Source organism: Mauremys mutica, chromosome 6 (assembly GCF_020497125.1).
Source record: "Mauremys mutica isolate MM-2020 ecotype Southern chromosome 6, ASM2049712v1, whole genome shotgun sequence".
NCBI lineage: Eukaryota > Metazoa > Chordata > Testudines > Geoemydidae > Mauremys > Mauremys mutica.
Window position 1 is genome coordinate 128,864,942 of NC_059077.1, and position 72,089 is coordinate 128,937,030.

General features: G+C 44.7%; 1 non-coding gene across 1 annotated transcript; it reads left to right on the forward strand.

Annotated features, from left to right (window-relative positions):
• Positions 1-21,361: 21,361 nt before the first annotated feature.
• LOC123373453 lies at positions 21,362-21,470 on the forward strand. Its single transcript, XR_006580735.1, has one exon. It is a non-coding gene; the product is annotated as a U6 spliceosomal RNA (small nuclear RNA).
• Positions 21,471-72,089: the final 50,619 nt, after the last annotated feature.

Consider the following 72,089-nt stretch of genomic DNA (forward strand, 5'->3'; position numbering starts at 1 on the left):
CTTTCAAACCTCCAGCTGATCACCCCAGGTCAGGATTTAAGTGCAGTCACAGAAAGGTGTGGGAGGAACCTCATATTGCAGGTGCCCAGGCATTACCAGTGCTGTGGATTAGAAGAGTACTTCCATGGACTCCTGGCTATGAATCCAGCACCTTTAATGAGCATTTAAAAATAATTACTCAGGGAGGTCCCTCCATTTATTCACCTGCAAACCCACTGGTAGCATTTTTCCCGCCTTCAATATTGTATTTACAGCTTCCTTGTGGCTTTTGCCCTTAAAGTCATTTTTCACTCCAGCAATTTTTCTTCTGTTCTGTTCCTCGGCTCCACAGGTCATTAACCTCAAGTGAGGAACTTTGTTGAATACTTTGAAAAACTAAGTCCACTGCTATTTCCCTGGTCTGTCCTGGTGGCAATGCAGTGCATGCAAAGAATTCCAGCAATTTTCTGAGGCATGACCTGCCTCTGCTGAAACCTTTGCAATTTTTCAGCTACCTGTGCTATATCTAATATCCCTCCATTTAATCTTCTGAAATATTTACTAAAATGCTTCTGTTTGTCTCGCATCAAGCTAGCTGGTCTCTAGTATCTTGGCAAACTCAGCCAGCTTGGTGGTTTTTTGATACTTGAAGCAAACAGGAAAATATTTTATTCTGGTAGCCCATAATGTAAAGACCACCTAAACATTTTTCAGCCTGAGAAAGGCAACGTTGACTTGTGTGATAGAACCAGGCCTGTTAACATTCTTCCTGGGATAGGAGAGTTCTAAAATAGTTGTTATCCGTATCTAATATTGTGTGCAACAAAAATACACTCTGCTAGCTGATATTTTCTCTGGAAGTATGGTGATCATTTTGGAATGACAGTGTTGCTGGTGAGCTGGGATTTCCTACTCTAAAATCCTTCCCAGAGTAGAAGTTTAGGGGAAAATGAACTTGGCTAGCCTAGTTTTAGCATACTAAAGGGGCCACTACTACTGCTTCCTTAAACCCAGGATTATGTATGCATTGATTTCCTGAGATTAGGCTAAAAAGTCAACTAACTTGCTTCAGAATCTTCAGCAGTGCCCAGGAACTATGCTAAAATTGAACAAGCAGGATGTTTTCATTTTATGGGCCAGATTCTCAGTTGGTGTAAGTGGCCACTGCTTCACTGACTTCAGTGGAGTTAAACCCATTTACACCACTTGAGTATCTGGCCCCTGTATTTCCAGCACAGAAGATCCAGGGGAGTCAAGGGCATGAACTAATTTAATTTTTAGAGCATGATTGATGGAAATGTTTCAGAAAGGTCTTTTCCTTCCAACTCTACCTTCTCTTCAGAGTTAACAGCCAAAAAGGATTCTTATTTAGCCTGAGTGGTAGGAACCTAAGCCGAGAGATCAGAAGGTCTGAGTTTGGTCTCCGCTATCACATTAAAGCTCCAAGTGGCTGCGTCATGCAGTAAAATGATAACCATGCAGTAAAATGGTAACCATGAAGTCTTAGGTGACCCATAGATTGGCTACATTATCAGTACCGTAGACTCCTCTTAATTGGGACAACCTAGTGACATGATGAAAAGAGGCCACTTCTAAATTTAAAAATAACTTAGAAAGAAACCACTACTGGTTTCAAGTTGTAGACTCAGCCTTTCCTTTCTTCAGAACTAAAAAGGTTAGGCCCATGTCTTCTGAGACCGTTCTGGGGGAAGCCCTCCCTTTCCTTTCCTACCCAAAGAGTGTAGAATTTCCCACCTTATACAACAGCTGGTAAAGCACCACTCAACCCATTGGCACTAGCTAAATATGTCTCCATGAAGCCAATGCTAATTCTCTTCTGATTAAGTTGCAGTCATTTCCATTTGTTATGCTAAATTGGTTCTTAGGGAGTTGTCTTAATAAAACAGATGTCCCAGTTAAGCACATAGCAATGAAGTGGAATATAGTCTGAGCTGATAAAAATTTTTTCCATACAAACATTTTTGACAGAAAATGACTTTTTCAATTAAATGAAATTTTTTCTGACATAATGTCCATTTTCATTCTGCTTTCCAGCAACTGAAAGGCAAAGAAAAGAAAAGTTTTTCAGTTGCTGAAAAATGAAAATTTGGGTTTTCCATCTTTGAATGAAAAATTTCAAAGAAAAATGTTCTCCTTCTTAGCATATGCACAACCTGCCTCAGCTGGCATGTGACCAAGATTCATCACCAAATTTGGTCTGCCAGTTGGATCATTGGCTTCCCTGTCCTGGGCTGGGCACTGATGAGGACTGCGACGTGAACTCTGATTCATGTCCCCCAGAAAAATGTTGATGTAATTGGAAAAAAACAATTAATTTTTGTTTAAATTATTTGCAGGAAAAATCATGCGCTGATCAGCTCCAGATATAATGTAGTTTCCAAATTGAATCTGGACTTTTATTTAGTCCATCCATTTGTGACAATATAGAAGCTTTTAATCTAAAAACAGCTCATGTTTAGGTTACCTGATTTTTTTAATCAAATTTCTGTTTGATAAAGGATATACTTATATAAGTTAACTTGAGATAATGTATTTACAGACAAGCTGGTATTGCTGGTAGATCTTCAGATGAAGGGTGTCTCTTGTTACTGCCCAACAGAAAATTCTCAAAGACAAATATTCTTCATGGGAGTGTGGGAGGTGACTGAAATTAATCTAATTTTTCATAGATTAAAAATATTCATTCTAGGTTTGCCACTGAGGGCCCTGTCATTTCAGTCTGGAAAGGAAAGCATTCCATTTTCCTGTCCTGTATTTCAGTCATGCTATAATCTATGGAATTTGTACAACTCTATACATTCAACAATTTAAAAAAAAATTCCTCCCAGAAACCACATATCTGAGACAGTGCTTCTGAAATTATAGGAAACTTATAAGAAATAGGATCCTTTGCTCCTCCAGTCACTGATCTGTCAGAGTTGAGACTTCAGAAAGGCATTTACTTCTGAGCTATGGCTCTTAGGTGAACTGCCACCACCATCTCTGTGCTTTTATGGTTTTGATCCCAGTAATTCATAGACTTTCAGACCAGAAAAGGCCATTACAATCATCCAGTTTCCCCTTCTACATAACAGGCTTTAACTTTCCCCATGAATTTCTGCATCAAACCCATAACTTCTGGGCTTTTAGAAAGATATCTAATGCGAGTTTGGCACCTAGGCACTTCTAAAAAACCTACTAGGTGCATATCTGCATTTTTAGGCACTTAAATAACTTTTAAAATCTGGCCCCCAGCCTTTAACTTAATGACTTCAAGTGATGGAGATTTCACCCCATCCCTTGGTCATATGTTCCACTGGTTAATTACTAGAGCAGGTCAAAGTTCAGAATATATGCTTTGCAGGAAACTTGGTTGTTTCAAAAAAAAATTCATTCCCATTTGGAACAAAAACAAATATTTTTGAATCGTCCTGAGAACTGGCTTTTCCAAAGAAGTGATGGGTTCAGAAAATGTTCGTTTTGGAATTTTGTATTGAATTTTATTTTTTGAAGCTTTTATCTTTATATTTATTATTAAGACATGTCAGTAGCAGTAGTGCATAGTAAAATAGTTGAAAACTTTTCATTAAAAAATAATAATTAATGACCAATGAATGATCACCACAACTGGCTCTGTGATGATATCTAGAGAACATGCCACAGCTTTGTCCTCTCTTCTTGATATTGTCAGGGTAGGCAGCATTATTTTAGCTCCATGGGTCCCATCCTTGGTGACTGATTAACTTTTTGTGGGCCCGGCACCAAACCTATTTATGGGCACCCCTGGGGAATGACGGGGCCAGGGGCAAGAGCACAGCGGGCAGGGTGGATTTGATTTAAATCATGATTTAAATCACTAGTCAGGAAGACTTAATACATATTCTTCACAACTCAGAGATAGATGTAGGTTTCATTTTTAGAAGGTACACACTATACATTTTTAAAGTAATTTATTTTGAAAACTTTCAGATGAGTTTTACAGCTATATCAGAAAATGAATGATTGTTTCATTTACCAAAGATAATTGAAGCAGATATTTATGAAGTCATTGCAAGGTGAACTATCTCAAATTCAACATTAATATTTGGAGGATTTTCTTGCCAGGCTGTATTAGGAGGAGAACATCACCAGACAGACAGACATTTAAATTGTTTTATTTAACTAAAACAACAACATTAAGTATTCTGGATTTTTTTTAACAGCAAACATAATATTTTAATAAAAAAGCATAAGTCCCTCGCTTCTCACATTTATCTCCAGACTTCTTCTCCTTGTCCAGATCTATTCCACCTTCAACAATTCATTTAACTTTTTGAAACTTTTCACTTTTAGAGAGAGGTAAGGGATCGGCTCTGTGTACACAAATTTGCAGAGGCACAATAGAGTTAAGGTCCGCTATTTCTCACCTCTGTATATTATTTAATTATTTTAAAACATTTTTGCTGTTAACAAGCATGTTACATCTGGAGACACAAATCCACAGTTTAAGAACTGCAAAACTAAACATCTCTGATGGTATCTTCTAGACTGAGCACTGAGTCCCATTGGGTAGATAGAAAGATTAACCTAAATAATCTATACAGAAGCCCCTGGAACCCCATAAGACTGGGTCCCTAATCCATGAACTATTGGAACTCACTAACAAAACAGTTCTTAAACATTACATGAATATATTGTCTCATACTATAGAATTAGAATTTATAATCCTTATTCCTTATAATCCTTATTCCATGATGAGATATAATGTATCTTAATTAAAACTATCTTTTTTTCCTCAAAAATCATATTTAAATTAAAAAAATCCAATTTTTTGATTAAAAAAAAAAGTAATTGATTTTTATCAACCCTGAGAGAGGGGTATGGGGGGTGGGGAAGGCTTGGTCCTCAGCTGGAGCAAGGCAGAGGCCAGGGGCAAGATGAGCACAGTGGGGCATGAGGGGAGGATTAGTCCCTGCTGACTGGAGCAGAGCAGGGGCTGGGGTCAAAAGCACAGCGGGGCAGGAGCTAGGGTTGGTCCCTGGAGCAACGGAGGGGCTGGAGGTAAACTGCAAGTGCAGCAGAGCTGGGGAGGGGGGAAACAGGATCCCCTGCCCACATAGAGTGAGTACCTACCTTCTTCCTGGCTCTAGCCCATTCTCTTCATCTCTCTCTGCACCGAGCTAAGCGTGGGGGTGCACTGAGCACAGGGCTGGGGTGCACGGTCTGGGAGGGAGTTAGGATACAGGAGCAGGCTGGGGGTTGGGGTGCAGGGTATGGCCAGGAGCTAGGGTAAGGGAGGGGACTCAGGGTTGGGGCAGGAGGTTGGGGTGTGGAGCGCTTACCTGGGGCAGCTCCTCTTTGGTATGAGGGGTGAATGTGGTTGTGGTGGTGCAGGAGCTCCTGTTTGGTACTCAGGGTGGGGGGTGATGTGTGTGGGGGGGTGCAGGAATCAGGGCATGGAGTGTGGGGGACTGAGTATGTGGGGGGGGTGCAGGAGTCAGGACTGGGGGCTGGGTGTGTGTGAGAGGGATGCAGGAGTCAGGGAATGGCGGGGGCTGGGTATGTGTGGGGGTGCAGGAGTCAGGACTGTGGGTGTGTGAGGGGGTGCAGGAGTCAGGGCATGGGGTGTGGGTGGGCTGGGTATGTGTGGGAGGTGCAGGAGTCAGGACTGGGGGCTGGAGGTGTGGGCTGGGGTCATGGGGGTGCTCCCAGCCCCCTGCCCTGAGCGGCTCATGGCAGGGGGCTGGAGGAGGTATGCCCCGATTCCACCCCCTTCCCCAAGGCCCCGCCCCCGTCTCTTCTCCGCCTCCTCCCCCCGTGGCAAGCATGCTGCGGCTCCGCTCCTCCCCCTCCCTTGTGCAGGCGAACAGCTGTTTGGTGGCGGGAGAAGCACAGGGAGGGGCAGGGGCAGGAACGTGGCACACTCGGGGGAAGAGGCGGGGGAGGAGGGAACTTGGCTGCCCATGGAGCCTGCCCTGCTGCAGCAGGAGCCAGCAGGACCAAGCTTCTACCCGCTGCCCCAGCAGGAAAGAGCAGTGGGCGGGGGGGGCGAAGAGCGGGTCAGGCTGGGGCCCCTTTGGAGCCTGGGCCCGGCGCCATAGCACCAGTGGTACTGCTGACAATCCAGGCCTCATTAAATCTCCCATAAGGCTCCTCCCTGTTAGTGCCATTTAACAGCATGTTTCTTTAAAAATCCTCTTCTTTCTTTCTTGGGAACCTGAGCCTCAATTGCTCTAAGCATCCACATTCTCTGTCTGTAATGTTGTGGTTATAATTCCTATAACGCCATAGCTCTGAATAGTGCTTCACAACAGGTAAAGAAAGGAACCAGAGAGAGATTTGCTGCCCTGTAATCTTACAGTCAAATGATATGGTTGTGTACATTGTAGTGAAAACAGAGTGGCATGAGAGTGATTAATTTTGGATGCAAAACAGCGCTTTAATATTAGCTGACTCCTTCTCTCCCAGTCTCCTGTACTACTTCTTAAGGAGTCTTATTTCTTAATTTCACTTTTTCTACACACAGATGTTGAGATGCTTCATGCTCATTTAGACTCATTTTCATTTCTGATCTTAATATTTTTATTTCCTGCCTTCGTACTGTTCACCAGATCCTTTGTTCTTTACAATGCCTTCTATTTGTCCCTGACTGTCTTGCCTCTCCTTAAACACACTGGTATCTCGTAGGTATTTTCTGGCTCCTGACACTTAACATTTCTTAAACTGCAGGTAGGAAATAGTTTAGAAAGGATGCAATGTAAATTGCATGATTCAATTCGCTAGCACTCTTCCGGTACAGTATGTGCACAGCTCTCACGCTCTGTTCTCCATAGTATATTAGGGTGTTCATTACTGGCAGCAGAAGCTTGTTAACAAGGTAACACAGAGACCGGTCCATTATCCTCTTTGCGCCTTCTGCAAGAGACCATTAAAAATGTAGGAAAAGGAGTTTTACTGTAACTTAAAATTTGAACAAATTTTATTTCTATTTATTAGTGAAACTTGTGCTGCTGAAGAAAAGCCAGATTGACAGTCACGGAGTATGAAGTCCTTTATTCATCCACAAAGCAGGTAGCAGAAGTGGCAGTTTCTTCTGCCCTGCCAGTTTTGGCTTATCCCTGACCTTGTGATATTACTTCCAGTGGGAGCATTCTCCTCTATGTCCTTCTAATCATTGCATTCTCTTTGCCCAGGCAGCTGGCAATTAGTGCTGGATATTTTGTGATGTGGATGTCTGTCCTCTGAGAAGAGGATGGAGACTACAGAACTCACCACCGAAAGGCAACAGTTTTACCATCACATGCCAACAGCTTTCTTTCACTATCAATTTTGGCTAGATTCAAACTGGGAGCCTAGTGGTGCCTGGCTCTGTCTGTATTGCATTGTATTGCCCTGTTCTGAAGCAGAGCGGACAGGGGGCTGCAGACAGGGGAGCTTGAGAGGGGGTTTGACAGAGGGAGGCTTACGATGGTTAGGAAGACCCGCAACACCGGTGCCAGCACTGCTTCTGTCTCCTCCACCTGCACCTGTAGCCAGAAAGAGCACCTGAGCATGGATGCTTCTACCCAGATCCTGGTGTGGTTTTGCAGGGATTGTAACTTCCAATTTCCACTTACTGATATCCAGGCTGGGGGGGGGCATCCAATGTGAAAGGTGCCTGCTGGTGGAATCTCTCAGGCAGCAGGTGGCAGAGCTACAGGAGGAGGGGGCTAGGTTGAGGAGCATCTGAATCCACGAGCAATTCCTGGGCAGTGTCCATGTGGAGACAGCTGAGGTAGCTGTCCCAGTACAAAGGACTGCTGACACACCACTGGTGGAGGAGGAGATGGCTCAGGGTGGACACTGGCAGCTGGTTACTTCTGGCAGCAGGCAGTGCTCCACCTCTGCTCCAAACCCAGTTACCTATTACTCGGCCGTGGTAATAGGTAACCGTTATGCTCTTCTTGATATAGGAGAGAAGGAATCACCCCCTACAGTAAAGGAGGAGAAGCCTTGTACCCCTAAGGCTGGGAGGTCTGCTGCCACCACTGCGAATAGGAAACGTAGGGTAGTGGTGGTCGGAGACTCTCTGCTGAGGGGGACGGAGGCGCCCATCTGTCGCTCTGACATTTCCTCTCGGGAGGTATGCTGCCTGCCGGGAGCCCGTATCCGAGATGTTACAGAGGCATTATCGAGGATTATCCAGCCCTCTCACTACTACTCCATGCTACTCATCCATGTGGGCACAAATGATACTGCGAGGTGTGACACTGAGCGGATCAAGAGTGACTACAGGGCTCTGGGAGTACGGGTGAAGGAGTTTGGAGCGCAGGTGGTATTCTCTTCGATTCTTCCTGTCGAAGGTAGGGGCCCGGGCAGAGACAGATGCATCATGGAAGTGAATGCCTGGCTGCAAAGATGGTGTTGCCAGGAGGGCTTTGGCTTCCTCGACCACGGGATGCTATTCGAGGAAGGACTGCTAGGCAGAGATGGCGTTCACCTTTCGAGGAGGGGAAAGACCCTATTTGGACACAGACTGGCTAACCTAGTGAGGAGGGCTTTAAACTAGGTTTGAGGGGGACAGGTGAGCAAAGCCCACAGGTAAGTGGAGAACATGGAGACCTGGGAGATGGGTCGGAAACAAGAGGGAGCGTGGGCTATAATGGCAGAGAGAAAGGAGGGTCAGGGCAAAACTGGGAGGCAAGATCAAACCAGTATCTTAGATGCCTATATACAAATGCGAGAAGTATGGGTAATAAGCAGGAAGAACTGGAAGTGCTAATAAATAAATACAACTATGACATTGCTGGCATCACTGAAACTTGGTGGGATAATACACATGATTGGAATGTTGGTGTGGATGGGTACAGCTTGCTCAGGAAGGACAGACAGGGGAAAGGGGGGAGGAGGTGTTGCCTTATATATTAAAAATGTACACACTTGGACTGAGGTGGAGATGGACATAGGAGACGGAAGTGTTGAGAGTCTCTGGGTTAGGCTAAAAGGGGTAAAAAACAAGGATGATGTCATGCTAGGCATCTACTACAGGCCACCTAACCAGGTGGAAGAGGTGGATGAGGCTTTTTTTAAACAACTATCAAAATCATACAAAGCCCAAGATTTGGTGGTGATGGGCGACTTCAACTATCCAGATATATGTTGGGAAAATAACACAGCGGGACACAGACCATCCAATAAGATCTTGGACTGCATTGCAGACAACTTTTTATTTCAGAAGGTTGAAAAAGCTACTGGGGGGAAGCTGTTCTAGACTTGATTTTAACAAATAGGGAGGAACTCGTTGAGAATTTGAAAGTGGAAGGTAGCTTGGGTGAAAGTGATCATGAAATCATAGAGTTCACAATTCTAAGGAAGGGTAGAAGGGAGTACAGCAAAATAGAGACAATGGATTTCAGGAAGGCGGATTTTGGTAAGCTCAGAGAGCTGATAGGTAAGGTCCCATGGGAATCAAGACTGAGGGGAAAAACAACTGAGGAGAGTTGGCAGTTTTTCAAAGGGACACTATTAAGGGCCCAAAAGCAAGCTATTCCACTGGGTAGGAAAGAAAGAAAATGTGGCAAAAGACCAGCTTGACTTAACCACGAGATCTTGCATGATCTAAAAAATAAAAAGGAGTCATATAAAAAATGGAAACTAGGACAGATTACAAAAGATGAATATAGGCAAACAACACAGGAATGCAGGGGCAAGATTAGAAAGGCAAAGGCACAAAATGAGCTCAAACTAGCTACGGGAATAAAGGGAAACAAGAAGACTTTTTATCAATACATTAGAAGCAAGAGGAAGACCAAGGACACGGTAGGCCCACTGCTCAGTGAGGAGGGAGAAACAGTAACAGGAAACTTGGAAATGGCAGAGATGCTTAATGACTTCTTTGTTTCGGTCTTCACTGAGAAGTCTGAAGGAATGCCTAACAGAGTGAATGCTAATGGGAAGGGGGTAGGTTTAGAAGAGAAAATAAAAAAAGAACAAGTTAAAAATCATTTAGAAAAGTTAGATGCCTGCAAGTCACCAGGGCCTGATGAAATGCATCCTAGAATACTCAAGGAGCTAACAGAGGAGGTATCTGAGCCTCTAGCTATTATATTTGGAAAATCATGGGAGACGGGAGAGATTCCAGAAGACTGGAAAAGGGCAAACATAGTGCCCATCTATAAAAAGGGAAATAAAAACAACCCAGGAAACTACAGACCAGTTAGTTTAACTTCCGTGCCATGGAAGATAATGGAGCAAGTAATTAAGGAAATCATCTGCAAACACTTGGAAGGTGGTAAGGTGATAGGGAATAGCCAGCATGGATTTGTAAAGAACAAATCATGTCAAACCAATCTGATAGCTTTCTTTGATAGGATAACGAGTCTTGTGGATAAGTGAGAAGCGGTGGATGTGGTATACCTAGACTTTAGTAAGGCATTTGATACGGTCTCGCATGATATTCTTATTGATAAACTAGGCAAATACAAGTTAGATGGGGCTACTATAAGGTGGGTGCATAACTGGCTGGATAACCGTACTCAGAGAGTAGTTATTAATGGTTCCCAAGCGTGCTGGAAAGGTATAACAAGTGGGGTTCCGCAGGGGTCTGTTTTGGGACCGGCTCTGTTCAATATCTTCATCAACGACTTAGACGTTGGCATTCAAAGTACGCTTATTAAGTTTGCAGTTGAAACCAAACTGGGAGGGATAGCAACTGCTTTGGAGGACAGGGTCATAATTCAAAATGATCTGGACAAATTGGAGAAATGGTCTGAGGTAAACAGGATGAAGTTTAATAAAGACAAATGCAAAGTGCTCCACTTAGGAAGGAACAATCAGTTTCACACATACAGAATGGGAGGAGACTGTCTAGGAAGGAGTATGGCAGAAAGGGATTTAGGGGTTATAGTGGACCACAGGCTAAATATGAGTCAACAGTGTGATGCTGTTGCAAAAAAAGCAAAACTGATTCTGGGATGCATTAACAGGTGTGTTGTGAGCAAGACACAAGAAGTCATTCTTCCGCTCTACTCGGCGCTGGTTAGGCCTCAACTGGAGTATTGTGTCCAGTTCTGGGCGCCGCATTTCAAGAAAGATGTGGAGAAATTGGAGAGGGTCCAGAGAAGAGCAACAAGAATGATTAAAGGTCTTGAGAACATGACCTATGAAGGAAGGCTGAAAGAATTGGATTTGTTTAGTTTGGAAAAGAGAAGACTCAGAGGGGACATGATAGCAGTTTTCAGGTATCTAAAAGGGTGTCATCAGGAGGAGGGAGAAAACTTGTTCACCTTAGCCTCTAAGGATAGAACAAGAAGCAATGGGCTTAAACTGCAGCAAGGGAGGTTTAGGTTGGACATTAGGAAAAAGTTCCTAACTGTCAGGGTGGTTAAACACTGGAATAAACTGCCTAGGGAGGTTGTGGAATCTCCATCTCTGGAGATATTTAAGAGTAGGTTAGATAAATGTCTACCAGGGATGGTCTAGACAGTATTTGGTCCTGCCATGAGGGCAGGGGACTGGACTCGATGACCTCTCGAGGTCCCTTCCAGTCCTAGAATCTATGAATCTATGAATCAGACACTGGCCACTGTCAGAACACAGGCTGCTGGGCTGCGTGGGCCATAGATCTGACCCTGTATAGCCATTCTTATAGTCTTATTACCAATCACTTCAGCTATCTAACTGGTGCTTGTGTGAGTTCCCAGACGCTCTGTATGAAGTGGGCTCTGCAAAGGCTAGCTGCCAGATCTGGCAGAGAACCAACCCAGACATGTTTGGAGCTTTAGGTTCTACACAGGTACCTTCACCTGGCTCTTAGATGCCACTGTTTGTCTGACCTGCCTCTGCAGAGTTGTCAAGGGGGGCTGCACAGTACTGGCTACTTGCCTTCCCGGTCCTTAGGCTATTCTGGGAGGGAAGTCAAGGCAAAACCCCAACACACTGAGAGGTGCAGTGGAGGCAGAGACACGCCCCATTCCCTCTGTAGCCACCTCACTGAGAGACACTCCATCATCCCTAGTGCAGTCACTCTGGATTCCATGTGTACCCCAGTGATCGATGGAGCTTGTCATTCCTATCCTCAGGTGGTCAGGTAGTCCCAAGCGGTCCCTGGTATATTATGATGAGGATTGTGTTTCTACACCTGGAGTCAGCCTGAGCTGCTGGTGCAGGGGAAGCAGTCACTGTCTCCATCAAAAACCCTGGGGAGAGCTATGAGGGGGGCACTCACCCTCAATACACCCAGCAGGAAAGAGAGCAAGTCACTAGCACCACAGAAAACAAACAAGTTAAGGTGAACAGTTGTGGGCACGTTAGGATAGGGAAGTCAGACGAGCAGATGCAAACATCACCCTGGAGTTGCAGGCTGTTTGTAAACCTGGGTCCATGTTAGCAAATGCAGGAGAATTTTGAACCTGCTCTGATACTGGATGGGTCCTTACATGAAGTGTTCACGTATATCTCCATGTGGTTGCGATGCTAGAAGGGTTTGAAATGCAGTATTAACTGAGCAAGAGGGAATATCATCTCTGCAAAGTGCAGGGAGGCTGCTGCTCGTAGGGAGCATTATTGATACACAGTCACTCAGCCAAAGGAGTTGCAACCAAAGGCTCCTCATTCAGTGCAGCAAAGCAATGGGAGCCTCACCTTGTTTGAAAATCTGAAAACATGCCAAGCTATAAATCTCATTTGTTTGCATTTCTTTTCAGTGGATGAGGTGGAGCATGGAAGGTGGCAGTATTGATGAGGATTAAATTAGCAAAGCAGGAGGAGTTCATGAAACATCTAGAGCTGTGCCAATGTAGCCTGCTTCTAATACATGTATCATCAAAAATAAGTGGCTGCTAGGCAATCTGCATATAGCACGGGTGAATTCATACTGGGCGATTTAATGACCTACAAAAAAGATTGTCAACAGGGTCATCTCTTAAAGTCATTTCAAAGGGTCAGTTACTTAGTTGTTGGAAACGATAGCTGTGCCAATTATGTTTTGTCTGGTTTTGTTATTGAACATTTGGAAATCTCCCAACTTCCCATCCACTCCTATCAGTCACATCCCGTTTCATGTCAATGGTGACATAAAGTGAAGTGATGGTACTGGGTGGGACATGTCACAACTCAGAGCATGATGCGTCAATCCGATGAGTGTAAAATACATTGTTTTCTGTAACAGGAACTTTAAAAAAAAACAAACCCAAACCTGCTTTTTCTGAAAAACAAAACTGTCAGACCACCTCTGCACTAGAGGGGGAACATGGAGCCAGGTGTTTGCCTGTATGGAAATAAGTAGTAGATAGCACATAATAAAAAGTCCGTGAAAACTAGATACGGCACACTCCTGCCTTATGAAGGCAAGAAAGATGTACTTAAGTCATTGGAGAGAGTAACAAATGTGGCAAAGGCAAAGTTAACCCTGGCAATACTATATATCTAAATGAAAATATCTCTCTTCAGCAGATAACAAATTATTCCATCAAGGCTGAGAGGTATCCTGTCTGGCTATTTTATGTAGCAACACTCCCTTTTGCAACATGAAACACATGTTAACCAGGGGTGTAGAGAACAATTTGAAACTGATATACTTAGCAGTAGAGCGGTTTCTCCCCATACCTATAGTTCCCCAAGGTAGATATGCCATTACATACACTACGATCTTTAACACAGCCAGTGCTGTTAGCTAGGTATCAAATAAGTTAGCAGAAACCCCAGCCCTGTAAATCTGAATGCCATAAACAGTGATCTGTTTTTGGAAATGTAAAAATCCCTACAACATGGCATGCATTATTGATGCCGGCTTGTGTTCCTGGTGTTAAGAGTTAGGGCAGAGATTCCCATGGGAGCTTCCAACACTCAGTGCCTCAACACTTCTAATGATGCTCCAAAGCATGGCTAGAGCTAGTATGGAAACCTGGTGGCTCTCCAAGGTATATGCTAATATAGTAGGCAGGAGTGAGGATATGGAAGAGTTAGCAATGGTCGGCTGAAAGCATTCCTGAAAAGTCCAGTCTCAGGAATGATCTACCTTTCTCTCTTGTGTGACAGGTAGCTTCCTTCTAATTGCAGCTCTTAGATAATAGCGTTAATTTCAAGAGGTCGTGTAGAGTTCATCCAAGGCCAGGTAATTTTACGGTGTTTGTTTTCAAGTTTTATTCATGTTTTCCAATTTAAGTTCTGGTTTTTTGCTGAAAAATCCTGCCACAAGAAGATATTTTTGGCAGACAATGGAATCGTTTCGTTATGAACTACCTGGCTTTCGGCAGACTGTTAGATTAGCTGGTGTGTGGTAATTTATGCTTCTTGTGTGTGGCTGGCTGGCTGGGATATCTTACTAGCCACACTCCTCCATTGCTGATGAAAAGCTTCTCCAGTTCAGTATTCCATCTGAAGCTGGCTTTGCTGACACACCTGGTTTTGGCTTTATGTTGTGATGCAAAAAAAGTCTCTTTGTGCTTAGCAGAAGGACAGTGTTTTTGTGGTGGTGGTTTCTCTCTCATCCAAAGGCATATTTAAAAAAAACCCTCTTTTTGCTGAGTTTGTGATCGTGAAAGTTTCCAGAATGCCAACAGTGGAAAGACTGAAGTCCTTTTTCTGGCCACAGAAGAGGCACAAATCTCTGCCAAGTCTTCAAACCACAGTGCCAATGGTGGCGATGTGATATGGACACACAGAATGCGGTTTTGAAAAATGCTTAAGGGTACTGGGTGCTAAACTCTTTTTGCAGTCTTGAAAAATCTCACCCTCAGTCTACTGGAAGCTTGACTAACACCAACAAACGTATGTCACATAGACCAGCAGTTCTCAAACTGGTTTGTGACCCCATGTCACCAGGGCTGGCTTAGACTTGCTGGAGCACAGGGCCGAAGCCCAAGCCCAAGCCCCCACCACCCGAGGATGAAGCCTGAGGGTTTCAGCCCTGAGTGTTGAGACTCAGGTTACAAGCCCCCTACCTGGGGCTGAAGCCCTCGGGCTTCAGCTTTGCTGCTGCCCCTCCCCCACGCCCAGTGCAGTGGGGCTCAGGTGTGCTCAGGCTTTGGTCCCTCCTCCTGGGGTCATGTAGTAATTCCATTGTCAGAAGGAGGACACGGGGAAGTTTGAGAACCCCTGATATAGACCTTTTAGCAGCCACCAGTTGGTGTTAATTTTGTTATCAACCTGCACTGCATTTATAGAAAAGAACCCAATGCTGGTCTGGTGAGGAAGTGTGAACTGGTATACACACCAATATCTGTAGATACCAGCATATCTTTAAAATGTTTTCCCTTTTTATATTAAACAAGAGGCCATGTGTCAAATACACCATTCAAAATTGGATCTGTGTTTTTAAAAAAATGTATTGTAGCAAAATAGCTTCTTAACCTGCCTTGATAAAGAACAAGACATGGATACAGAATCCCTGCAAAGAGGTCCATTATGAGATTTCTTTCTGAACAGTTCAGACTTATTAATATGTTCAGCATGAGATTCAGTATTTTAATAACCAGCCTGGAATATGCCTGCTCTCTAATGTCTTATTTTTAAGCACTACTTGCATTGTGTTTGTGTTGACTTAGTTGGGGAAAACGGGTTCTGAGCTTAGCCTCCGTTGCCTTTCCTAATCACAGTTACAGGGCAAAACATCCTAAGCATCTGATAAGAGAAATAGTGTTACCGTATGTTGATTTACAGCAACATCAAGAACTACAGAAGGAATAAACCTGACTCCATACACACAAGGTAACGCATGCCAGAGAACGATGCAGCGATATGCAATAGCTACCATATTGTTAATCATCTAATCTCCCCCAATGCAATGGAACAATACCTCAAACACACGATTTTGATATTAAGCTCCTCACTGAGTTGTGAATATTCCAATGTATATGGACAGACACTTTGGTCTGTGTTTGAGCGTCCTTCTGAAAGAGTTTGGAGAAGCAAGGGGTGATGACCAGTGGTTGCCTCCCTTTGCTCAACAGCGACCTCTGTGGCTAATTTAAGGAATAGCAGTGACAGACTCCAAAGGGTCTCCCTGTTCTATTGTCTTTATCTGGAAAGATGATGTCTGTGCTACAGATTTCTGAGGGTGAAAGAACCAGAAAGTGGAGAAAAGAGGGGATGTGTGACATTCTTCATTAAATAACACATGGATGGAACAACTTGAGGACAACGCAAATCGGGGAGGGGCTAAGAGCTGAGTGATACTATACGTTCCGGCTTTGGGAGCACTCACGTACAAAGACCTTGATGTTTTTGAGCATTGCCAAAACTGGTCATGGATTAACTGTTGCTACTGCTGTGTGCAAAAACAGTGTTTAATGGGGAAAAATTATGATTCCACACCTAGGACAACATCCTGAATTTGTCCCTAGTGTATACTCGCCATTATTATGGCAAAATGCCTGGAAACTGCCTTTCATTTCCACAAAAATGTCTTAAGAAGAGCACATCAAAAGTTTGTGTTTTAGGCACATCCTCAGCAACAAGGGGATCCTCACCTAGTGTAAACCAGTGTTGCTGCAATATAACTGATTTAAATCAGATGAGTATCTGGCTCATCATACCTGGCCACTGTTGAGAATATTTTTGCACAGCTCTGATGGAAATTTTTAGGGAGTATCTTGCACTACACTGTGTGTATTTTGGTGCCTTTTTTTTCTCCCTTACTAGCTGTTCTCTAAATTTAAAAAATAATAGAATAAGGATGATTTTCACTTGTATTGATAGTTCAGACTTCTTTGTAGATCGACTTGTTTTATCTATTAGGTCAGCACCAGTGGTGTTTGACCCTATGCATTATTTTTCTTAGTTGAATAGCTGAATGACATATCGGCTATTAAAATATATAGAAATCAGGATGTAAATTTTCACACCTAAAAGGCAAAGTTCTCCATTGTGATATAAAATTGGATATGTATAATCTGTGTGTGCATATCATCACAATCTAGGTCAGAGGTGGGCAAACTATGGCCTGTCAGGTCCCTGAGCTTGCCCCCCCAGCCCCTCCCCCGCAGCCTCAGCTCACTGTGCCGCGGGCGCAATGCTCTAGGTGGCGGGGCTGCGAGCTCCTGGGGCAGCCTGACCTGGTGCTCTGTGCTGCATTGTGTGTGGCTGGCTCCAGCCAAGTGGCATAGTTGTAGCGCCGTCAGCCACCGGTGCTCCAAGCAGCGTGGTAAGGGGACAGGGAGCGGGGAGCGGAGTGGGGGGGGTGGATAGAGGGCAAGGGAGTTTGGGGGGGTGGTCAGGGGGACGGGGTGTAGATAGGGTCAGGGCGGTCAGAGGGCAGGCAACAGGGGTTGAATGGGGGCAGGGGTCCTAGAAGAGGCAGTCAGGAAGGAGGGGGGGTTGGATGGGGCGGTGGGGAGGAGTCAGGGGCCGGGGTTCTGGGGGCAGTCAGGGAGAAGGGTGGTTGGATGGAGCAGAGATCCCAGGGGGGTGGTCAGGAATGAGAGGAGGGGTTGGATGGGGCAGCGGGGGGGCAGTCAGGGACAGGGGGTCTGGGGACAGTCAGGGGACAGGGAGAAGGGGTGGTTGGAGGGGGCAGGGGTCCTGGGGGAGCAGTCAGGAAGGAGAGGCGGGGTTGGATGGGGCAGCACAGGGCAGTCAGGGGTGGTGGTTCTGGGGTGGGGGGTCAGAGAGCAGGGGGGCAGGGATCCCAGGGGGCTGTCAGGGAACAGGGGGGTTTGGATGGGCCAAAAGTCCAGGGGGGGCCATCAGGGGGCCAGAAGCAGGGGGCAAAGATAGGGGGTGGGGGCCGGGCCATGCCCCTGCTCCCGTAACCAGCCCTCCATACAATTTCTAAAACCTGATGCAACCCTCACGCCAAAAAGTTTGCCCACCCCTGGTCTAGGTAGTAAAAATAATCATTTTGATTTCTTAGCTAGAGAATCTCATTGAGTCCAGATACTTATGTAGTCAATAATAATCTTCATATAATGAAAAGAATTCATGTTAAAAGTGGGAGACATATTTTTTGTAACCAATGGGTAGTAGATTTCCTCTGCCTAACCCTGAGCACATCTAAAGACCAGATGATAATTTAAATGAGCAAGCATGCAAATCCAGAGAGCCACAACATTACAGCTGCGGGGAGCTCTGAGCCCTTTAAATCTCAGCCGCGGCGGGGATTGAAAGGGCTCTGGGCTGCCCGCAGCCCTTTCAATCCCCGCCGTGGAAGCCGGTGCGGTCCAGCACGGTGTACTGGCTCTTGCCAGTACGCCAGACCGGACCGGCTTACTTTCACCTCTGATCTTAAACATCTTTTGCATATTCACACATGATGAGCTCAGGTGCAGTGCATCTGGCCATGCCTGTCAGTGAGATGTGTTTTACACAGAGAAATGGTCTGGGGAAATTAAACACATATGAGACGTATATCAGAGATTCTATGTACTTACAACACAGCATAGATAAATCTAGCAAATTTCAGTATCTATAGATGTTTTATTATTTAATCATAAATATTGTGTTTATCCTACTATTAAGGTTTAAGCATATATCCATAGAAGCAAGGAGATGCAGATATGTACCTCTGCTCCTAGGCACCTTTGTGAAATCATTTATACTTGTTCAAAGCAGGTATGAAAGGCTATCAAACCAATGGCAGTTATTCACACATAATTGATATGTGTAAATGACTACAAAGACTGCAAGGCAAAAGAGTGTCAGGCCCAAGGCTTCTGTATCCCACTGGATTCAGCCAAATTGTGCCTAGCCATTAGCATGCACATGAGCTTCAACCAGGGGACTCTGCAGCACAGGACAATGCCACACCACATACACTCCATCCACATGTTCAATCCATATCCGTGGAATTATGTTATTTCAGTAACACTTAATGCCATTTATTGGCTGAGCTCTGCAGTTGAAGAATAAAGCTTTCCAAACACAAAGGTTTACTGTAACTTGCATTTCTTCACACATACACAGAGGGCTTGGCTACACTGGAAAGTTGCAGCGCTGGTGGTGGGTTTACAGCGCTGCAACTTACTCACCGTCCACACTTGCAAGGCACATACAGCGCTGCATCTCCCTGGCTGCAGCGCTGGCTGTACTCCTGCTCTGCCTCGGGTATAACTATTGCAGCGCTGGTGATGCAGCGCTGCTCCACCAGTGTGGCCACCAAAAGCGCTGTAACTGGCCTCCAGAATTTTCCCATAATGCTTTTAACTAAAGAACTCTCTTTGTTTTGTTATAATGCCTCTCTTTGTTTTGTTGTGAACTTGGGGCTCCCGGAGCTGCTTATCTAAAAAACAAACACAGCTCCTGTTTGCTGTGAATGAGGCAGGCAGGGGGATGAATGTCTACAGCTAGTGTTTGCTTGAGGACAGAAACAGCACGGCGGGCGGGGGGTGGAAGGGAGTCTGTTGGAGCAGCTGCTTATCTGGTCTGCAGGCTATTTGCATTTAAGAGTGAATGAGGGGTCGGGGAAATGGTCAGAATTTGCAAGCCAGGGAGCTGACACGGTGGGAGCATGAACGAGGAGGTGAGAGGAGCCGAGGGTTGCACTGATATCGCCTTGGGCAAACTTAAAAGAAAGGAAGGGATCGGAACTTGCAAGGCAGGGAGCTGACACACAGTGTCAGCTCCAAAAATCCACTCTCTCTCTCCCCCACGCTCCCTGTGACACTCCACCCCACCCCCCCTTTTGAAAAGCACGTTGCAGCCACTTGAACGCTGGGATAGCTGCCCATAATGCACCACTCCCAACAGCGCTGCAAATGCTGCAAATGTGGCCACACTGCAGTGCTGGTAGCTGTCAGTGTGGCCACACTCCAGCGCTTTCCCTACACAGCTGTACGAAGACAGCTGTAACTCCCAGCGCTGCACACCTGCAAGTGTAGCCAAGTCCTAAGAATACCTGTTACACATGTAATAGGTGCAAGAGAAATAATGGAGATGAGTCAGCTCCAGCTTGTGTTAACTGCTGCAGACAGTGAGTATAATAGTAGGTTACGGTTTCCATCATTAGATCTAGAAAAGTTAACAGAACAGCTGATGTTTCAAGAAGACAGACAAAAATTTGGTTCATGTGCTCCCTGTCCTTACAGTCATTTGCTCAGCTTGCCATTGCCTATGCACTGGAGCTATGTGACATGTACAGCATGTAAGAAAAGTAGGGCTTGTTATCCTAGTTTGTAGGTTTGGGGGAGGAAAGGTGATCTTGTGGTTAAGGCACTGAGCTGGAACTCAAGAGATATAGGTTCAATTCCAGCTCTGCCATAGCTTTAAAATTTGACCTTGAGGGAATCTCTTAATGTGTCCGTGCCTTGGTCTCCACCTGCAAAATGGGGATATTTCCTTTTTCCACACCCTCTGTCAGTCATGTCTATTCAGATTATAGATTCCTTAGGCTAGGGACTGCCTCTTACTACGTGGGTTTCCCCCCGACAATGTCTAGCAAAATGGAATCCCAATCTCAGTTGGTGCCTCTGAACACTACTGTAACACAAATACGTAATAGATTGCGTATCCTATGCCCAAAATGTATTGCATGAATGATGGGACATGAACAATCAACACCAGTTATTGCAGCTAATAGTTGGAAAGCTTATTTTGAGGAGAAATTGTCAGTGGTCTACAGCCAATAGAAGATGATTCCCCAAGAGACACTTTCAACTTTTAAAATGAGTAGCTTTCCAAGAAGACTGCTTGAAAATAACTAGTAAATAACTAGGTTCCCTGCTAGGTGTGTGCCAGGACCTAACTTCATGTGCAGCAAGGCCTTGATCCTACAACATTAAAGTCAATGATGATCAAGCCTCCAGAGAGTACTGTTACAGACGAGCTCTCTCAGTGCTTCATTAATGAACTGATCAGAGTAGCCAGAGTGTGCCTCTCCCTAAAGGGAACTGCAAAACAAGGATTGCGGATATGCCTTCCTTGCAACCTTGACCTAATGTAGGTTTGCCCTGGGAGAAGTCTAAAGTGTATGAATCGTTCTCCTGTTTTAACATCATATGAATGAGCCCAAGACAGTGAGAAATGTGGCTATCAGCCTATGCAGCCACACTCTCTTAGTATTGCCCCATAAAACTCACCATCAGAAGGAATGAACATTTGTCAGTTCCTTGCCTGCACAGTGTTTTTGCAAAGTCTAATTAGTCAGATAGGTATGCCATGAAGGTCCCTAAAGATAAACTTACTTGGGTAGTTGATATTTCCTTCCAGTCTTGCCGCAAACGTGATTGGTTACTCCTAAAAAGGACAAGTGTGTTTATCTTACCCAATTCCCGTAAGAAATACAGATAATAAGCTACTAGGTCTTGAGTGTGAAGCTGGAGAAACTGCTGCTTTTGTTAGTGGGGAAGGGAAGACCAAAATGGATTCCTTTTCAGTTGATGTGTTTGCAATGTTAGGAAGGTCATCCAGTATCCCATGTGGCTCTCCCCTCTGAGTATTGACCTCGCCTTTTGACTTTTGAGATCTGATAGGATCACAACACTATACCACTGTGCTCACTTCAGCAGCACGTGTACTGAAATTGGAACTATACAGAGAAGATTAATGTGGCCCCTGCGCAAGGATGACGCAGCATCAGGCTGTAGGAGAAATGCTGGATTCGACATTGTCCATAAATACGATACCTTATTCTGTGGTAGCTGATACAAGTGCCATTGAGAGAGCACTGTACTACCTTAGTGGTGCAGTCTGTTGAAGTGATTAATCCATGATGTGGGCATAGACTAGAATTAAAAGGAAAACATATTGTTTGTGAGGTTAACTGTGTTTGTTATTATTGGAAAGAGCCCCAGGAAACTGAGTGTCCTGTTTATCCCCAGAACAGGTGCAGCTGCGTTAGAAACAGTATAAGCTTCCTCAAAATGCCCCACCAAACTGTTTGAGCCATGACCTTGAGGAGACCATGGTGAAGGGGTAGTCCAGCTTCCATTGCCTGTTAAGACTGCCAACAGTGCTGTCAGCTGTGATCGTTTTCTAGTAACCTACTTTTGGGAACTGGACTCAGGACAACCAACTCATTGCACCCAGGCTGCCAAACAGCCATCAGATGGGTAATGGCTTTCACCAGTTATTGACCTGGAATGGATTTGAATCAGTGACCTAGAGGTAAAAGGCTTTATATTACATTATCAGTCCCTTGGGTTGACTAATGCACCTGAAATAGATTTTAGTATTTATAGCAGAGTATTTCATTGAAGTAAGTTGCTAATCCTAAACCGGCAGCCCTAACACTTCATTAGTAAAGCATCAGGAGCTCACCAAAAGGAGACGGAAACAAATAAGAAACATGAGAGCCCAGAATGTGGGTGAACCTGAATAGTTATTGTATTAGCCAGAGAACAGCAGCAATTCTTTGGAAATGAAACCACATCTCACTTGACTATTTGACTACCTTGTCCTAGAGGCCCTGGTTGAAGTTCTGACATCATTGTCAGCACTTTCCTTATTTCAGGCTCAGTGAGTTTCCTGCTGTGGAAAAAAAACTGTCTAAAAAAAGAAACTGCTAGAGCTTAAAAGCACTCTGTTAGCAAAATCCAGCCGTGGAGGCCTCAGCTGATGAGTCATTTCACACAAATAAGTGCCACGCTAATCAATGAGAAATAGGATAAGGGGCATTTGCAGACAGGAAAAGCGCACACAAAACTATTGTGAAGAGAAGAGGGTGGGGAGCTGGTGTGCGGGGGCAGTAGTTGTTCATTGTTACATGTTCTTTTGAGGACAAAGAACAGAGCTGTAACGACTCAGAGGCCTGCAGCCTTGTTTGTGGTAACACCTTATTTAACGAGGAGGCAGAGCATCACATTCTATCACATACTGACAACATACTGTACAGATTGTTTTATTGACATCAGCAAAATCCAGTCACAAGCCAAATTGGCTTTGTTCTTCGTGATATGAATCCTGCCATTAAGCATTTATTGGCAATTTATTGATATTCTATTCAAATTAAATTCTCGGTTAATTAGTCACCAGTGGATTTGCTTTCCCAAGTTGCAGCAATATGTCTCAGAAGCTTTTCAAGCTTCTTCCATTGGCATTCATCCAAGATGTTTCCTAAGAACGAGCACTGAAGCTGGTATTTAGAGCATATGGTGGTGATGTGTTTGTATGTTCATTAAATCAAGAAACCAATGAAAGAAAAAGTGTAAGGGCTTTCTATCCTTTTAAATGAAATTGTCAACCTAGATATCTATTGCCTTTTCTGAGATCCAGCCTGAAATGACTTGTAAGCAGTGCTCTGTTATGATGACAAATTAATTCACATCAGACTTTGATCACTGCTTGAAAAGTTTTCAGACATCAATTTCCAGCAGTTGCATTTAGAAATGAGAAGTCAGTTTGCAGTCTTAGTTTCAAAACAACAAAAGCAGAAGTGTCTCCATGTAACTGGTATGCAAACCTCTTAAAAATGCAAGGAATTTAGTGGAAGCTTTTCATATGTAAGATAAAGAATTTTCGGCAGGGCTGTCTGTCCTACATCTGACTCAGTGTACACAAAGCCCTTCCTGTGGCCATTGCTTGTGTGTATCAATGTGAGCACACAGAGTACAGCTGTCTGTCTGTCTGTCTTTTTTTGTCTGTCTTGCTTCCATGTAACACGTCAAAAGCAATTGAAAGGATTCTGCTTAAAATAGAATGGAATTATATTAGTGAGCCTAATAGTGAAGGTGTTTTTGGAAATATAGTTCACTATATCTAATGTTTACCACTTGACTACTCATGCCTCAGGCTCAAAATGCATAATAATGTATATTAAAACACAGCAAATGGAAGAGCTGGAATCTCAGATATAACCATACCTAATGCAGGGTATGACAGAACATCTGCTCTTTAATTAATCTTACGTAAAGACCGAAGCGCTGCATTAAGATGCAGAGTGTTTGACAATTGTTTTTTGTAGTTAACATGCTCCTGGCCTCCCTCATGTAATTGTTTCTGCTTTGTAACTCTCATAAAGCTCTGATAAACAACAACAACCATCCAGAAATAAAAAATATGGGGAAGGAAGAGAATATTATGGCTGAAGAATGCAAACCCAAAATGTTTCCAAGGTAGCACTGATATAGTGTTTAATTATGAGGTTGTGGATAGGAAGGATGAGAAGAATCAAAGCATCTGGTTTTGTGAATAAGTCCCAGAGGCAGCTGAAATTCATTACCAAGATTTTCAAAAGGGCTTGGGATTTTGGGACCCCCAATTTTTGGGTGCCCAGTTTGAGTCTTCATTAGGGGCCCTGATTTTCAGAAAGTGCTGAGACTCACATCCCCTTCTGAAAATCAGAGCCCTTTATGGTGGCTCAAGTTGGTCACCCAAAATCACCACTCATTTCTGAAAGTCTTGGCCATTTACTTTTCTCCTGGTAGAGTGTTGGGTGGATACAAATGCCCCAGGGGACAAACATGCCTGGAACTTGTACATTTATTTTGATGGAATAATTTAGCTATAAAAATATATTCCAAATATGATCTACTTTAGGTTAACAGGAAAATAACTTCTCTACTATCACAGTTTGTTTATACACTCTGTGTGTGTGTGTGTGTGACAATTCTGGGCCTGGGTCTAGGGGCGGGCTTGAGTTAGTGGCATTCAGGAAGTGAGCACAGCTAGATACGTGTGGAGGAATGGCTGAAGCCATCACCCTATACTTTCCTGCTCAGTCTGAGGCAGCACCAGCCTCGTTTACGAGGAAGCAAGCTGTGCCTGGCCTTTGTGTAGAAATGTGGAAGGGGCCTAGGCACAATGGAAGAAGAGGGGAATTCTGATTAGGTTCTTTGGCTCTACTGCGGAAAGGAAGCCCGCTCATCAGGGGCCTGTTCCTAAGTTCATTGCAATCAACAGGCAGACTCCCATTGGTTTCAATGAGATTTTATTCCGACTTCAGAAGAAGAGGAGGTTCTTTGCATTTGCTGTCATGACCACCCCAACTTTGAGCATGTTGGTAGGCCTGACCACAATTTTGCTCTGAACTCCCAGCTACTCCTGTAGAGTTGTGGTAGCTTATTAATGAGCAAGATTAATAGTTTCTGTTCTGAACAAAGGGTTTATGTACAAAAACAAGGTAACAAAACTTCCTATAACTCTAACTGTAGCCTGCAACTATCCCCTGTCCTGTGTTCCCTTTGTCTTTTTTTTCTTACCGAGCATGCTGTGCCTCACAAGAGAACAAAAAGACTGCTTAAAGAGTGTACAGGAAATATGGCATCTCTGCACTTCCTGGAGGACTTTCTTAATAGCACAGAGATGGTCCCATTCAGAACTCTGGACCTCAACACTCAGACATTCTGGGTTAAGAACAGTTTCAGTCCATTTCTAGTGGTACCACCTGTGTGAATTCTATAATCTAGAAGAAAATGGAGGAAAAAAAGTGAAAGAATGGAAGAAAAAAGTCAGGAGACAGAGAAGGATGTTAAATGGCATTTTATATTTGAAACTTTTTTTATTTTTTGTTTTACTACTTTTTTAAAAAAACAGGAAGTGTACAGAATCATGTGTGCAGGCACTCTAGAAACAAAGTAGGTAATGTAAGGCATTCTGAAAACTTGTTCATTTCAGGCTGGAGTGTGCTTTAAGCTGAATAAAAATAAGTTATCTGCAGAAAATGTGGAGCTGGCCTGTGTGCTGTATCTGTAAAGAATCATTTTTATCTGTCTATCTGGAAGGAAGATAGATAAATTGAAAGAAAAATGCCATCTCTGTAATGATAACACCGGCAAAAGGTTTGCAAACAATATAAAAATAGCTGCTTTTCTGAAATGATGGCTTAACTTAAAGTATGTTTTTTTAAAAAGCCAACCTTACCACTATGGGAATTATCAGGAATTACTTTTCCTGTGTACACTTTATAATTAGCTATTTCTGTTCCATCACAACATTACATAAAGCCAATGCCTATTTTCCCCTGAATAGCTTTATTCTCAAAGTTGAGCATGTGCAGTAGATGTCACAGTGTTTGCCTTAAGCAGGGCCAGGAGAAGAACCTAGGGTTTACCAGCATATGAATTATTTTGGACTGTTTTTCACTCCTTTAATTTATATCCTTGGAGAGATGTACAGGATGTATGTTGCCTGTTGAAGTAATTTGAAAGGTTGCCAGAAAAGGGCTTTAGTCCCTCCCCTCTTATCGTCCTGGCACATAGAACCACTGAAGAAAACGAAAGACATTTGTGAGGAGCCATCCGGGAGATAAACTAATGATGTCAACCCCCAAAAAAGAGAGAGAATCCCTCCCAAGCATCCTCATTTAAAATGGGTTTGTGCTTATTTAAATAGAATTTGCCCAGACTCAGAATGTCCGGCTTTCTCTTTCTGCTAGGAACAAACATAGTTGTCCTCAAGGTCATGGAGTGTGGCTGCTCCACAAAACAAAGAGGAAAATACTGGTATTCAGGGCCTTGTTTGTCAGCCTTCTTCTTGAGTCACCCTGGACCTCTAATGAAAATCGAAGGAGGAGTTTTAAACTTTCTCTGATCCTGAAATATGTCAAGGAACATGAATAGCTGAGGGATACACTCCTTTTGCTTCCTGCCTTTCTCTCTTTTTTTTTTCTTTTTTCTTTTGTTCAGAAAATTGTGTAGCTTTAACCTTGATTGCCTAATAATGTGTGACCTTGACTTTGTGTGGGTTGGAAGGATTTCAGACTTGGTTTTATCAGGATTAGCTTTTCATCTGCACAGAAGTACCCAAGCAAGTAACTCATCACATCTCCTTTCACCTTAGATACCCAGCTTTCTCCTTTAATTTATAAAACAACAAGGAGAAAATAAACTACATGAATGTGGTAGATACAGCAATATGACTTTCACCATAGAGCAGGAGTGAGGAAGCCATAATCCAGTGCTGGGCTCAGGATCAATGCCTTCAGGTTACATGCAACAGCATTATTAAAGAATTCAGAGCTCTCCATTTCCAAAACCATGCAATTCTTTTCATATGCTTTCCATACAAGCATCACTACGTCCCATGCATGGAGAACAACAGAGGAAGAGGAGGGTCATGGAAACCCACATGCATGGGATTTGTACCTTTTCATGTCTTCCCTGCTTCTTGCAACACAAATTGACTTTGCAAGATTGGTTCAGAAAATGAATACCCAGGACATTGCACTGTGTTGTTTTGCTGTGAAATTACTTTTCTGGATGAAAATATTGAATTCCTTTGAAGGCGAATAGTATAATATCTCTGGAAATGAAAATCCTGTGGAAATCACAAAGGAAAGAAGACTGAAGGATATGAAAGCTTTATATCTCTAAATGTTAGTCAGGCTCAGCCGCCTCTGCGTTCCTTTTTTGCGTGACAACAAATCATAACTTTTCTTTCTGATGTTGATACAGAAAATGCAGGAATCTCCTAGATGCTTATATTACAGATTTATGTTTTTATCTACAATGAACAGCCAATATCATTATCTTAATTTTCTGCAGGGTTTGCATGCGCTCTGAGATAATGTAGTTCAGTTGTTTACCAAGTCTCATCTGCTTTGAATGTCCCTTGTCTTATGGTGAAATTATTGACTTTCATAGAGGTCCCTGTCCTATCTAAGAGTGGTGGATTTGCAGGATACTCTCAAATGAGTCAAGTCTTGAAGCCCATACTCAGTATTTCCTCATTCTTTACACACGTTGAGTAATACCTAACTCCCACTCCCTAACTCCTCTATTTGATTTCAGTGAGACTGCATGAGGAAGAAGATGCTACTCAATGTGAGCAAGGGTGGCAGAATTTCTGAACCTCAGTTAAGACTGAGGAAAAATAATGGGACAGATTTCTGCATACTCTTACTCTCACTGAGGAGCATCTTACTCCACAAGTAACCCCATTATTGTCACTGGACTACTCAAGGAGTAACATCCAATTCAATGTAAAAATATACTATGTGGCCCTATGATTTAAACCTATGAAACTCTTGGGGCGGAGCAGGGGAACAGATTCTCTTCCTGCTTATGAAGCAGATTCCTTTGTTCAGCTTTAATAGCCCTATACTGAATCTAATAATCATGATCAAGACTTCAGTTTGAGTGACATATGCTGTAGATCTCATACTGTTAGTACTAAAACATCCCTGGAATTTCCAAACATAATAGATGATAATTTCTTAACTCAAGAAGTGTTGCAACCAACATGAGGGAATTCTATATCAGAGCTCGACTTGACAGATAAAGGTGAACTGATCACAGGAGCTTATGTACAAGGGATCATGACTTGATCACATTTATAGTGTGCAGACTGAATAAACTCCAAACCAGTATTATATATGTGACATTCCCCAGGGTACAATTTGGACTGTTGAGCAGCTGTGTCCTCTCAATTCTTCAACCTGGGGTGCCTTTTACGCTGCTTTCCTGTGAAAGCAACCACTCCTGCTTTTCCCACACACAACCTCCAGCATGTAAGTCACATCCAGCTACAATGTCTGAGTGCTCCAGCCAGCCACTCCTGAATTATATTACAGAGCAACACCAGCAAATGTCAAGTTCCCAGAAATGTGCATCTTGTACTGCTCAGTACCCTCCTGCACAAGACAAGCTCATAGAAAGTCCATCATAGAAAGAACCAGACTGCTGGCACTAAACATTAAAAAGGTTGTAGAGCAGTTTTTAAACTAGGAGATGGGGGAAAGCCGACTGCTGCAGAGGAGCATGTGGATCGGACACAGACTTTTCTTAGGGGAGAGTCTGATGATAGAGAATCTCCAGGTTATAGTCAGGAGCAGAGGACTGAAGAGTATAATGTAAGGGCCGGATCAGATGATAAACAGTCACATAAAAAAGAATCTGGCACATCAGAAAAAGGCAGGCTAATAAACAGGGACAAGTTTTTAAAGTGCTTGTACACAAATGCCAGAAGTCTAAATAATAAGATGGGTGAACTAGAGTGCCTTGTGATAAAGGAGGATATTGATATACTAGGCATCACAGAAACCTGGTGGACTGAGAGCAATCAATGGGACACAATTATTCCGGGGTACAAAATATATCGGAAGGACAGAACAGGTCGTGCAGGGGGAGGAGTGGCACTATATGTGAAAGAAAGTGTAGATTCAAATGAAGTAAAAATCTTAAGCGAATCCACATGTTCCATAGAATCTCTATGGATAGAAATTTCATGCTCTAGTAAAAATATAACATTAGGGATCTATTATCGACCACCTGACCAGGACAGTAATAGTGATGATGAAATGCTAAGGGAAATTAGAGAGGCTATTAAAATTAAGAATCCAATAATAGTGGGGGATTTCAATTATCCCCATATTGACTGGGAACATTTCACTTCAGGACGAAATGCAGAGATAAAATTTCTCGATACTTTAAATGACTGCTTCATGGAGCAGCTGGTACGGGAACCCACAAGGGGAGAGGCAACTCTAGATTTAATCCTGAGTGGAGCGCAGGAGCTGGTCCAAGAGGTAACTATAGCAGGACCGCTTGGAAATAGTGACCATAATACAATAGCATTCAACATCCCTGTGGTGGGAAGAACACCTCAACTGCTCAACACTGTGGCATTTAATTTCAAAAGGGGGAACTATACAAAAATGAGGGGGTTAGTTAGACAAAAGTTAAAAGGTACAGTGACTAAACTGAAATCCCTGCAAGTTGCATGGGCCCTTTTTAAAGACACCATAATAGAGGCCCAACTTCAATGTATACCCCAAATTAAGAAAAACAGTAAAAGAACTAAAAAAGAGCCACTGTGGCTTACCAACCATGTAAAAGAAGCAGTGAGAGATAAAAAGACTTCCTTTAAAAAGTGGAAGTCAAATCCTAGTGAGGCAAATAGAAGGAGCACAAACACTGCCAACTTAAGTGCAAGAGTGTAATAAGAAAAGCCAAAGAGGAGTTTGAAGAACGGCTAGCCAAAAACTCTAAAGGTAATAACAAAATGTTTTTTAAGTACATCAGAAGCAGGAAGCCTGCTAAACAACCAGTGGGGCCCCTTGACGATCAAAATACAAAAGGAGCGCTTAAAGACGATAAAGTCATTGCGGAGAAACTAAATGGATTCTTTGCTTCAGTCTTCACGGCTGAGGATGTTAGGGAGATTCCCAAACCTGAACTGGCTTTTGTAGGTGACAAATCTGAGGAACTGTCACAGATTGAAGTGTCACTAGAGGAGGTTTTGGAATTAATTGATAAACTCAACATTAACAAGTCACCGGGACCAGATGGCATTCACCCAAGAGTTCTGAAAGAACTCAAATGTGAAGTTGCGGAACTATTAACTAAGGTTTGTAACCTGTCCTTTAAATCGGCTTCGGTACCCATTGACTGGAAGTTAGCTAATGTAACGCCAATATTTAAAAAGGGCTCTAGAGGTGATCCCGGCAATTACAGACCGGTAAGTCTAACGTCGGTACCGGGCAAATTAGTCGAAACAATAGTTAAGAATAAAATTGTCAGACACATAGAAAAACATAAACTGTTGAGCAATAGTCAACATGGTTTCTGTAAAGGGAAATCGTGTCTTACTAATCTATTAGAGTTCTTTGAAGGGGTCAACAAACATGTGGACAAGGGGGATCCGGTGGACATATTGTACTTAGATTTCCAGAAAGCCTTTGACAAGGTCCCTCACCAAAGGCTCTTACGTAAATTAAGCTGTCATGGGATAAAAGGGAAGGTCCTTTCATGGATTGAGAACTGGTTAAAGGACAGGGAACAAAGGGTAGGAATTAATGGTAAATTCTCAGAGTGGAGAGAGGTAACTAGTGGTGTTCCCCAAGGGTCAGTCCTAGGACCAATCCTATTCAATTTATTCATAAATGATCTGGAGAAAGGGGTAAACAGTGAGATGGCAAAGTTTGCAGATGATACTAAACTACTCAAAATAGTTAAAACCAAAGCAGATTGTGAAGAACTTCAAAAAGATCTCAAAAAACTAAGTGATTGGGCAACAAAGTGGCAAATGAAATTTAATGTGGATAAATGTAAAGTAATGCACATTGGAAAAAATAACCCCAACTATACATACAACATGATGGGGGCTAATTTAGCTACAACGAGTCAGGAAAAAGATCTTGGTGTCATTGTGGATAGTTCTCTGAAGATGTCCACGCAGTGTGCAGAGGCGGTCAAAAAAGCAAACAGGATGTTAGGAATCATTAAAAAGGGGATAGAGAATAAGACTGAGAATATATTATTGCCCTTATATAAATCCATGGTACGCCCACATCTTGAATACTGTGTACAGATGTGGTCTCCTCACCTCAAAAAAGATATTCTAGCACTAGAAAAGGTTCAGAAAAGGGCAACTAAAATGATTAGGGGGTTAGAGAGGGTCCCATACGAGGAAAGATTAAAGAGGCTAGGACTCTTCAGCTTGGAAAAGAGAAGACTAAGGGGGGATATGATAGAGGTATATAAAATCATGAGTGATGTTGAGAAAGTGGATAAGGAAAAGTTATTTACTTATTCCCATAATACGAGAACTAGGGGTCACCAAATGAAATTAATAGGCAGCAGGTTTAAAACAAATAAAAGGAAGTTCTTCTTCATGCAGCGCACAGTCAACTTGTGGAACTCCTTACCTGAGGAGGTTGTGAAGGCTAGGACTATAACAATGTTTAAAAGGGGACTGGCTAAATTCATGGTGGCTAAGTCCATAAATGGCTATTAGTCAGGATGGGTAAGAATGGTGTCCCTAGCCTCTGTTCGTCAGAGGATGGAGATGGATGGCAGGAGAGAGATCACTTGATCTTTGCCTTTTAGGTTCACTCCCTCTGGGGCACCTGGCATTGGCCACTGTCGGTAGACAGATACTGGGCTAGATGGACCCTTGGTCTGACCCGGTATGGCCGTTCTTATGTTCTTATCATTTTATTAATAGAAAATGATATGCACAAACTCTGTTATCTCAAATGGAAGTTCTCAAACACTTCAGTCCAAACACACTGATGTAGATAAAACAATAAAACAAGTTTATTAACTACAGAAACATAGATTTCAAGTGATTACAAGTAATGAGGAATAAAAGTCAGAATTGGTTACAAAGAAATAAAAGGTAAAATGCAAACTAATACTTAACAAGCTAAGTGAATTTAAAGTAAAAAGATTTCTCTCACCACATGCTTATAGCAATCTGTCTGGATTTCTTTTAGCTAGGACCCCTCCCCCAATTCACTTATGCTTCCTTTGTCTTTCAAGTGTTGTTGATGCCGTGAGTAGAGATGAGGGGAGCAAGGTGATTTTGGGCTTCTGTTGCTCATATTTATAGCTCTTCCTCGTCTTTGAAAATCATGTTTGGCTGAGGTTCAGGAGACAGAAAGTCTGTTTGCTGAGATGTAAATTTCTTGCTCATACCTTCTTTCTGCCAAAGAATGGCCATTTAATCAGGTGATAGTCCATTTGATTATGTTGATACCTGGCTGAGATGTTGGCTAGTCTTTTGTCTCCGCAGAACTGGTTTGAAGCTATTTCCATAGACTTGGAACATGTCTTATACAATAGAATTTTATAACTTTACATACAACATTGAAACACATATTTTACCAGGACAATAATGTTCGACAGATTGAGTTTTCAAGTGATACCTCACAAGGCATACTTTGTATAAACTTATCATAGTCTTGTAAGTAGGGTGAACATAAGGGTACAGACTGTCACAATATATACATGGTGCTTATATACAATGCCAGGTACACAAAGCTGAAAATAATTGAGCCAAATCAGATGGGAGGAAGAATTTGTAATCAGAAAAATGTGAATGATAATTGGGAATTGTTTAAGAAGAACACTGTACTAGATGCTCAAAAGGCCACAGTTGAGGAAGAAGGCCATATTGGTTTTAAACAAATGACCTGATTAAGTAGCTATAAAAAATAAAATTAAAAAAGTAACAAATGGAAGAAAGGAAAAGCTGGGGGCAATGAATATAAATCAGAAGCTAGGAATTATAGAAAATTGATAAGAGAAGCAAAGGGACCCATGATGAAATCTATGGCATTGTGAGGTATCATTATTCTTAAAGACAATAAGAACAAGTATTAAATCTATTAGGAACAAAAAGTATCCCTACTATAGTTCTGGTCCATTACTAGATGGAAAAGGTAGAATTATCAGTAATAATGTAAAAAAGGCAGACGTGTTCAGTAAATAGTCTGTATTTGGGAAAAAACAGATGTTTCACCATATAATGATGATAACATTCTTTCCATTCAACTAGGATCTCAGGAGGATGTAAAAGAGCAGCTACTAAAGTTAGATATTTTAAAATCAGCAGGTTTGGGTAACTTGCATCCAGAGTTTTAAAAAAGAGCTTGCTGGATTGTTAATGTTGATTTTCAGTAAGTCTTGGAACAGAGGGGAAGTTCCAGAAGGCTGGAAGAAAAGCTGATGTTGTGTCAATATTTAAAAAGGGTAAACAGGATAACCTGGGTAATTATAGGCCTGTAAGCCTGACTTCAATCCCGGGCATAATAATGGAGCACCTTATATGGGGCTGGATTAATAAAAACTAAGAGAGTAAGATACTTAATACTAATCAACATGGGTTTATGGAAAATTGATCCTGTCAGACTAACTTGATGAAATTACAAGTTTGGTTGACAAAGGTAATACTACTGATGTAATTTATTTAGACTTCTGTAAGGTGTCTGACTTGGTATCATATGAGATTTTGATTAAAAACTGATAGGTCTCAAAATGTAAATAGGGAATCATCACTGAGCAGGTATGTTTCTAGTAGGGTTCCACAGGGGTCTGTTCTTGGCTCTATGCTATTTAACATTTTTATCAGTGACCAGGAAGAAAACATAATACCATGACTGATAAAGTTTCCAGATGACATAAGAATTAGGGCAGTGGTAAATAATGAAGAGGACAGGTCGCTGATTCAGAGCAATCTGGATTGCTTGGTAAACTGGACACAAACAAACAATATGCATACATCTAGGAACAAAGAATGTAGGCCATACAGGGTGGGAGACTTGATCCTGAGAAGCAGTGACTCTCTGAAAAAGATTTGTGGGTCATAGTGGGTGATCAGCTGAACTTAAACTCCCAGTGTGACGCTGTGGCCAAAAGAGCTAATGTGATCCTTGGATGATATATAAACATGGGAATCTCAAGTAGGAACAGAGATTATTTTGCCTCTGTATTTAGCCCTGATGGGACCGCTGCTGAAATAGTGTGTCCAGTTCTGGTGTCCGCAATTCAGGAAGGATGTTGATAAATGGGAGAGGGTTCAGAGAAGAGCCATGAGATGTAAGATGTTTGGACTGAAATTTTCCATGCTGGTGTCTGTCTCATATTGATTTTTTGGGAGTTTGTTGGTTTACAAATTTTAAATGTCTCAATTTCTGAGAATGAGGTATGAGAAATAGCCCAAGTTTTAAAAAGTTGTACAATCATTTTGTTGAAAACTTCAAGTGCAGGGGTCCCCAAACTGTGGGGTGCCCCCCTAGGGAGTGTGTGGAGGAACGTCCGGGGGGTCCAGTGGGGCCTGGGCCAGCCCGCACAGGGGTGGGGAAGGAGTACCATACAGCTCCTCTCTGCCCCCAGCTCTGCTCCTGGTCCTGCCCCCAGCTGCGTCCCCTGCTCCTGGCCCCATTCCCAGGCTTGGTGCGGCTTCATTCCCGGCCCAGGGCCGAGGCTGAGGGCAAGGCCGGGAGCAGAGATGAACCTGGCCACAGGCCTGGCTGCTGGCTCCCACCTCAGCCAGGCTGCTGCTCCGATCCCACCCCCAGCTTCAGTCCCCTTACCCTTGTCTGCATCTTCCCTCCACCAATCTGCAGTCCTGCTCCTGGTCCCAGGGAGGTGCAGACAGGCGTAAGGGGGGGCGTAACCCTCAAAAGTTTGGGGACCACTGCTCTAGTGATTCCATGCGGTGGAGCAGGAACTTGACATTTGTCAGGGAGGTCTCACTGGTGTGAGGGGTGTGCTTTTTTCCATCCCTGTGAAAATTCACTCAAATTGGGCCAAATTACAAGGCTCCAAAAAACAAACAAACTCCATTTACACATGCTTGTTAAAGACTTGTTGTTTTGGTAGCTAAATTCTCAGATGGTTCTGTCTGCACCGAGCATGCTCCAGCCCCTCACAGCCACCTTGTGTGACTGAACTGTGTGTGTGCCATGCTCCACAGAGCAACTGAGCATGTTCCATCCCACGGCTGCAGGGGCTGAGCAGGACTTTCCTGGCAACTGCGGCTCCTGGCAGTCAGGGGACATTCTCTTAAGCTCTGTGCCCCCATGCTGGGCCCAGCCTGCATGGAGGAGAAGGTGGAGGCAATTTAACTACCATGCAGAAGGGTGAGGAACAGGGTGTAGTAAGAAGAGAAGGATCCTGTGGAAAAAATATATGGTCAAGTAATTAAAGAGTATATCATAAAGTATACGCAGAAGGGCCTGAACTCAGGTTGCCCAGGCAACTTTAGTTCTGGCATTTCCTAAGTTTTGAGAGCTTGGCTTTGCACCCCTAAACTGTTAATTTAGTTTTTTTATGAAATTAGAAATAAACTGTGCAGCACTCAACCTTAAATTTAGCTTAATTTTTCCTCCATGTAATTTCTATTAAGTCTGACTATACCAAGCAAAACCAGGGGCCATGTGGTCGAGTCTGTGACACCCTGTAGACAAATGGAAAGCGTCAGAATACTGTAGGCAGGAGGAGATATTAATTCTTTATTGAGGAGTACCTTGGAAAAATCTTTCTACTAGTATTTTTCTCACCAGCTATACTCGAGGCCAAATTGTATCTCGTCATAGTTGAAATTGCAATGAATGAGCCTTTAGACGCAATCACATACTCCATTAGGTTTGAGGTATTTCCTGGACATCATGAATACTGCAGTACGTTTTGCTCAAACATTTGCTTGAATTTCTAAATCAATTACTTGGCAAAGCTGTTACTATTAATATATTTGTATTAGAGTACTGCCTGGAGGCCCTAAAATGCTATGAACTGTCCAGAGCTTATATGCTAAATAGACAAGATAAAAGTTAAGAGAAAGGACACATTATCCCCAGTTTACAGATGGAAAACTGAGCCTTGGAGATTAAGTGACTTGTCTATGGAAGAGCTACAAATTGAACCCAGATCTCCTGAGTCCCAGTCTGGTGCCATAACTGTATGACCAGCATCCTTTTCTGCCTTCTACCTCTTTAGTGTTGATTTCCAGTTAATGTTCGTCAGAGTTTTATTGCCATGAATGTTCACAGAAAGTGAAATTTCAGATAAACTGCTTTTGCAGTATGACCACAAGGTTGAGTTCAGGCTACTGCGAAACAAGCTGGGGAGCGAGAGGTGGTCTGTCAAGCAGGTCCCAGGCCATTCATAACCAACATCTTACAAGCTACCCAAAGACCAATACGTCATTTATTCCCAGCAAGGTGACCTGCTCAATGAGCAAGCTGCTGAATATTTAACCCAAGATCCCAAATTCATACTTGGACTGAAAATATGGTCCAAGATTTAAAATAAATAAATAAATAAATAAAACATAACTTTCCCCTTCTTTGTAAAGCCCAATTTGTTACAACTCTGTTTCCCCAAGATCCTGATGAACCCTATTAGAAATATTGGATTAAGCTGGCCTTGACAGATTAGGGCAATACCTAATGGACCCATTTACATACTACAACAGATAATCCAATGCTGTCATCAAATCAACATTAGTTCAGTAATTTAGATATAGAGATAAAAATACACTTAGCATATAGTGCAGGGGTAGGCAACCTATGGCACGCGTGCCGAAGGCGGCACACAAGCTGATTTTCAATGGCACTAACAGTGCCCGGGTCCTGGCCACCAGTCCAGGGGGCTCTGCATTTTAATTTAATTTTAAATGAAGTTTCTTAAACATTTTAAAAACCTTATTTACTTTACATGCAACAATAGTTTAGTTCTGTATTATAGACTTATAGAAAGAGACCTTCTAAAAACGTTAAAATGTATTACTGGCATGCAAAACCTTAAATTAGAGTGAATAAATGAAGACTTGGCACACCACTTCTGAGAGGTTGCCAACCCCTGATATAGTGTATTTGACACAACACAACTTTTTCCTCTTCTAAAGTTGAGAGAAATATCAAGGTATCAGATATAAAATTAAACTTGTTGTATTGAACCATGCTTTTTATTCAAATGCAAAGTTTTTTAATAGCCAGGCAAAATGCAGATTTGGAAACTCCAGCTACTTAACACTTCAAAAAGAAAGTCTGCTTAAAATACATAGAGTACTATTGCATTAAACAGTTATTTAGAATATTCCACCATCTGACAGCTGATCATTTCTTCATTGCTGGAAATAGGTGAAATCTAGGGGTGCCCCCTCTCTGGGATATTGGGTCAGTAAAATAAGGGAAATTCTTGCTCTGTGGATAATCTTATGAACCTGAAATACAACAATACTATTCAATATTTTGCTATTTGGTCACCATTTATAATTTTTTTCTGAAACTAAGAAGAATGCTACTAAGCCTGTCTTTTTAAGTGTCCTTCTGAGATGTTTCTTAAGATAGTACCTGGTGTCATGCAAATCTTGGTCAAGATTTCAAATCTGGGTGCCTAAAGTTAGGATCCTATATATGGGTTTAGGAACCTAAATTAGTTTGGCCTGATTCTCAAAAGCTCTTCAACTCTTAAAAATTATTTAAAGACCCTAACTTTAAGTGCCCAGGTTTGAAATTCTCAACCTTTAATTGTGGTGACTGTCTTGGAACCAATATTAGATAACATGTTGATATGCTGGAGGGTAGGGATAGGATACAGAGGGACCTAGACAAATTAGAGGATTGGGCCAAAAGAAATATGTTGAGGTTCAACAAGGACAAGTGCAGAGTCCTGCACTTAGGACGGAAGAATCCCATGCACTGCTACAGACTAGGGACCGAATGGCTGGGCAGCAGTTCTGCAGAAAAGGACCTAGGGGTTACGGTGGATGAAAAGCTGAATATGAGTCAACAGTGTGCCCTCGTTGCCAAGAAGGCTAATGGCATTTTGGGTTGTATAAGTAGGGGCATTTCCAGCAGATCGAGGGATGTGATCATTCCCCTCTATTCAGCACTGGTGAGGCCTCATTTGGAGTACTGTGTCCAGTTTTGGGCCCCACACTACAAGAAGGATGTGGATAAATTGGAGAGAGTCCAGCGGAGGGCAACAAAAATGATTAGGGGGCTGGAGCACATGACTTATGAGGAGAGGCTGAGGGAACTGGGATTGTTTAGTCTGCAGAAGAGAAGAATGAGGGGGGATTTGATAGCTGCTTTCAACTACCTGAAAGGGGATTCCAAAGAGGATGGATCTAGACTGTTCTCAGTGGTAGAAGATGACAGAACAAGGAGTAATGGTCTCAAGTTGCAGAGGGGGAGGTTTAGGTTGGACATTAGGAAAAACTTTTTCACTAGTAGGGTGGTGAAGAACTGGAATGGGTTACCTAGGGAGGTGGTGGAATCTCCTTCTTTAGAGGTTTTAAGGTCAGGCTTAACAAAGCCCTGGCTGGGATGATTTAGTTGGGTTTGGTCCTGCTTTGAGCAGGGGGTTGGACTAGATGACCTCCTGAGGTCCCTTCCAACCCTGAGATTCTATGATTCTATGATTCTATACTCTTGTAATACTCGCAGTTAAACTGGACCTGTGCCTATTGTTTCTGCCTGAATGTCCAACACTGATTGTTGTCTGTTTATGATTGCCAAGGACTGGTTTTTACAATGTAAATTAGTTGGTGTAGTGCATCTTGAAATCTTATTTGAAGATTCAAGTGTGTTTTGGCCTTGAGCATTGTCACAGGGACTTAAAACGAATGGAAGAACTGTAAATAAGGAGTTATGAGAAAAGGCAATATATTGAACTAGAATTGTATTGAACTAGAATTGTCCAATATGCTGCTGGGTTCACACAATTTCTCACTTGTCTTTAATATCTTTTATCAGTGCTCTGGCAGAAGGGGTAACTTGCACATTAATTATGGGTCAGATTGTAATACCCTTCTCTACAGCCTTACTCCATAAGTAGCATCATTGACTTCAATGAATAGTTTCTTACTCCATGTGATGTCCCATTTAAATCCACGAAACCACTCCCTGGATAAGGTGCTACTAAATATGAGTCAGAGGATAAGAACCTTGACCTTATGTGGCAATATCTTTGAGGCTATTGCTGAACCAAATGCCTAGGGAGGAACTGGAGGCAGACGCAAGGGCACCACGAGGCTGCAACATGCGCCTATTGAAATGTCAAGAAAGAGCAAATTTACGACTCGAAAAATAAAACAGGGAACAAAATTGCTGTAATCAAAACCAGCATGGAAAAACTCCCTACAAAACTTAATAAAAAAACAAGATAATAAATAAATAAATTAAATAACAAAAACAAGCACTTGTCAAACAACAATTAATTACAGCATAATGGTGCAAAAGTCATTGGTCCCAATAAAAAAAATCACTATATAAACAGGGGGCCTTGCCATGAAACTTTGGGTTTGTCTTGCCAAGACTTCCCTGGAGCATCGTGTCGTGATCAACAAAACCCGGCTCCTCCCTGGCCACTAGATTGAGCCTAACTCTAAACTAATAGTTATAATATCGACTGGTGGGACAGTGTGTGTGTGTGCATGTGGTGTAATTAAATGCATATGCTAATTGTTGTATCTTCAATAAACGCGGTGTATTGCCTTTTTCCCTAAAAAACATCCTGTGTGCTTCTTATAAGCATAACAGATGAACTTCAACAATAGTGACTGCTGCTGATTAGCTTCAAAGTCATGGCTGATTGCTTTATGTCTCTGAGTAGCACCTCTATGTGATAAGAATAAATGTGATAGTGTTACATGGTATTCAGAGAATTAGTATTCGTTTGAAATGGGCTTGTCCCTGAACGCTGGGTCTGGATTGAGAGCAGAGATCATACCACAACCGTGCAGCATGCCTATATCAGGTTGAATCCCATCACTGAATTTGTAAAACTTGGGAAAGTTTGGACATGGACCTGGAGTTCAGATCTCAAGTCTGATTGTTCTAGTAGAGAGTTTTGTCTGACCCATTATAGGGTCATGAAGTTTAGAGCTCAGACTTTGATTCTGGCCCCATCATTAATATTTTAAACACAATATTACTGCGCATAAACCTGCCCTGCCATCCGGAGCACTTTGTGATCTAGTCATTCCAAGAGGGAATCTAGCCATTCCTGCAGTGAGTCCTATGATCCAGCATGTGATTAGATTTAGAGATGGTTTTAAACTGCCCATTTTGGGGGTATTTTGTCTGGGGGTTTGGCCCAGGCCTATCTTTGGATTCACTCACTGGAATTGTTTAAAGCTTCCGAGGGCATTCGCTGAATTTTCAAACAAAGAATCTGTAGAAATGTAGGACTGGAAGGGATCTTGAGAAGTCAAGTCCAGCCCCCTGGGATGAGGCAGGGCCAAGTAAATTTACATCATTCCTGACAGGTGTTTGTCCAACCTGTTCTTAACCTCCAAACATGGGCAAACTCCTGTTGGGACTGTGGAGATAGCTAGTGGCTTCCAGGGGGCCCCATTTAAAAGATGAGCATTTACCAAAATCATCTCACTGTGGTATCTGAGTATCCTGCAGAAGTTCCTATATTTAGAACAGAGAAGACCTGTAGGATCTCATTTAGCTGTGGTAATTGCTGATTTCCCAGTGGCCATTACTTTGTGTTTGTGTGCATGCTGTGTATTTAGGTGCACATTTTTAGTTTGATTTCCTTCAGGAAAATAGGTTAAGCTGGTATGGTTGTCTCCACTGTTCACTGTCTGTGGAGAGATAACAGAAAGTCAAGACCCTTCCTTGTTATCTCCCCACAGGAAACTACCTGGAAAAGTCTTTGAATCTCCTAGAGGGGGTTCATATGACTCCTTTGTCAAACTGGAAGAAATACATTTGCTCTCACCATGGCTAAGGCGCATAACAGCATGTTCTTCTTCGAGTGCTTGCTCATATCGATTCCAATTAGGTGTGTGCGCGCCGCGTGCACGTTCGTCGGAAGATTTTTACCCTAGCAACACTCAGGGGGTCGGCTGGGTCGACCCCTAGAGTGGCGCCGCCATGGCGCCGTAGATATACCCCTGCTGACCCAATGGCCCTTCAGTTCCTTCTTACCGCCCGTGTCGGTCGTTGGAACAGTGGAGCGCGGCTTAGCTGATCTCCACTTCCCTAGCTACTCGTAATTATCTCGTTAATTCTTGTGTATATAGTTCAAATTTCTCTAGTTGTAGTTAATTTTATTAGTTCATAACATAGTTAGTGTATATAGTTAAGAGGGGTTCGGGGATTATCCCCTTCCCCGCACCTGGTGCCGGGGCCCATGCCCGGTTCACTGGGTTTCAAACTGTGCTCGGCCTGTCACAAGCCAATGCCAACAGGAGATCCCCACGACTCCTGTCTTAAGTGCCTCAGGGAATCTCACCTCGCAGATAAGTGTCGTATTTGCAAGGCCTTTAAGCAAAATGGCAAATGAAATTTAATGTGGATAAATGTAACAAATGGCAAATGAAATTTAATGTAGATAAATGTAACAAAATGGCAAATGAAATTTAATGTGGATAAATGTAAAGTAATGCACATTGGAAGAAATAACCCCAACTATACATACAGCATGATGGGGGCTAATTAGGTACAACGAGTCAGGAAAAAGATCTTGGCGTCATCGTGGATAGTTCTCTAAAGATGTCCACACAGTGTGCAGAGGCGGTCAAAAAAGCAAACAGGATGTTAGGAATCATTAAAAAGGGGATAGAGAATAAGACTGAGAATATATTATTGCCCTTATATAAATCCATGGTACACCCACATCTCGAATACTGTGTACAGATGTGGTCTCCTCACCTCAAAAAAGATATTCTGGCACTAGAAAAGGTTCAGAAAAGGGCAACTAAAATAATTAGGGGTTTGGAGAGGGTCCCATACGAGGAAAGATTAAAGAGGCTAGGACTCTTCAGCTTGGAAAAGAGGAGACTAAGGGGGGATATGATAGAGGTATATAAAATCATGAGTGATGTTGAGAAAGTGGATAAGGAGAAGTTATTTACCTATTCCCATAATACGAGAACTAGGGGTCACCAAATGAAATTAATAGGCAGCAGGTTTAAAACAAATAAAAGGAGGTTCTTCTTCACGCAGCGCACAGTCAACTTGTGGAACTCCTTACCTGAGGAGGTTGTGAAGGCTAGGACTATAACAATGTTTAAAAGGGGACTGGATAAATTCATGGTGGCTAAGTCCATAAATGGCTATTAGCCAGGATGGGTAAGGAATGGTGTCCCTAGCCTCTGTTCGTCAGAGGATGGAGATGGATGGCAGGAGAGAGATTACTTGATCATTGCCTGTTAGGTTCACTCCCTCAGGGGCACCTGGCATTGGCCACTGTCGGTAGACAGATACTGGGCTAGATGGACCCTTGGTCTGACCCGGTACGGCCGTTCTTATGTTCTTATGTTCTTATGAGGACAAAAAAGGAGCGGGACTTTCGTCTCAAGCAGCTCCTGATGGAGGCAGCTCTTACCCCTCCGCCCTCGGCACTGAGCGCTGGACAGTCTATAAGCAGAAGCGCTTCCTCGGCACCGGATCGCACCGGTACCGCTAAGGCCTCTTGGCACCGACCATCGCCGGCACCGACATCTGTTCGGCACCGCTCCCTCTCCCCGAGGGTGAAGAGACATAAGACTCCGGCTGCTTCCGTGACACCTGCACCGCAGCTAGAGCACACGACCGCCCGGCACCGACACCTGCCGTGGCACCGACAATGTCGGCACCGTCGATTCCGGTCCCGCCAGGTCCGTCGAGTCCGGTGTCTGAAAGCTCCCTGGCGAGAGCCATGGTTGAGCTCACGATTCCCTCCATGCCGGAGACATTTTCCATGGCGAGGGAGCTGATCGGAATGACAGAGTCTGCGCTGCCTCAACCCCCGGCACCGCTGGTGCGGGTCATACAGTCGATCGGCAAGCCTGCCTTGATCAGACCACCCTCTGTTGGCACCGCAGAGCGGCACCGTTCACGATCGCGGTCCCGCAGACGTTCTCGGTCCCATCACCGGTCCCGGTCCCGACGCCGCTCACAGTCCCAGCACCGCTCCAGGCACCGTGACTCTCGTAGCTGCTCCCATCGTCGAGCCTCGAGATCTCGGTTGACCTCCCGGCACTGTTCCGGTCGCAGGTCCTGATCTCGTTCCCGGTACCGGTATGGCTCCCGGTACCGATCCCCAGTGCCGAGTAGAGTGAGATCAGTCAGAGAGGGAGACTCTGCCCAGGGCTTTTCAGCCCCTCCATGGCCATCTCGACACACATCTGTGTCATCTCATGCGGACAGTTCCTATGCTCAGGACCGTGATTCCGATGTGCCCACCAGAGTCTTCCAGGAGACCCAGGCCCAAGACCAAGGCCCCCATCAGTGGTCATTCTGGACACCTTGGGCGTACCACCAGGCCCAAGGTGTGCCAGTAGTTCCGTCTCGCTCTGTCCCATCAGAGCACCGAGTGCCAGAGGCTACTGTTAGCCGTCCCCCTCTGACCGGTACGGAGGAAGCTCCAGTTCAGCCACCAGACTCCCAGATCCACCTGGAGCAGGAGGCCGTCCAAGAACAAGAGCCCACACAGGACCCGCTTGTCCCCGGCCTTTCCTCTTCCTCCTCTCCAGATGAGGCGGTGGCAGGAACATCCTCCTCGGGCCCTCCTCCAATCGACCTGAGGGCCCATCAGGACCTCCTGAGACAGGTGGCACTCAATATGAACCTCCAGGTGGAGGAAGTTCCGGAAATAGAGGACCCGGTAGTAGATATCCTGTCTTCTGACGCACCCACAAGAGTGGCTTTACCATTTATCCGGACGATCCAGGCCAATGCTGATACCATCTGGCAGTCTCCAGCCTCTATCCTACCCGCTGCCAGGGGAGTTGAGCGCAAGTACATGGTGCCTTCTAAGGGGTACGAGTACTTTTATGTGCATCCTCCTCCCTGCTCCCTCATAGTGCAGTCTGTCAATGAGAGGGAACGCCATGGCCAGCAAACGCCGGCACCAAAATCGAAGGAGGCTAGGCGTATGGACTTACTGGGCCGTAAGGTGTACTCGGCAGGGGCCCTACAACTCCGGGTGGCAAACCAACAAGCCCTGCTTAGCCGCTACAATTATAACACCTGGGCGGCGGTGGGTAAATTTACGGAGTTAGTCCCTCAAGACTCCCGTCAAGAGTTTGCTGCCCTCTTGGAGGAGGGGAAGAAAGTGGCGAGAACTTCCCTCCAGGCCTCGTTGGATGCAGCCGACTCCGCAGCCAGGACTCTGGCCTCGGGTGTTGCCACGAGACGCATTTCATGGCTTCAGGTGTTAGGCCTCCCGCCAGAGCTACAGCATACCATACAGGACTTGCCCTTTGACGGTAGAGGCCTGTTTTCTGAAAAGACTGACCCTAGGCTACAAAGCCTAAAAGACAACAGGGTCATTATGCGCTCTCTCGGCATGCACACGCCGGTGACTCAGCGCAGGCCTTTCCGTCCCCAGCCTCACTGCCCCTACCCTGTGCCTGGACAAAGACAGGACTTTGGCAGAAGGCGTGGCTGAGGTGGTCATAGGCGACAGTCAGGACCCCAAGGGGGCCAAAATCAGGGTCCCGCCAAACCACCAGCGGGGCCAAAGCCAAACTTTTGAAGGCACGCCCAAGGACGGCATACCAGTTATTACCCAGGATCCGTTCCCTTCCTTTTACAACCGCCTCTCCTTTTTCCTCCCTGCGTGGTCCCATCTAACCTCGGATCATTGGGTCCTACGCACGGTGGAACTTGGGTACTGCCTCCAGTTTATTTCGCCCCCCCACCTCCCACCCTCCATCCTCGTCCCTCTTCAGGGACCCCTCTCACGAGCAATTCCTCTTGCAAGAGGTGCGGATGCTCCTCGCCATCGGAGCTATAGAGGAGGTACCAAAGGACAAAAGGGGCAAGGGGTTCTACTCCCGCTATTTCCTAATCCCCAAGGCGAAGGGAGGTCTCAGACCTATCCTAGACCTGCGAGAACTCAACAAGTTCATGTTAAAGCTGAAGTTCCGCATGGTATCCCTGGGGACCATCATCCCATCCTTGGATCCCGGAAACTGGTATGCCACCCTTGATATGAAGGACGCGTATTTTCACGTCGCCATTTATCCTCCACACAGAAGGTACCTCCGGTTTGTGGCCAACTGTCAACATTTCCAGTTTACGGTCCTTCCGTTTGGCCTCTCTACAGCCCCAAGAGTATTCACAAAGTGCATGGCTGTAGTCGCCGCCTCCCTCCGCCGCTGTCGGATACACGTTTTTCCGTATCTAGACGATTGGCTCATTCGAGGGCCCTCCGAGGCCCAAGTCACCCGTCATGTGGGCATTGTCAAGGACCTATTCCTGCGTCTAGGCCTGATGATCAATATAGAGAAATCCCCTCTGATTCCCACACAGAGAATAGAATTCATTGGGGCCATCCTGGACTCCAATCTCGCCAGAGCCTGCTTACCTCAGCCTCGGTTTCAGGTGATGATAACAATTATACAAGGTCTACGGAACTTCCTGACAACTTCGGCTTGCACTTGCCTCGGTCTCCTGGGTCACGTGGCTGCCTGCATGTTCGTGACCAAACATGCCAGGCTACGCCTCCGTCCCCTCCAATCATGGCTCACCTCGGTGTACCACCCGAGCAGAGACAGCATAGACATGATCATCACGATCCCCCCGAGCATCCTAGGCTCCCTTGACTGGTGGTCGACGCCCTCCCTGGTGTGTGCAGGGATGCCATTCCATCCGCCTCAGCTCTCAGTGTCCCTGACGACGGACGCCTCATCTCTCGGCTGGGGTGCTCACCTTGGTCAGTTTTGCACTCAAGGCCTTTGGTCAGCTCAAGAGCTGGCCTTGCACATCAATGTCTGAGAGCTGAGAGCAGTCCGCCTTGCGTGCCAGGCGTTTCAGTAGCACCTACAAGGCCGTTGTGTCTCAGGGTATGTCTACACTACAAGACTATTTCGAATCAACTTAATTCGAATTTGTGGAATCGACCTTATGAAGTCGAAGTTGTGTATCCACACTAAATACACTAGTTCAACTGTGTGAGTCCACAGTAACGGAGCCAGCATCGACTTTGGAAGCGGTGCACTGTGGGAAGCTATCCCACAGTTCCTGCACTCCCCGCTGCCCATTGGAATTCTGGGATTTCCCCCCAATGCATGCTGAGGGGAAAAATGTGTCGAGGGTGGTTTTGGGTAACTGTCATCATTGAACCGTCAATCACGCCCTCCCTCCCTCTCTCCCTGAAAGCGCCTGCGGGCAATCTGTTCGTGCACTTTTCTGCTCAGTGACAGCGCGGGCGCCACAGCACTTTGAGCACGGATCCCACTGCAGTTATGGCCGTTGTCAACTCCTCGCACCTTATCGTCCACCTCTTCCACAGTCAGCTGCTGAGAAATAGGGCTACTTTTCAATGGTGCTGCGAGCACTGGTGGACCATGGGGGACGTTTTACCAACATCAACGTCGGGTGGCCAGGCAAAGTTCATGACGTGCGTGTTTTCAGGAACTCTGGTCTGTTTAGACGCCTGCAGGAAGGTAGTTTCTTCCCGGACCACAAAATAAGTCTTGGGGATGTGCAGATGCCTATAGTGATCGTCGGGGACCCAGCCTACCCGCTAATGCCCTGGCTCGTGAAGCTCTGTGCAGGCGCCTTGCACAGCGACAAGGAACTCTTCAAGTACCAGCGAGCAGTGAGCAGCGTGACCTGTGACTGTTCAGTTTCTTTACAGAGAAGCTGAACCTGCCCCTGTTTCTTTACCAAGTTACTGTTGACTAGCATCTGCAGTTACATACCCCGCCCACCTCGTTTCCCCAACTTCCAACACACGTTTAAAAATAAAATACATGTTCCACTGTAACTTTACAAAGGTTTCTTTATTGATGACTTTGCGTTACAGGGTTGAAACTGGGACACGGACTGTGCTGGGTAGGGTGTGCAGTGATGTAAAGACCGCCTGTAAACTCGAGGAATGACAGGCTCCTGCTCCCAGAGCGGTCTGCATTGCCGGACTGGATGTTTCAACGGAGCCTGCCATCCCTCCTTTTGGGACTCTGTGTGCGGGGGCTATGTGGCCTTTTGGCGGGGGAGGACGGATACAGATTCCTCTGCTGCGTGGCTCTGTGGTCCAGGACAGGGACCGTTGCATGAGATCTGTAACCCCCCTCCCCCGCTACAAAGTCACGTACCCCCCCACCCACACAGAACCTGCAAACCACCTCCCATACCGACCAGGGTGCCTACTGACTGCAGTGTGTTTGTGACCTGCTGCTGATCCTGCCCCCATGTCTGTACCCTGGTAAAGGTGATTGTCCTGTCCAATTACCAACCCCCTTCCCCCCCTTCAAACACAGTCTCCTCTAAAAGAACATGATGGAAACAGTAATTAACAGAAAAGTATTTTTTATTATCAACTAGACAGTTAGGGGATGAAACTGGGATGGGGGCTTGGGTGAGGCGGGAAGGAAAGGACTTCTCAAAATTTAGGGTATGAGAGCTTTTGGGTACTTGAGCACTCTGCTGGGGTGCAGTGACAGTTTTCACGGCCTCTGTCGCCCCTCCTTCTGGTTATTTTGGGTGAGGGGGGTATGGGACTTTGTGGCGGGGGAGGGCGGTTGCAGATACACTGCAGGGGGGCTCTGTCCTCCTGCCTGAGGTCCTGCAGAACATGCACAAGGCGCCGGAGCATGTCCGTTTGCTCCCTCATTAGTCCAAGCAGCGTTTGAGTCGCCTGCTTGTCTTCTTCACGCCACCTCTCCTCCTGTTCGCTGTGTGAGCGCTGGTACAGAGAGAGGGTCTCCCTCCACTGGCTCTGCTGGTCCGCCTCGTCTCGGGAGCACCCCATAAGTTCAGCGAACATCTTGTCCCGTGTCTTTTTCTTTCGCCGCCTAATCTTTGCCAGCCTCTGTGAGGGGGATGCTGTGGCAGGTCTGGAGACAGTCGAAGCTGTGTGATGGGAAAAAGGGAGTGAATTCCTTGCAAAGATACATTTTTGCGAACAATGAATACAGTCTAGTCTGTCTCTGTGAATTCTGGGTTGAGATCCCAGTGCCTGATGGGGCAAAAACCATTTTCGCGGGTGGTTCTGGGTAAATGTCGTCAGTCATCCCTTCCTCCGGGAAAGCTACAGCAGACAATCATTTCAAGCCCGTTTTCCCTGGATTGCCCTGGCAGACGCCACAGCGTGGAAACCATGGAGCCTGTTTTGCCTTTTGTGCCTGTCACCGTATGTGTACTAGATGCCGCTGACAGAGGCGGTCCAGCAGCGCTACCCAGCAGCATGCTTTTGCTTTTGCATTACAGCAGAGATGGTTACCAGCCATACTGTACCATCTACCATACCATAAATTGGTAATAAGATGGTCATGGTTACTAGTCATAGAATCATAGAATCATAGAATTCAAGATCAGAAGGACCATTATGATCATCTAGTCTGACCTCCTGCAAGATGCAGGCCACATAAGCCGATCCACCCACTCCTTTAGCAAGCGACCCCTGCCCCATGCTTCGGAGGAAGGCGAAAAACCTCCAGGGCCACTGCCAATCTACCCTGGAGGAAAATTCCTTCCCGACCCCAAATATGGTGGTCAGCTGAACCCTGAGCATGCGGGCAAGACTCTCCAGCCATACCCCCTGGAAAAAGGTTAAGAATATCATATCATTGACCCATTGTACTATTTACCAGTGTGGCACTTAATTGACCTATTGACTAAGCCCGTTATCCTATCATACCATCTCCTCCATAAACTTATCTAGCTTAATCTTAAAGTCATGGAGGTCCTTCGCCCCCACTATTTCCCTCGGTAGGCTGTTCCAGTATTGCACTCCCCTGATGGTTAGAAACCTTCGTCTAATTTCAAGCCTAAATTTCCTGACTGACAATTTGTATCCGTTTGTCCTCGTGTCCACATTAGCACTGAGCTGAAATAATTCCTCTCCTTCCCTGGTATTTATCCCTCTGATATATTTAAAGAGTGCAATCATATCTCCTCTTATCCTTCTTTTGGTTAAGGAAAACAAGCCGAGCTCCTCAAGTCTCCTTTCATACGACAGGCCTTCCATTCCTCGGATCATTCTAGTGGCCCTTCTTTGTACCCGTTCCAGTTTGAATTCATCCTTCTTAAACATGGGAGACCAAAACTGCACACAATACTCCAAATGAGGTCTCACCAACGCCTTATATAACGGGACTAGCACCTCCTTATCCCTACTAGAAATACCTCGCCTAATGCATCCCAAGACCGCATTAGCTTTTTTAATGGCCACATCACATTGCCTACTCATAGTCATCCTACGATCAACCAGGACTCCTAGGTCCTTCTCCTCCTCCGTTACTTCCAACTGGTGCATCCCTAGCTTATAACTAAAATTCTTATTAGTCATCCCTAAATGCATAACCTTACACTTCTCACTATTGAATTTCATCCTGTTACTAATACTCCAGTTTACAAGGTCATCCAAATCTCCCTGGAGGATATCCTGATCCTTTTCCGAGTTGGCAATACCTCCCAACTTGGTGTCATCCGCAAACTTTATCAGCCCACTCCTACTCTTGGTTCCCAGGTCAGCAATAAATAGATTGAATAAAATCGGACCCAAAACCGAACCTTGAGGAACTCCACTGGTAACCCCCCTCCAACCCGACAGTTCCCCCTTCAATACTACCCTCTGCAGTCTCCCCTTTAACCAGCTCCTTATCCACCTCTGGATTTTCATTTCGATCCCCATCTTTTCCAATTTAACCAGTAATTCCTCATGCGGTACCGTATCAAACGCCTTACTGAAATCCAGATATATTAGATCCACCGCATTTCCCTTGTCTAAAAAATCTGTTACTTTCTCAAAGAAGGAGATCAGGTTGGTTTGGCATGATCTACCTTTCGTAAATCCATGCTGTAATCTATCCCAGTTGCCATCGGCCTCATGCTCCGTAACCACTCTCTCTTTTAAAATTTTTTCCATGATTTTGCATACTACAGATGTTAAACTAACTGGCCTGTAGTTACCCGGGTCACTTTTTTCCCCCTTCTTGAATATAGGAACTACATTAGCTAATCTCCAGTCAAACGGTACAATCCCCGAATTTAGGGAATTATTAAAAATCATCGCTAACGGACTAGCAATATCACTCGCCAATTCCCTTAATATTCTAGGATGAAGTCCTTTTGCACTGCACCATTTGCTGCTGTCATAAGTGCACCTGGCTGCTCTTAGCCAGGGGCGCAAAAGCCAAAATTGGGAATGACTCCCTGAGTCAATCCCTCCTTTTTGGTATCTAAAAATAGAATCAGTCCTGCCTAGAATATGGGCAAGTGTACTAGAGAACCACTGTACCAGAGAACCAGAGAGCACAGCTGCTCTGTGTCAGATCCTGCATAGATTATGAGCTGTACGCTATTCACAGGGGGTGCTCCTGCAACAACCCCACCTGTTCATTCCATTCTTCCCCCAGCCTTCCTGGGCTACCATAGCATTGTCCCCCCACTTGTGTGATGAAGTAATAAAGAATGCAGGAATAAGACACAGTGACTTGTTAGTGAGAAATGAGTGGAAGGCAGCCTCCAGTTGCTATGATAGTCCAGATAGGACATTAAGGAGTGTGGAGGAGAGGAGCCCAGCATCCTGCTGCTAGTCCAGGGGCAATTGAATCTTTTCTTTACACATGAAGGGTGGGGGCTGATGAAGCTCAGCCCCCTGTTGCTATGATGAAGACGGTTATCAACCATACTGCACCATCTACCATGAAAAATTAGGTGCACCTGACATTGGGGGACCTGACAGATGCTAGTCGGCATGGTTACCAGTCCTTTTGCACTGCCCCATGTGCCAATAGGCTGATGATGATGATAGATATCAGTCATATTGTACCGTCAGCCACCCATAGCGGGGGGGGGGGAGCAAGGATATTGGTGTTGAGTGCTGCAGCATCGCATCTATCTGCAGCATTCAGTAAAGATACGGTGACATGTAAAAGAGTCAACAGAGGATTGTTTTCCCTTTCACTTCTGGGGGTGCGGGGGGTGCGTAAATTGCTGAGCTATGCCCTGACCCACCGCGGACACTGTGTTTGACCCTAGAAGCATTTGGAGCTCAGCCAAGAATGCAAATGCTTTTCGGAGACAGCAGGAACTGTGGGATACCTTGCGTCCTCAGTCCCCCCTCCCTCCATGAGCGTCCATTTGATTCTTTGGCTTTCCGTTACGCTCGTCACGCAGCAGCGTGCTGAGTCTGTACTATGCCGTCTGTCCGGAGATTTTTTAAAAATACTTTGGACCAGGCGTAACATTACAGTAATTCCCCTAATTAGATGCAGGAGTCTCCGAGCGAGATCACCCTGAGGACGGTCACTGAAGGAGATAGAGAGCGCATGCTGCGTGAAAGCCAGCACAAACCAGGGCCCTATGCAGCCGTGCTCGGGGAGGCAATGCTCCCTGAGTACCTCATGAAAGCCTCGCGCGGAAAAGTGTGCTACCACGGAGCACCCAATAAGGCAGCTCTCCCCAGGAACCTCCTGCGGAGGCTTTTCCATTACCTCCAGGAGAGCTTCGTGGAGATCTCCCAGAAGGATTTCTGTTCTATCCCCATATATAGAGAGACCTCCTTTTCACATACTTCAGATTCCTGTTATATTAAGAATAAAAGTTTACATGGTTAAAGCACTTACTGACTGCTCCTTCCCCTGATTCAGGATCCGGGTTAATGGCCGGGGAGGGTTGGTAGGGGATCTCCGTGACGGTGATGAAGAGATCCTGGCTGTCGGGGAAACCAGCGTTGTAAGCGCTCTCGCCTGCCTCGTCCTCCACAAACCCTTCCTCATCTTCCCCATCCGCGAACATCGCTGAGGAACTGGCCGTCGACACTGTCCCATCGTCAGAGTCCATGGTCACTGGTGGGGCAGTGGTGGCAGGCTCCGTAGCGTCCGTTTGCCGCTTTGATTTTTTGGTAGCCTTGTCTGGGGTCCTTGATTTTCACGCGGCGCTGCGTTGCATCCCGGCTGTATCCTCTGTCTCTCATGGCTTTGGAGACCTTCTCGTAGGTCTTTGCAATCCGTTTTTTGGAGCGCAGCTCCGAAAGCACAGACTCCTCGCCCCACACACCGATCAGATCCAAGACTTCCCGGTCAGTCTATGCTGGGTCCCTCTTTCTATTCAGAGATTATATGAACTCCTCTGCTGGAGAGCTCTGCATTGCTGCCGGTGCTGCTGAGCTCGCCCCGATGTCCAACCACGAAATGAGATTCTAACTGTCCAGACAGGAAAAGGAATTCAAATTTTCCCGGGACTTTTCCTGTGTGGCTGGTCAGAGCATCCAAGCTCGGACTGCTGTCCAGAGCGTCAACAGAGTGGTGCAGTGTGGGATAGCTCCCGGAGCTAGTAAGTTCGATTTGCATCCACACCTAGCCTAATTCGACATAGCCATGTCGAATTTAGTGCTACTCCCCTTGTCGGGGTGGAGTACCGAATTCGAACTAAAGAGCCCTCTAGGTCGAATTAAATGGCTTCCTGGTGTGGACGGGTGCGCGGTTAATTCGAATTAACGCTGCTAAATTCGAATTAAAGTCCTAGTGTAGACCAGGCCTCAGTGTTCACAGACAACACAACTGCCATGTATTACATAAACAAGCAGGGAGAAGCATGGTCCTCCCCTCTTTGTCAGGAAGCCATCCATCTCTGGGACTTCTGCATAGCCCAATCGATAGACCTGGTAGCGTCCTTTCTCCCAGGGGTTTGGAACACTCTGGCGGATCGCCTCAGCAGATCCTTCCTGTCTCACGAGTGGTCGATTCGTCCGGACGTTATCCATTCTGTTTTCCGGAAGTGGGGCTTTCCCCGCATAGACCTCTTCGCTTCTTGCGAGAACAGGAAGTGCCAGACGTTCTGCTCATTCCAAGGCCTCTCCCCGGGCTCGATCTCAGATGCTTTTCTGATGCTGTGGACGAGCCATCTGTTGTACGCTTTTCCACTGTTCCCGCTGGTTCACAGGGTCCTGCTAAAACTCCGCAGGGACAGAGCGCACCTGATCATGATCGCTCCAGCGTGGCCCAGGCAGCACTGGTACACCATGTTGCTAGACCTGTCGATAGCCAACCTGATTCCCCTGCCTCTTCACCCAGACCTCATAACGCAGGATCACAGCAGACTTCACCACCCAGACCTGCAATCCCTGCACCTCACAGCATGGCTGCTGCGTGGTTAAACCGATCCGAGTTACGTTGCTCTGCCTCGGTACAACAAGTACTCCTGGGTAGTAGGAAACCTTCCACTCAGTTAACATATCTGGCCAAGTGGAAGCGTTTCTCCTGCTGGTGCAAAACGCACAATGTTACTCCCACCGAGGTCCCGATCCATTCCATCTTGGACTACCTCTGGTCTCTCAAACAGCAGGGCCTGGTGGTATCATCATTGAGGGTGCACTTGGCAGCCATCTCTACCTTCCACCCAGGGGAGAGTGGCCACTCCGTATTCTCGCACCCTATGGTTTCGAGGTTCCTCAAGGGCTTGGAGCGCTTATACCTCCAAGTTTGCCGCCCCGCCCCAACTTGGGACCTCAACCTTGTTCTAACCAGACTTATGACTGCCCCATACGAGCCACTGGCAACCTGCTTGCTGCTATACCTCTCCTGGAAGACAGCTTTCCTCATAGCCATTACATCGGCCAGACGAGTCTCCGAGCTTCGGGCTCTCACGGTGGACCCACCGTATATTGTGTCTCACAAGGACAAGGTGCAGTTGCAGCCACATCCGGCCTTCCTCCCTAAGGCGGTATCGGCCTTTCATATCAACCAGGATATCTTCCTTCTGGTCTTCTTTCCGAAGCCACACTCATCGCGAAGGGAGCAGCAATTGCACTCCCTAGACGTCCGTAGGGCGCTCACATTTTATATCGAGTGGACAAAGCCCTTTCGTAAAATGCCCCAACTCTTCGTCGCAGTGGCAGACCAAATGAAGGGCCTACCTGTCTCCTCCCAGAGGATTTCATCTTGAGTGACGTCGTGCATCCATGCCTGCTATGACTTGGCCCATGTTCCATCGAGCCACCTCAGTGCACATTCCACCAGGGCTCAGGCTTCTTCTGCTGCCTTCCTGGCTCACGTACCCATCCAGGAGATATGTTGCGCAGCTACTTGGTCCTCGGTCCACACCTTTGCCTCACATTATGCACTGGTCCAACAGTCCAGAGATGATGCAGCCTTTGGCTCAGCAGTTTTGCATTCTGCAACATCTCACTCCGACCCCACCGCCTAGGTAAGGCTTGGGAATCACCTAATTGGAATCAATATGAGCAAGCACTCGAAGAAGAAAAGACGGTTACTCACCTTTGTAACTGTTGTTCTTCGAGATGTGTTGCTCATATCCATTCCAAACCCACCCTCCTTCCCCTCTGTCAGAGTAGCTGGCCAGAAGGAACTGAAGGGCTGTTGGGTCGGCAGGGGTATATATTCGGCTCCATGGCGGTGCCACTCTAGGGGGCGACCCAGCCGACCCATCGAGTGTTGCTAGGGTAAAAATCTTCCGATGAGCATGCACGCGGCGCGCGCACACCTAATTGGAGTGGATATGAGCAACACATCTCGAAGAACAACAGTTACAAAGGTGAGTAACCGTCTTTTACTGAAACCACTCTTAGCTGCTTCAGGAACACGTGAAGCAGAGTTCCACTGAGTGTTTAACAGCATGGTAAGCAGTCTGTTGCTCTTCTCTATAATTTTTGGAGGCCATCATGAGAAGTGTTGCTGTCCTCCCATCTCACCTGAATGTTTGCTCTTATTCTTTCATCTTTCATTAGTTGTAATAGAGGAGCTCTAGGCTGGATATTAGGAAAAACTTTTTCTCTAGGAGGGTGGTGAAGCACTGGAATGGGTTCCCTAGGGAGGTGGTGGAATCTCCATCCTTAGAGGTTTTTAAGGCCTGGCTTGACAAAGCCCTGGCTGGGATGATTTAGTTGCTGTCATCACTGCATGGCAGCTAACCAATATACCTCCCAATTATCCTTCATGTTAGACCCAAATTTACTTCCGTTACACACAATGAGCTGGTGTACTCGCTTTGTTCATATACATAATTTAATACCCATAATGGATATGAAAGAGATAGTAGTATCATGCTAGTTGTGCTAAAATAAATGAATTCCACCTTATTTTAGAGCTCCTTGAACATTTTACTACTTTGTTCGCTGTTCTTGGTCTTTGGCCCTAAATGCACATTAGGCTGGTAGAGTTCTATGCATGATGCTATTTGGATGGTAACCATGGACTCTACTGAGAAGCAGATTAATTCTTTTCTCATCGGTCTCTAATTGTGGCCACCATCTGAAAAATTATGAATCTGATACTGCTACCCTTGCTGCTGTTATATAGTATATTACTCCACAAATAGTCCCGTTGATTTCAGTGGGGCTTACTCACACAATTAGGTACTACTCAATGTGTGTGAGAGAGAGAGAGAGTGTGTGTGTGTGTGTGTATATACACACATATATATCTCAGAATCTGACCATAAGCACTTAGAAAATGCACTGCACATTGAAGCTGCCATCATCATTTACAGGTAACAGTCCATGTGATCAAGTAAACACAAGTCACTCCACAGAGAATGGAGCCACCCAGTTAACAGTCTCAGAAAGCAACTATATTGAGAACTCTCCCCAGACAATTGTATTCCCCAAAAGAGACACTAGGCTTTTTAAAGTCATCGTGCCAAATTCTGCCCTCTGATACATATGTGGCTTTCTGATTATCTTCATGTCAATGGGTATGTATCAGAGGGCAGAAAGTGGCTCTTAGTTTATACTCCCTCAGAGATGTATTGTGGTGAACAGTCAAATGGAAACAGGAGACCATTTCCCCCCAAATCTGTCTTGGGCACATCTACACTGGCAAGCTACAGTGCCGGTAGTTACAGCGCCGCTCAGAGAGCGCAGAAGGAAACTGCTGTTGTGTGTTCACACTGACAGCTACTTGCGCAATAGCGTGTTCACACTTGTGGCACTTTCAGTGCTATTTGGAATGGTGCACTCTGAGCAGCTATCGCACAGAGCACCTCTTCCTCTTTTGCCGCTAAGACTTGTGGGAAGGCAGAGGAGGTCGCGGGGCATCCTGGGTCCAATCCCAATGCCCCGTGATGCATTGCTTCACATCCCAGCAATCCCTGTGCTTCCGTCCACATTTGGCGCCATCTTTCAATGGTTGTGTACTGCGCGCCCTGCCTTTTTCAGGCTTCAGGAATGGATCCTGAACTGCTGACCAGTATGCTGCTCACACTGACCAAAACGTCATGAGTGGCAGTGGAGTTATTCCTTAAACTACAAAGTCAAGAGGAGTGTGATGTTGATCTCGCCACATGTAGTAGCTACAACACGAGATTGCTTGTGGCTTTCATGGAGGTGCTAACCACAATGGAATGCCGCTTTGGGCTCGGGAAACAAGCACTGAGTGGTGGGATCACAGTGTGATGCAAGTCTGAGATGATGAGCAGTGGCTGCCAAACTTTTGCATGAGGAAAGCCACATTCATGGGACTGTGTGATGAGCTCACCCAGCCCTGTGGTGCAAGGACACAAGAATGAGAGCTGCCCTGTCATTAGAGAAGCGCTTGGCGATTGCACTGTGGAAGCTGGCTACTCCAGACAGCTACCGATTGGTCGCTAACCAGTTCGGAGTGGGAAAGTCGACCGTTGGACTTTTCTTCATGCAAGTGTGCAGGACCGTTAATCACATCCTGCTCCAAAAGACCATGACTCTGGGCAATGTGCATGACATTGTGGATGGCTTTGACCAAATGGGCTTCCCTAACTGCGGAGGGGCGATAGATGGCATGAACATTCCAATTCTAGCACCAGACCACCTAACCACTGAGTACATTAATTGCAAGGGGTATTTCTCAATGGTTCTCCAGGCGCTTGGATCACCATGGACGTTTCATGGACATTAACGTAGTCTGGTCTGGAAAGGTGCATGATGCACGCATCTTTCGAAACACTAGTCTGTTCAAGAAGCTGCAAGCAGGGAATTTCTTCCCAGGCTAGAAGATCACCGTAGGGGAAGTCAAAATGCCCATTGTGATCCTGGGAGACCCTGCTTACCCCTTAATGCCATGGCTTATGAAGCTGTACATGAGGCAACTTGACAGCAGCAAGGAGCGGTTCAACAACAGGCTGAGCAAGTGCAGAATGACTGTTGAGTGTGCATTTGGCCACTTAAAAGCCCGCTGGCAATGCCTGTATGGGAAGCTGGACATGGGCAATGACAATATTCCTATGCTTATAACTGCATGCTGTACGGTCCATAATATTTGTGAAGGGAAGGATGAAAGCTTCACTCAGGGCTGGACCGCAGAGTCTCAGTGCCTGGAGGCTGAATTTGAACAGCCAGAGACCAGGGCTATTAGAGGGGCGCAGCGCAGGGCCATAAGGATCAGGGATGCCTTGAGGCAGAAATTCGAGGCTGAAAGCTACTAATATTTGTTGCTTTGCTAGGGATTGCAGTACTTGTAATGCTAGGAGGTGATTGGTGCACATGATGCAAGAAGAGTCCTTAACATAATTGTATTTTGCTTTGCAGTGCTCTTGCTTTCACTTAATAGAATAAAGATTGTTTTCAAAGCAACACAATTCTGTTATTAAAAGACAACAACCCGAGGAGAGAGTCAAATGACAAAAATACATCATCAGGGAGCGGGATGGGGGAAGGGAAGGTCTCCAGAGGAGGACGGGTCCCAGGACAGCTACAGATTTGTGTATGTCCAGGGATCATATCTGACCTTCTCCTTTGGAGTTCGATGCAGCAGGTGCTGTACTTCCTCAGGGCCAAACTGCAGAGGGATGGGTGTTGAGTGCAGTGGGTAGTGGGAGTCCACACTGCTGCACTGTGAGGAGGCAGGAGTGGAATGCTGCAGGTAGAGAATGGAGCCAGGAGGTTGATAACAGTGTGTTGGCGTTGTGTGTGTGGGGGGGTGCATGGGAAAGAGTTTTAAGAGCTAGTATTGCCTGAAGCGTATGCACTTGGTGCTCCATAACATTTAAGAGCCGCTCCGTGGCTTCTTTATGGTGTGCCGCATTCTCCTTTCGGCCCCCCTTCTCGCTGTCCTGACACTCCTTCAGTTCCTGTTTCTCAGCAGTGGAGTGCATCATAACCTCACGGAGAAAGTCTTCCTTAGTTCTTCGTGACCGCTTTCTAATTCTGCGCAGCCGTTCTGCCACCGATAAGGGAGGCTGGGCTCCCAAGGTTATCTCGGTGAAGTTTAAATGCAACATTTTACAGAAGCAGTATTCTGTGCAACACAGACAACACTGATTCAGTGCTTTAAAACACAGCCAGTACTCACACACCTGTCACTAACTGGCTGACCCCAGGCAAGCACACATGAGCCACAAGACCCCCAAAATGGTGAGTAGCCACAGGGGTAGGGGAAATCGTTGTCCCCGGATCCTGCTGTACATTGAGCATGTGGCCCTTGGGGAGAGCCAGCACCGTAGGGGGGCCCTGGCTTAATCATTCCTGTCCCCACAGGATGTGATCAATATGGAAGATATCTCGCTGCTGAGGCTGAGCAGGAAATCAAGGGAGGCTCTTCTCCAAGCCTGCGTCTTCCACCCTGGCCCCTATGCAGCTCGCCTGTGTGCAGCAATGGTCCCCTCCCCCGTCACGGCACAGTGGCGCAGGAAGTTACTGTTAATGGGGCAAGAAACAAAGCAGCTCTGCTGAGGAACCTGTGGCAGTGGATTAGCCAGGATCTCCACAAGAGTTTCCTGGAGGTCTCTGAGGGAGATTCCCGTGAAGTGAGATTCTTCCACTGTTCAGAATAGGCATGAGGTGGGAGACAAGCCTGATTTCTGCAACCCTCCTGACCCCAACAAATTGCTTCAGCAATTCCAAAAATCAGATCCACTTACCAGGGGCCTCCTCTCCTGTTTGCACTTCACCAAGCTCCGACTGCTGTGACTGGCTGGGCTTCTCTGGGGTAGAAAAGAGCTCCTCACTGCATGCATCTCTGACCTCCAAGCCATCCTCTGCCTCTGGGTCCCCCTCCCCCTCTCCATCCAAGATTGTCTCCTCCTGGCTCGGTCCACTCTCAACTGGCAATGAAGCCAACAAAGTATCCACAGGGGCCTTGGCAGTGGAGGTGGGGTCACCACCGAGTGTTGCGTCCAGCTCTTCGTAGAACCGGCAGCTCATGGGCGCAGCACCGGAGCAACAGTTTGCCTCCAGCGCCTTGTGGTAGGCGCTCCGCAGCTTCTTACACTGCAGTGTGTCCCGATCATGGCCCCTTTCTATCATGCATCTAGAAATCTGTCATTAGGTATCAAAATTCCTATGGCTGGAGCACAGCTCGGACTGCACAGCCTCCTCTCCCCAAATGCTGATGAGGTCCAGCAGCTTGGCATTGCTCCAAGAGGGGGATCGCCTGGTGCATGGAGCAGGCATGGCCACCTGGAAAGATGCACTGAGACCACTGCATGTATCATCAAGCAAACACTAAGGGGACTTTCAAATTTGCAAAGGAACGTACGGGGTGGGGCTGACGGTTGATCACCTGAGGGCAGGGCAGTAGAGTTCAAACCAATGACCAGAGAGGTGATAACAAGCATTGTGGGACACCTCCTGGAGGCAAATCGCAGCACTGTAATCGCCACGGTGTCTACACTGGCCCCACAGCGCTGTGCCCCCGGCGGAGAAAGTGCTACGTCTCTCGTCGAGGTGGGTTTTTTACAGCGCTGCATCTGCGCAGTTTCTGCGCACTCAGTGGCTGGGTAGCGTGTAACCTCAGGAGTTACAGCGCTCAGAGCTGCTTTACTGCGCACTAACTTGCCAGTGTAGATGGGGCCTTTGAAGCCTCATCCTGATCTTATTCTGCAAATGCTGTGAGTAGCTCTCTAGTAGAATGCTTTGTCCTATGCAGCCATTCACAGTGAAATAGCCTAAAAGAATTCAGAGCGCCTGCCTTTATCAAGTGAAAGCACACTTAGGCTAAGTCTAATTACCGAGGGTACAGAAAGGTTCCTTTAAAAATTAAAAACAGGAAATCAAGTCATACAAATATCCATATTTTTGGTAGTTCTACACTTAATCTGATTAAGTGCTGCTGATTTTGCGTGTGTGAGGATATGTGCCTTTGGCAGGGAGCTTGAGGAAGTGACAGTTTGGCAATTCTCCTGCTGCTGCCGAGATCAAAGAGACACCAAAACTGCTAACCTAGAATATAAAGTGTGCGAAGAAAATGCCAAGAGAAGCAACAGATATGTAAAGAAAACATACAGTGTTATAAACATTGAGTAACCTTCCTCATTTTTGGCTCACACCCTTGTATCCTAGTGTATATTTGCTTTCCAGCCCCCTGTTATGGTCACACCCACTTGCACAAAGCCACCATCTCGATGGTGAAGTGGAACATAAGAACATAAGAAAGGCCGTACTGGGTCAGACCAAAGGTCCATCTAGCCCAGTATCTGTCTACCGACAGTGGCCAATGCCAGGTGCCCCTGAGGGAGTGAACCTAACAGGCAATGATCAAGTGATCTCTCTCCTGCCATCCATCTCCATCCTCTGACGAACAGAGGCTAGGGACACCATTCCTTACCCATCCTGGCTAATAGCCATTTATGGACTTAGCCACCATGAATTTATCCAGTCCCCTTTTAAACATTGTTATAGTCCTAGCCTTCACAACCTCCTCAGGTAAGGAGTTCCACAAGTTGACTGTGCGCTGCATGAAGAAGAACTTCCTTTTATTTGTTTTAAACCTGCTGCCTATTAATTTCATTTGGTGACCCCTAGTTCTTGTATTATGGGAATAAGTAAATAACTTTTCCTTATCCACTTTCTCAACATCACTCATGATTTTATATACCTCTATCATGTCCCCCCTTAGTCTTCTCTTTTCCAAACTGAAGAGTCCTAGCCTCTTTAATCTTTCCTCATATGGGACCCTCTCTAAACCCCTAATCATTTTAGTTGCTCTTTTCTGAATCTTTTCTAGTGCTAGAATATCTTTTTTGAGGTGAGGAGACCACATCTGTACACAGTATTCGAGATGTGGGCGTACCATGGATTTATATAAGGGCAATAATATATTCTCAGTCTTATTCTCTATCCCCTTTTTAATGATTCCTAACATCCTGTTTGCTTTTTTGACCGCCTCTGCACACTGCGTGGACATCTTCAGAGAACTATCCACGATAACTCCAAGATCTTTTTCCTGACTCGTTGTAGCTAAATTAGCCCCCATCATGTTGTATGTATAGTTGGGGTTATTTTTTCCAATGTGCATTACTTTACATTTATCCACATTCAATTTCATTTGCCATTTTGTTGCCCAATCACTTAGTTTTGTGAGATCTTTTTGAAGTTCTTCACAATCTGCTTTGGTCTTAACTATCTTGAGTAGTTTAGTATCATCTGCAAACTTTGCCACCTCACTGTTTACCCCTTTCTCCAGATCATTTATGAATAAATTGAATAGGATTGGTCCTAGGACTGACCCTTGGAATATGCACTAATTGCCCAGTAACTAGCATGCTGTGCACCCTTGTGCTTGTTTTATGGACTTATTGCTTCTCATTTACTCTAAAGCCCCTTTACGCTGCTCTGGAAGTGTCAGTGAGCCTTAAAATGTGTGTGAAAGTAACTTGCTTCCACTTTGAAGCCCCTTTACATTGCCAGAGTGGTATAAATGAAAATCCTTCAACTGAGACTAAAGCTAGACCTCCAGCTCTTGTAAATCCGCACAGTTCCCTTGGCTTTGGTGAAGCATTGCCAGTTCACACCACCTGAGAAGCCAGTCTGTCATCTTCTCTGAGTGCTGTGAATGTGGCTCCGTTCCTTCCTCTCTACCGGGTCCCAGCCCAGGGCCCTGTGTGCATCAACCCCTGAACAGGGGACGGCCCTCCCAGCGGGGAGTCTAAATCCACTGCTCTGGGCTATGTCCTACCAGCGTCTGTTCAGTTTTGGGGGTGGCCCCTCTAGCCCAATTTGCTGTGTGGCTTTCCTCCCGTAGCGCCCTGCCACAGTCCCAGGCTTCTGCGGGCAGGGAGCGGCAGGTTGGTGAGGCCAAGCCACACAACGTCCCTGGGCTTCACTCACTCAGTTACGTCAGGTGCCGGAGGCTCCCAGGTCTCCTCTGCAGTCTCCCTTGGCTGGGAAGCCAGTGCTTGCTCCCGGGGGCTGCCTTGGCTAGCAGAATAGTGATCCTTCCCCTCAGGTAGCGGGGCAGCTAGCTCCTGCCTGTTCTCCAGTCAGCCGCAAACTGAGCGAGGCTTTCCCTCTGTCTTTTGTTCACCGCTCCAGAGCTGGCCTTGGCTGCAGGTATGATGGAGTGGGGCTAGCTTGGCCCATAGGCTCTCTTTAACCCATGGTGTGCTGGCTGGCAGTTTCGCTGCTTTATCACATTTACTTAAATGTTTTTCCCCTGTTCAAAGCAATCATGTGGGTAAGTTTTCATTCTATGAATTTTGGACCTGAACCTGTAGCCTTTCTATGCACAGAATTCGTAGTTCGGTGTGTCTGCTCATGTATAGAATCATCATTGGCAGGATTGTGACTTTCCCTTTTCTTAGTGGGCTTTATCCTGCACCATTCAAGCCAGTGGGAATTTTTTCACTGGCTTGGATGGGGACAGAATCAAGCCAGTCTGTGATTTGTGTTCAGAGTGCTTTGTTCTAGCCGAACCAATGCAGAATTGCCTTTTCTTCCCTGGTCTGTTAGTTCAAGGGCCTTGTTCATCTTATTCACTGTATAGAACTTCCACCGGATTCTGTGGAGTTGCCACATGTGAGGAGACCGCAGAAATGGGCCCCAGAGTACTAGAGCTATATGAGAAAATAATTTTGTTGGAAAGTGTAGAGTGTGTAGTCTGTTAAAAAAAAATCTTCAATTTTTATTATGCTTTTCTGAGTAAGTCCAGTGCTATTTGAAGGTGAAGCAATGAAGAGTTGTAATATGAAGAATACTCTCTGAATTATGTTGTTTAGAGCTGTCAAACTACAGCATCATGCTATGTGCATCTTTTAAAAAATGCCATTAGTTCCTAAGCGACATACAATATAAAACTTCAGACATTTTATTGAAGTCAATGGAAGCCATACATGCAGATCTAACAGCATCATTTCAGCTATAAATTATACATCTGATGAATGTCTCATGGTCATACAAGGCAGCAGGAGACCAGGAAGTACAGTAACCTTGACAGTTACTTCTATTTCCCTTCCATATGTTGCTTCTGGTGATGATGGACTGGAGATAAAACATTAAGTATAAAATTCTTGGCTTAACCAAACTGGCACCATTCTTATGGATATACCTGAAAAAGAGATTTCAGACCAAGGCTACACAACGTATAATTCAGCATATTTCTCTTTTAAGCATGCTGTCAATTTTTCCATTGAGACAACTCAGGTTTTTCCAAAGCTATCCTTCAATCCTAGCGGCACTATTCCTTTTCCAGTAGTGGACTATAATGTTTCTTGCGGCTATCAGGTGGTGATTAATCAATTTATCCTGACAAGTCAGCAGGTTGGTAACCTCACAAAAATTCTGTCAGATTTCTAACAGTCTTCTGCTATAATTTCAGCAATACAGGGTCTAATCTCTAGCAATTCTTGTGTCAATGTACTTCAATAGGAGTTCTCTTGGAGTGTAACGACTCCATGGTTTGGCCCCCAGCCAGAGTAACTAACCACCAAATTATCTTTTTCATCTTTTTTGCAAAAATTGTCATGCCTTTTTTCAATATTTTAATTATTTTATCAAAAATACCATGCAAACCTTTTGTTTTAAACAAGGGAACAAAAATGTTCCAATGGAGGGACTGAAGGGGTGAGGTGACTTCTAGCGTTAAGGCATCAGTGACATAGATATCTGACTTATGCAGTTACTTTTTTTCAGTTGATTCTGTGATCTCTGTAGTTTGTGCTGTGTGGTAGGCCACATAAACTTCTCCCTGGATACATGTTTAACAGTTCATTTAGGAGCTATAGCCACAACCCAAAGCTTAGGGGCACACCTACCACAGTGGGAGCTCTCATTGTGCCAAAACCACACACACCTCTCTTGAATTACCAAAGGGCGTAAAGGCTTGTCTATACATGCAAGTCATTCTGGAATAAGGTAGGGTGTGAATTTAAAGCAGAAGCGCTATTCAAGAGCAGCTCAATTTGTAGTTGTTGCACTCTCTTTGGAGACAGCACAGCATCTTTTCTTCTTCATCCCTGGCAAGCTCTGCTGCCTGGTGCTAAAGGTGTTATAGCCCTATGTCTTCCTGTCGCCTTTGCAAAGATTAATGCTAATGCTCCTAGCCCAACAGAGTGCATGTGTATCCTGAATACAAGTCCCACTGTGAGTGACACCTGAATCGGGCTTGTAGGGTAGAGGAGAAAAACTCTGCCCTCTGCCTTTTGTACACCTCCTGAGGTCTCTTCCAACCCTAATCTTCTACACATATACAAGGACTGGGAGTAATCTGGTCCTAACTTTGGGGACCAGTGTCTCACAGGGTCTTTTCTTGACAATATATTTTTTTCTTGTTAGCCACAATATATTTACATTGTACAGCAAATTATAGGGGACAGAAGTCAAATTCTGGGGGCACTAGAGTTGATTGAAAAATGAGGGATGTAAGACTGCTACATATCTAGCACTAACTGAATTTATGACATAATTCTAACTCGACTGAAATGTAAAAACTTGTCTCCATTGCCTGTCACTCCTAGTTAAATGGGACAAACTGCTGGTAGAATTTCACAACTGTCCACTTATAACAGCAAAAGCCAAGTTTTTAAATATTTTTTAGCAGGTTTGATTTTTCAGAAGACAAACACTTTGCACCAGAGAAACTATATTATTACATCTCAGGGTCGCCAACAAAAACTACATCATTGGAAAGGGAAGTTTTGCAATATTTCCCCTGTCTTCTCAATGAAATCAAATTTCAGTGAAAAACTGTGTCAATGTAAAGTTTGGAAAAAATTCTACCAACTCTATAATATATAACTGGGAATAGTTTAGCTAGTTTTCCAGGATTGCTATTTGAGTGCATTGATCTTTGCCCTGCAGTGCCTGATTCAGAGCAGGGTCAATCTCTCCCACTGGATCTGCTTCACTTTGTATAAATAATTAGATATTCACTGGGCTAGAGAAGCTGATTCTATAGCACATGGGTTAGGGTATTCACTGGTGGTGAAAGACCCAGGTTCAAGTCCCTGCTGTAAATCAGATAGAGCAGGAGCCTAGGTTGTCCGCATCCAAGGTGAATGCTCTAATCACTGAGATATTGGCTATTCTGGAGCCAGTCTATCTCTTGTTTTGACCAGAAGTTCCATCCATGAGTTCTTAAAACCAATACACTTTGAACTGATATTTTGCAAAGAAAAAAGTTGTCAAAAAAATTCCAACCAGTTCTACTTGAATCATAATCCAGTCTCTTGTAAAAGGTTTATCTGAAAATCATAAACCTAACAAAGACATTTAAAATTGGTCTTTCCTGTTGAGAAGAATTGGAGCTAAGTCTTGTTGCTCAATGTGTTTTGGACTCTATAAAAAATTCTATTAGTGTTGATGTAGAATTTGAGAGATGATAAACCGGAACTCTAATTAGCATACAGCATAATTTAGGCTCAGTGCTTTCATATATATTCCACAGATTTCTAGTCAAGGCCTCAATATGAAAGTGCAAAGAGATAAGATATAGCCCTCAGGTTCGGTTCCACAGAATGAATCACCATTCATACACAGAAATGCTGTCTGGCAAATGAGAATTTTTCCTATTGGAATTTTCATAGGAAAAGTCTAGTTCAAAAATTTTCAGTTGGGAAGGAACAATTTTTCATATCGGAAAAAATAAAATATTAAGAAAGTATTATAAGTTTTTTCTAACTTTTGCCAATTGCAAATCAGTAACACAGTGGGGGGGGGGGGAAACTAGGAATTTTTTTCACCCACTTACACTTTCTGTCTGCTTTCCTACTGGAGAAAAATCAGTGTTACTTCATGTTATTTTATCTAATTTAAAGAGAGTTAAAAAGAGAGTACTAATTTCTTTTTCAATATAATACTTTCATTTAAATGTGAAGTTAACATTTAAAAGTGAAAGTGCAAAAACTAAGTTTTTCTCTGTTTTTTAACTTATGTTTTGTTGTTTTGGGGAAAAAAGTAAAAATCAAATGAACAAATAAGAATGCCAAATTGAGAGAAGGTAGGAATTTCTCCAACTTCAGAATGAAAAAATTCAAAAATATAATTTTATTTTTCCATTAATTTTGCATTTCTGTTTATTACTGTTATTTGTTTTTCAGAAAAATGTCTAAAACTAAATTTGTTTTAGTGGGAAAAATTAGGGCTCAAAGTTAATGTTGATCTTAAATAGCCCCCACTCAACCCAGTCAATGCTTTTTATGTATATATGGATATAATAAATGTTGGCCTATTATTCCACAATGCACTGAGAGCTCACAGGTGTCACTGGGAGTGACAGTTAGCAAAATTGGTCCCTTTGAGTCTTTTTTGTTCAAGTGGTGGACATTCTAGGCATATTATATTATCCATTGCTGATCTACTCCCAATAAATGTTATGAACATAGATTTATTTGGAAATAATTTTTTACACTTCGGATGCAATTTTGGAATCAATGTTCCAGAGAGTGATAGCTCAGCAGTGTCTGTCTGTCACATTTAAATGTGAAGTTAACACATTTTCTTACCACTGTCTGTACTCAGACATGGGAGCCAACTGACTGTTCTGAAGCAGAGCTGTCAGCCATTAACCACAGGCTCATTGTGGCACCATCTTCCCCCTTACAGACCAACGGTGGCAAGAGTAAAGTGCTGCAGAACTTAGTCTCTCTGTCTCACTGACACACACACACACACACACACACACTCTCATCTGAGCAATATTGCACTATAAGTATGATCAGATCTCCTTGAACTTTGTATGTATGCAAAATTGTAAGGATGTTTTTGATTTAGGACTTAATCTATTTACTACTTCGAGAAAAAGTGTTGCAACCTACCTTTAATGCAAATTATCAGTCATCTCTTCAATTTGTGTGCACACAAGAATGGTTTATTTATCAGTGCATAAGTTGGTATTTCACAAATGTTTTGGAAAATACAGTTCTACAGTACTGGAAAACACAATTATTTTTGAATATGTATGGCCTGATCTGTAGTTTAGGGAAATTCAGAGAAGATCAGTGAAGATTATTAGTGGTCTTCACTCTCTCAGTTTTTGATACTATGATTCAAACCCAAGAATGCAACAGTATATAGAGCAGAGTGAAAAGGGGGCAAAGGAAGAAAGGGAGAATGTTCTGTGAACAACTGTTCAAATCTGAAATCAAATCTTAACTCCACAAGGATCATGAGATTTTCACATTAATTGCCTACGAACATTCAAGTACTCTTGAAAAGTGATCTTTTAGCTTGAATTTTTAATGAAAGTTCATTTTAAATCATGTATTTGAAATTAAAGTCCAAAGTTCATGCTGTGTTGATTAGTTACATGTCACATAATATTGATTCTATTCCCTTGTTGGACCCTGATCCTGCAGATGGATCTGTATGGGCAGTTTCTAGTCTATTCTGGTTCTTATACTGTGCTCATTGTCGTAGTATTGTCTACTTATGTGTGCTCCCATTCACTTCAGTGGGGTTCTGGACAGGTGCAAGGATCCTCCTGGCAGGTCCAGTTGCAGGACTGGGTCCAATAAGCACAAACAGTGAATATTGCAGTTCAATGGACCCACTAATGAGTAAGAAGACTTTGCCCAAGAAGAACTGCAATGGAGCATTACAGTAATTGTTTCTTAGTAAAATAATACCTTGTTATGTTAATTGTGTATTTGAGAAGCACTTTGCTCTGAATTTGAGAACAAATGAAAAATATGAGTAAAGAGTATGGAGAATCTTGCTCTTCCTGGAAAAGGCAATGGAAGAGTGTCATAAAGTAAATACTAATTTAATGAAGGAAAATGTACAGTTTTAAAATCAAAGAAATTGGGATTCAAGAGTTTGGGTTTGTTTCTGATCATCCTCATATTGGTGCAATTCAGGAATAGCTCTATTGACCGTGGTGGAGCTATTCCTGAATTGACACTGGTGGGAGAGCAAATTATGATTCAAAGAATTTACCTCAACATAAAACATACAAAATTAGGCTTTTTTATCTGTTTGTTGGGAACTTTACATGAGAAAGTATATATAAGCCAGATTGTGTGAACATTATTTTTCCCTCTCCCAGAAAATGTAAGACATTCCTAATTTTATTCTAGCCCTCATAAAATCCAAGCCCTAGCCCTACTGAAATCAATGGGAGTTTTGCTGTTGACTGAAGAGGGTCAGGATTGCACCCAAGAAATAGGCAAATAGATCAGTCTGTAGATGGAGTGGCTAAGAACAGCTGCTGAACCCTTCCTCAGCTTCTAGAATTCAAGTGCTTCCTCATGGTGAGATTTTTCTAGCACAGACATCAATCCACTTCTGCATGCCAGCAAAGAACCAAAAGAAGGTTGGAAGTAGTTTAATGGTGCTAATATCAGTGTCAAAATTTCTAGGCTTCCCTTTGAATTTTTTTCTCCCTATTAAGGAAAAATATTTGCTTTTTAAGAAACTGAAGACATTAATTTTTCTGGGTGCTCATTTAAACTTCGAAAGTTTTTGACATGTGAAAGCCTGAGCAGCCATATTAAAGAGTGTAATCTTTTGGTGATGCTGTTAGGGTACATGTCAGTCTGTCTATAAATCTGTCTAGAGTTAAGATCAAGGGCATTTTTCAAAAACTTCTTTTAATTCCTGGATTGCAATTCAAGTGAAAATCAAAGATACAGAAGAACATTTTGTGACTTAAAAAGTTTTTTTCTTTTCTTGAAGTTAAAAAGTGCTGCCGGAGGTCTTTATTCCTTATCTTATGGTCGATGCTACCCAGTGTGATCTGGACCACCCGATTCTCAATAAAGAATCTTTGGTAAAGAAAATTCCTTTTGATTCTTTTTGTTACTTATGAAATTTCAGACTGTGTTCAATACATCCTAACAAGCCCCATTAATGAATCTTATAAGACAGAGATTTTAATTCCATATCTATCTCTTTATTATTTTATTTTTTTAAACATGATATATGGGGCAAGGGGAAAAATAGGTTGGAAAAGTCCAGTAGCTATTGCTGAGAAGTAGTGGTGATTGGTGAGTTGGTGATATCATTAAAAAACAAATTGCAGCCTCGGGTTTATGATTTGAGGAGGATATCAATTGGAGTCCTTCAAGATGATCTTCAAAGAACGATCACTTCTTGTAGGATGTGTGAGTGTGAGGATTGATGTTTGTGTGTGAGGGCATGGGTTTGTCTGGATGTGCATGTCTGAAATGTGTGTTCATGTGTGCCTGATGTGTTCCCTGTAGAACACTCAACATGTTGTTGTCTGTCCATCAGTATCTAACCAACTGTTTTTTTTGCTTTTGGCAAATGCGTACAAACAAAATTAAGGCTGAGATAGAGCCAATTTTTATCACAGGAGTTATTTGTATGCCTCAGTTTTTTATATGAACTTGAATCCAGCTTTGCATGTAGGAAAAGACCCTTCCATGTGAAAAAAGAGGCAGGGGGAATCCCAAAGGTTATTGCAGAAGCTTCTGTTTTAACACTAGGCAATTCTGTCCAGCTGTCACCTCCATTCATTCTGAGTTAGAAAACTAGCTGTGGTATGTTTTTCATGGTGCACACACACAAGACATTCTAGATCCTGTTGTGGCTTTGCAACAGTAAGGAAACACAGTGGCAAATGCACAAACAATCTGCTATTATCTAGAGTAGAAAGAGTCAAACCACAGTTTTGCATTGCTATGCGACAATATATCCTCAACAAACACCTGTACTTGTTTGACCAGTGTGACCTGGGAGTGCTTTGTTCCAGCTGGACCTGATTGTTATAAAAAGGCAGTCAGCTGCGAATCAGCTGAGCAGCGAACAGCAGAGAGGCAAACAGAAGGAGTTTGCCTGGGAGTTCGCCTGGAGAGAGCCTACTGAGGCCCCCCTCTCAGGTTCCTCTGAGTAGCATCTGCCACAAGTAAGGAAGCTCTTAGGAGGAAGAGACAATGGATGCTGAGCGATCTGCCGTTGTGACCTGCACAGGATGCACCATGTTTGTCTTCCTTCCACAGGATAGAAGCGACTTTGTCTGTACAAAGTGCAAGCTGATCTCCATCTTGGAAGAGAAGATTCAAGGTCTGGAGAAACGAATAACAACCCTGCGTTCTATAAAAGAAAATGAGGATTTCCTGGATAGACATCAGGATCAGCTTCAGCGGGCACAATGTTCTGAAGATTCAGAGCAGGCTACGCAGCGGGGACAGAAGGCCAGTGAGGATAATTGGCGGCATGTGACTTCCAGAAGGGGAAAGAGTATCAGAAACATCCATGTACCAGAAACACAGATGCAGGTGAGCAACCGTTTTCATGTTCTCTCCGCAGGTACTAGTGCAGAGAGTGGAGTGGATGATACATCTGAGGGAACAGAGCAGAAGGAGACTTCACTGATTGGAAGGCATGAGAAGCACCATCCTAGGGATGGGGGTTCCACGACCACCACTCCCAAGAGGAGGAGGAGGAGGGTGGTGGTGGTCGGGGACTCTCTCCTCAGGGGGACTGAGTCATCTATCTGCCGCCCTGACCGGGAAAACCGAGAGGTGTGCTGCTTGCCAGGGGCTAGGATTCACGATGTGACGGAGAGACTGCCGAGACTCATCAAGCCCTCGGATCGCTACCCCTTCCTGCTTCTCCACGTGGGCACCAATGATACTGCCAAGAATGACCTTGAGCGTATCACTGCAGACTACATGGCTCTGGGAAGAAGGATAAAGGAGTTTGAGGCGCAAGTGGTGTTCTCGTCTATCCTCCCTGTGGCAGGAAAAGGCCAGGGTAGAGACCATCGAATCGTGGAAATCAACGAATGGCTACACGGATGGTGTCGGAGAGAAGGGTTTGGATTCTTTGACCATGGGATGGTCTTCCAAGAAGAAGGATTGCTAGGCAGAGACGGGCTCCACCTCATGAAGAGAGGGAAGAGCATCTTTGCAAGCAGGCTGGCTAACCTAGTGAGGAGGGCTTTAAACTAGGTTCACTGGGGGAAGGAGACCAAAGCCCCGAGGTAAGTGGGGAAGTGGGATACCGGGAGGAAGCACAAGCAGGAGACTGCAAGAGGAGAGGACTCCTGTCTCAGACCGAGAAAGCGGGACAATCAGCGAGTTATCTTAAGTGCCTATACACAAATGCAAGAAGCCTGGGGAACAAGCAGGGAGAACTAGAAGTCCTGGCACAGTCAGGGAATTATGATGTAATTGGAATAACAGAGACTTGGTGGGATAACTCACATGATTGGAGTACTGTCATGGATGGATATAAACTGTTCAGGAAGGACAGGCAGGGCAGAAAAGGTGGGGGAGTTGCGTTGTATGTAAGAGAGCAGTATGACTGCTCAGAGCTCCATTATGAAACTGCAGAAAAACCTGAGAGTCTCTGGATTAAATTTAGAAGTATGAACAACAAGGGTAATGTCGTGGTGGGAGTCTGCTACAGACCACCAGACCAGGGGGATGAGGTGGACGAGGCTTTCTTCCAGCAACTAACAGAAGTTGCTAGATCACAGGCCCTGGTTCTCATGGGTGACTTTAATCACCCTGATATCTGCTGGGAGAGCAATACAGCGGTGCACAGACAATCCAGGAAGTTTCTGGAAAGTATAGGGAACAATTTCCTGGTGCAAGTGCTGGAGGAACCAACTAGGGGAAAAGCTCTTCTTGACCTGCTGCTCACGAACAGGGAAGAAATAGTAGAGGAAGCAATAGTGGATGGGTACCTGGGAGGCAGTGACCATGAGATGGTCGAGTTCAGGATCCTGACACAAGGAAAAAAGGAAAGCAGTAGAACAGAGACCCTGGACTTCAGAAAAGCAGACTTTGACTCCCTCGGGGAACTGATGGGCAAGGTCCCCTGGGAGAATAACATGACGGGGAAAGGAGTCGAGGAAAGCTGGCTGTATTTTAAAGAAACCTTATTGAGGTTGCAGGAACAAACCATCCCGATGTGTAGGAAGAGAAGTAAATATGGCAGGCGACCAGCTTGGCTTAACAGTGAAATCCTTGCTCGTCTTAAACACAAAAGAACAGCTTACAAGAAGTGGAAGATTGGACAAATAACCAGGGAGGAGTATAAAAGTATTGTTCAGGCATGCAGGTGTGAAATCAGGAAGGCCAAATCACACTTGGAGTTGCAGCT